This window comes from Perissodus microlepis, chromosome 1, assembly GCF_051167445.1.
Source record: "Perissodus microlepis isolate ML-2025 ecotype Zambia chromosome 1, ASM5116744v1, whole genome shotgun sequence".
In the NCBI taxonomy this organism is placed as follows: domain Eukaryota; kingdom Metazoa; phylum Chordata; class Actinopteri; order Cichliformes; family Cichlidae; genus Perissodus; species Perissodus microlepis.
This window is the reverse complement of record NC_140461.1, coordinates 23012082-23084170: the sequence shown is the minus strand read 5'-3', so window position 1 is coordinate 23084170 and position 72089 is coordinate 23012082. Positions and strand designations below refer to the sequence as shown.

General features: G+C 40.2%; 1 protein-coding gene across 2 annotated transcripts; it reads left to right on the top strand.

Moving 5' to 3' along the window:
* The first annotated feature begins 29786 nt into the window (after window positions 1–29786).
* On the top strand, window positions 29787–71433 carry acsf3 (acyl-CoA synthetase family member 3). 2 transcript variants are annotated; one of them, XM_084936094.1, is made up of 10 exons: window positions 29787–29845; window positions 33515–34322; window positions 36875–37030; window positions 40785–40939; window positions 42443–42588; window positions 48340–48437; window positions 48947–49073; window positions 65274–65408; window positions 65634–65745; window positions 69529–71433. In XM_084936094.1, exons 2-10 carry the CDS (start codon window positions 33603–33605, stop codon window positions 69680–69682), a joined length of 1803 nt encoding a protein of 600 aa, XP_084792220.1. In that variant the 5' UTR covers window positions 29787–29845; window positions 33515–33602; the 3' UTR covers window positions 69683–71433. The 2 variants fall into 2 exon arrangements, with proteins under 2 accessions (XP_084792220.1, XP_084792227.1); XM_084936101.1 differs by lacking the exon at window positions 29787–29845 and adding an exon at window positions 29856–30783.
* Window positions 71434–72089: the final 656 nt, after the last annotated feature.

The window sequence follows — 72089 nt, the reverse complement described above, 5'->3', positions numbered from 1 at the left end:
GGAGAAAGACCACTCAGGGGAAATCAGCTCTCTCCACTCATAAACAAATTCATCATCAGCTCTGACAAACCACACGCCGCATAACGATGAGCTTAAGTGCACAGAGCAAGAGGAGGGGAGGATGTGTGTGTGTGTGTGTGAGAGAGAGAGAGAGAGAGAGAGAGAGAGAGAGAGAGAGAGAGGGAGGAAAGGGGAAGGATTTAAGGAAAAACACAAGGTATATGTATAGAGAGCAGTGGTAACCACCATGCATTTATCCTTGATGTGTTACTAACCCCTGCCTCCTGAAAACAGTTCACATATGTTATGCATGTGTCCTGTTTTGAATACATCCAACCATCCATTTTCTTAACCACAAACGCAACTGATCCATTGTAATATAAGGCACGGAGCGTGCACGGGGGCCAGAAAGACAGCACTGTTTACATTTACCTCTAGATCTTACCCTAAAATTAGTTTGAATGGCAAAGATTCTAGGTTAGCCTAATAGTCGATTGGGGATCATGTAGGTGTAAGTCACACTGATATATGTGAAAGTGATGGTAGTAAGTGATGGCAGTCTGGGTGTGGTGAAGCAGAGGGGAGGACATGGACCCATGAGATGGGAGAGCATAAAGGGTGCCAGGGTCTGGACTGACAGCCCATAATTACGGCTCATTTTCAGTCATTAAGCCATGGAGTGTGAGCAGCTCTCACACTTAGGGAAGGGCTCTGATTAATAATGAAGCCCCCCTCTATTTCTTCTAACACATACGCAGATATAGTAACACGTGCATGCACAGACACACACGTGCTTATCTCGTGACGGGCACTAAAGTCTTTCTTTGGGTCTCTCTCTTTCTTAAACGGTTCAGAATATCCAGACAAAAAAAAAAAAAACAGATTTCTGCTGAAGACCGAGGGAGCTGTCCAGGAAACTGGTGGTACTGAATCTAAACTGAGCACACAACAGTGCCTCCTTTCCTTACTCCCCTCTTCCCCTCACTTCTCTCACCCCACCTCTTGTCTTACCCCAGTCTCTCCTCCTCCTCCTCCTCCTCCGCTCTGTTCTGGCTGGCTGTCAGAAGGCCCACCATCTCCTTTGAACTCCTACAGCAGCACCCTGCAACGATCAAACTTCGAGCTGCTCCCTGCCATGAAATATTTACCGCACAGAAGGGACATATTCAGTCAGTGTTGGTCGAGAGCTTGGTACAAAGGTGCAACATGAAAGATAGAGAGAATATGAAAGGAGGAGCGGAGCAGTTTGAAGCTGAAATCATCAAACCGAAAAGGAACATGACTGCTCTGTTAGCATTTTATTTAATGATGTAATATTTTGGCAAGGGATAAATAATGCATCATTTTCCCAAAGAGCGGGAGGAAAAACAAGAAGAGGAGGAAGAAGGCGCAGATGAAATATGAAAGGGTCCTCACTGTCATCCAAACAAGACCCATACTCTATTACTTTGTTATCATCTATGTTTTTGATTAAAATCTACTCCACGCTATGGAAAATTTAGAACAAAGCCAAACAGTATAATGATGCTCAAACAATGCTTCAGGCCTTGTTGTTGGATTTAAGCATCAAATGTGGGTGTTAATATAAAATTTTGAATCCTAAGACTTCAACTGTGCGTCTGAGAAAGAAACATTAGCTCACAAATCAGAATTCCCAACAGCAACTTTTCACATACTGAACAGAGACACAGTCTGTTTCTCCACTTCTGCAGCATCAGTATCCACCAATGCCGCTTCATCATTGTTATTTGCAGGTGTCACTGTCTCCCTGCCACCACACACATACCGTAAACGCACACACCCACACCAGCAGCACCAGCACGGAAAAGGCACGGGACAGAGCCGGCTGGTCCCAGCTGGTCCCTGCTAACACATTCCACTGCACCCTAATGACAGCAGGCCCCCCAGCTTCTGTGACCCTGGCCCTAACACCCCTTCATGGGCCCCCAGGGATCCCGCAGGGCCAGGAGGGGTGAGGAGGAGGAGGAAGGGTGAGGGAAAGAGGAGGGGGAAGTAGTGACACAGATGAGGGAGGACACTCCAGGTGGTTGGACAGCTCTGAGGGAATTGGAAGTCATGAATATATTAACTGACAGGAGGGGGAGTAATGAATTCAAATTAAATTATATGTGCTGAGCACCACACGAATACGAGCGAACACGCCGGGGATATTTCAAGGGGGTCGACATAATTACACCTTTCAGGAAATCTGATAAAAAGGAAATATGTGTAAGACAATCTGAGATGCCAAGCTTGTGCTACAGTCTTAAAAAGTAGATACTATCAAGCAGAGAAGTTTTGCGGGGTACTGACTGCCTGGGTTTTGTTAATTTTTCCTATCTAATTTCTGATTTCTCTAATCTTTTATGACCATCAAAGCTTTCCTTTCAGATTTTACACATTTGTATTCATTAAGTCGCATCAGTTATTGCCACTATAAACAGCTCCATGGCAGTCTTTGTACATACTCCAGTGACCTACGGGACTGTAATCCCTGATCAAACTGGGCTTTGGTAGAAGGCCTCTCTCTTGGCCAAGTCCTATAGGTTTTAGTCATGTTCTAAGCCGGGGACTTGGTCCTTATGGCTGTGGTAACAGGGCTGACCCCCACAAGCCAGGAGGTGAGAGGGAGTCCAGCTGTCTCCCAGGGCTGGAACTGTCTGAGGCGGCCATGTAACCCCCCCACCCCTCTTCCCTCCACTTTGTCCATGAGTCTGTCTTCCCTTCGCCAGAGGCTAAACTGTCAGCCTGAAATCTCTTCTGCTGTGGTGTTGAGCCAGGTGACCAGAGGGCAAACAGAGCTGGGGGACGATTGGTCCAAAACAGCAAGCGGGACTTGAAATTGACTACGGAGGTGAAGGGGACAGATTGGAAAGAGTGCAAAAGGACAGGAACAGAGGGTGAAAAGGCAGGAAGGGAGATGTCAAGATGGGGAGCAGTGTTAGTTTGAAGGAGCAGAAGGACTGAAGCAGATAGGCCTGTCTTCCATAATGCCAGAGGCAAAATAGAGAGAGAAGAGGCAAGCTCCCCTGCCTATTGTTCAGCTGATCCTTTAACCGATATCCAAATCCTTGTTATCTGCTGCGTATTAGCCTGTCCATACGGGCCTCGCTCCTTAACACCAAGACAAACCAGCCAAAGTTAAAGATTTATAAAACCTTCTGAACATTTTGTTCTCCTTGCTGAAACCACTACATTCTTTTTTTAATGCTTTCTTTACTTTAATTAATTCATTTTCCCCTTAAAGAATGGATGTTAAAATAGTTGTCTGATCAGTAAAGGCACTGAATAAATAATCTTTAAGCCTACGTTTGAGCAGAACAAAATGCAACTTTCATAAATTTCAGCAAAGTGTTACATGTGAAAATGTGAGAGCACTCCGCAAGTAATGGCAGCCAGTGTGTTGTTCTGCACATTAAGGAACTGTGTTAATTATGGATTCTGAAGACCAATTAAAAACCGCAGTCACACTGGGCTTTGTTTCAAGGTTTCTATTATTTGGGAAGACAGCAAGATGAGGAGAGATACAGCTAGAGGCAGACGGAGATAAGCGTAGAGTGAGATGACGTGGGGATAACCAGTTATCTCAGCTTTCACACGCCTTCAGCTTTGTCCTTCCTTTACCCTCCTTCCCGCACTTTCTATCTCTGCATTTCTATCACTTTTCGATCTTTCTCAAGTAATCTGTTTCGTTTTCTCCAAACCCATGTCCTCGTGTCTTTCACTATAACATGCTTATTGGTATGTTGCGTCTAATAACCATATCTCACCATCTAAACATTTTAACACACCTATTTTTGCAGGGTATAGCTGGTTATAAATAATGTAGATTTAGTTGTTTCCTGTCCTCTGTTCGTGTCTTTCTCAATTGCTTCTTGAAGTTAGAGAGAGACAAAGGGGGGCGCAAATATATATATATTGACAAGGATATTTGATTTATTATCAAGCATGTGTAATTAGTTACATTATTTGTAGTAGGAAACGCTGACCTGGACGTGGATAAGCTGAAGAAAATCAATGGATGGATGGATGGAAACACTCACACACTGTGTGTGTGTGTGTGTGTGTGTGTGTGTGTGTGTGTGCAGCAGATTAGGAGGTGCGAGACAGCAGATGGATATGTCTACAAAAGCCCCAAGCTCCCCACACCAATCAGCAGTTGCAGGTTGGGATTGATGTTAAGGTGGCAAATTATTTAATTAGTGCAGATAAAAACTGATTACAAGATTATCAAAATCACACCACAGAAGTAAAATTTAGTAAAAAAAAATTTAAAATTTAAAATCTAAGGAAAGACAGCATGAAGACCAAAATCATTTATAATGAGGACTATGATTGGAATATTCTGAATTTTTTTATTTTTTATTTTTTTTGCTTTAATGAGACAGCTGCTCATCCAGCCTCATCTTTCTTTCATAAAAAAGTATACCACTGTATTTTTGCTGTGCTTGTTCCATGTCTGTGTGTGTGCATGTGTGTGTGTGTGTGTGTGCATGTCTGACAGATGAACATGGACTAGTGTATGAGCACAGTGGCTGATGACAATGACAGGACTTGATGAGCAGAGATAGCCCGTTGCTGATGCCCTGACCATATGGACGGGTATTGTTGTGCCTCCCCCTCACCACCACAGATGGTGCCCGCAGGAACACAACACAACAAAACCTAAGCCATTGTTTTACCAGTAGCAATCATAATGAGGGGAAGGAGGGAGGAAGACAGGAAAAATAATTACTTCTGCAGCCAGGAAAAATCTGTCCTTCTCTCGGAGCTGGTGTCCAGAAGGACAGATTCCTGAGAGAAAGCAGCCAGAGTGGTTGTTGGTAATTGACTGATATGGTAATGAGTGCCTAATTATACCCGGTACACGGGCGCAGAGGGCCGCCTCCACAGTGACTGCCCCATGACCCGCTTTCTGACAAACTGTCACTTTATCTTGCCACATCACTCAAGGGCTTATCAAATATGACCCTAAAATAGACAAGCAGCAATATACACACAGGCGGAGTTGGACATATGCAAAACATACCCTAATATGTACAGTGCGCTTGCAGGCGCGGTTCACACAGACATATGATTGGATTGTCTCAGATTTAAGTACATGTGTGTACATACTTTGACAATCATTGAGTATACTGGCACTGGAAAAGCCCAAACCCTTGAAAAAAAAAAAAAAAGAGCAGTGTTTTTTAAGAAATAACCTATCCTAGGTTGAGCTTGGATCCTGAACTGGATACATCCCCAGGAAAATGGATGATTGCATATCTGTTAATGTTCCCGCTTAGATTCAGTATTCAGTGTGAATCAAAATATATGAAACCTTTTTCAGTCGTATAACATCCTGTCTCACCCCGATCAGCATATTCAGCCATATTATATCTGTGACACATTATAGTCTGTGATTGCAGAGTGATCCGACGTGGGCATGATTTACTGTTTTGATAAATAAAGCGGAGCCCAGAGATGCAGACTGTTATCACTGTGCTTGTCACCTCTCCTGTAATGAATCAAAATACGTATGCCACATAATTACAAGCCTATCACATAATAAAACTCTCTTTACATGTGACTAATGGTTGCACCACTTCTTATTGAAACCTACTCTACAAAACATTAGCTGTTAAAAAAAAGAAAGAGAAAAAAGAGTAGAGCCGTGGCAGTTTTCAACATTCATTCAAATGGCTTGCTATTGTTCAGAAGGTATTCATGTAGCCTAACATCTGGTTTTATTTTTGACAGTAGTGTGAATGATATTCAAACATACACTGCAGGGGCTCTGAATTAAAAGCCCTCTTGACCAAAAGGGCTTTTAACTCAACAGAGTCCCCACAAGGGTGCCAACATTAGCTAAATTAAAGTTACGTTAAAATTTCATTGAGTTCCTTGAGAAGGTAAACAAAGTGGGGAATTATACTCATAAGGAGGGAAAACTAAAAATCAATCCTAATATTTAAACAATTAAAGATAAAACTGAAGATATAAAACTGAACATATGAGTACGTAGGCCTGCATATAGCTTTTTTTGGATTAAAAAAAAATATATAGACTATAGTATTATCAGAGTTGAAAAAGCCTCAGCCTCGCTACAATCATTTAAAATCATTACAGTCATTATATTATTCCATTTTCTAAATCACTTCAGTCAATCAGCCAGTAATAAAATATATTTTCAAAAAGTTTAATAGAACTAGGTGCAGGTCTGGAGTATGCAAAATGTGCCATTAAAATCCACAGACAGCATAAAAGATAAATGTAGCTATCGGGACGCGATCCACTGCTTTCGCTAGGTTCTGAAGCCTTGTGGTGAACATTTCTGCCATCTTGGTTGCAAAAAACACATGTAAGTGTGACTAAGGGTCTGACTGTGGATCCGCCCACCCATTGGCTGATAACTTGTGACTAGGAAGTCATTAGCCAATAAGTGTGAAGTGTCATACTGCAGGTAATCATTTTGCAAACATATTATGACAAAGATTAACAAAATAGAAAAGTGAAAAAAGATAAGTGAATGGGCCCATGAATTTATAATAACTTATAAAAACTCATAACATACAGCGGTAAAGTGTTTACAGAGGTTAAGACAGTCAGCTGTTTTCTGAAAGACATCTACAGGAGCTTAAGTCATTTTGCAACCACAGCTATCGCCATCTGGTGGCCTTTAAAAACAATGTATGTTTTAGGCATTTCCGCATCAGCTCATAATTGTTTCCAGCTCATAAGCTAGATCAGTGTTTTATAATGCTTCTTAGGGTTTACTTTTGAAATGGCATAGGTCACTGAATAGATCCAAAGGTAAGGACAGAAATAGTCCAGGAACTGAAATAAAGGCCTTAATTTGTTTTGTATTTGAACATAAAGTGCTCTCATAGTAGTTGCTGTTATTATTTAAACTGGGTATCAGTTTTAACCAAATGCTGAAGCTGCTTAAGATAAGCTAACAGACTGTTTCTTTAAGCATTCTTTAAGCATAGCTGGATAATAGAAGCTAGGTTAGATCATTTTCTAGGTGAATATATATACTGCAAAATATATTTATGCAGCAAAATTCACATCCATCCCTTTTAATATACAGGGTGGGCCATTTATATGGATACACCGTAATAAAATGGGAATGGTTGGTGATATTAAAGTCCTGTTTGTGGCACATTAGTATATGTGAGGGGGCAAACTCCTCAAGATGGGTGGTGACCATGGTGGCCATTTAGAAGTCGGCCATCTTGGATACAACTTTTGTTTTTTCAATAGGAAGAGGGCCATGTGACACATCAAACTTATTGGTAATGTCACAAGAAAAACAATGGTGTGCTTGGTTTCAACGTAACTTTATTCTTTCATGAGTTATTTACAAGTTTCTCTTTGTTCACAGCCATTGACATGTCGAAGAGGTTAACACGTGAGGAGCGGATCGAAATTGTGATGATATCTGCTGAATGCAGTGACTGGGTCATTGCAGCAGATTTCAATGCAAGACACCCTACGAGACCACTCATCTCCCATGCTACAGTTAGCAAACTGCTTGCTAAGTTTCGTGAAACTGGTTCAGTGTTGGATTTGCCAAAATGTGGACTCAAGAAAACTGTCACTAATGAAGAAACATCAGTGGCTGTCCTAGCTTCATTCAGCAAGAGCCCACAGCGTAGCACTCGCCGCATGTCACTGGAGAGTGGCATTAGTCGAACATCCCTTCGGCGGATATTAGCTACTCACAAATGGCACCCTTACAAACTCCAGCTACTGCAGCATCTCAACGAGGATGACACAGATCAGCGCACAGAATTTGCAGAATGGGCAAAACAAAAATTGGAACAGGACCCTCAGTTCACGCAGAAGATTTTGTTCAGTGATGAGGCAAACTTTTATGTGAACGGTGAAACAAACAAAACCACCGCTATTGGTCTGACACTAACCCACAATGGATGGATCCCTCCAAGACTGTTGGAACAACAAAAGTGATGGTTTGGTGTGGTATATGGGGTACAACGATAGTGGGTCCATTCTTCATCAATGGAAACCTCAAGGCCACTGGATATTTGAAATTGCTACATGATGATGTGTTTCCCTCTTTATGCACTGAAGCTGGCACATTCCCTGAGTTTTTCCAGCAAGATGGTGCACCACCACATTATGGGTGCCAGGTCCGAGCATTCCTAGATGAACAGTTTCCTGGAAAGTGGATTGGTCGTCGTGGGCCAGTTGAATGGCCCCCAAAGTCTCCCGATCTGACCCCCTTGGACTTTTATCTTTGGGGTCATCTGAAGGCAATTGTCTATGGTGTGAAGATACGAGATGTGCAGCACCTGAAACTACGGATACTGGATGCCTGTGCTGGCATTTCTCCTGCGGTGTTGCTATCAGTGTGTGAAGAGTGGGAGAAGAGGGTTGTATTGACAATCCAACACAATGGGTTTGAACACATTTTATAAGTGGTCAGAAACTTGTAAATAACTCATGAAAGAATAAAGTTACGTTGAAACCAAGCACACCATTGTTTTTCTTGTGACATTACCAATAAGTTTGATGTGTCACATGGCCCTCTTCCTATTGAAAAAACAAAAGTTGTATCCAAGATGGCCGACTTCTAAATGGCCACCATGGGCACCACCCATCTTGAGGAGTTTGCCCCCTCACATATACTAATGTGCCACAAACAGGACTTTAATATCACCAACCATTCCCATTTTATTACGGTGTATCCATATAAATGGCCCACCATGTAAGAATTTATTTAAAAAAAATTGTCAGTGCATGTTAATTCACTTATATTGATCTCCTCCTTTACACTGCCATCATATTCATGCTTTTAGGCCCACAGTGTAATCAGCAGATCGCTTTGCATCCCACCACAGTCAGAACAGATGGTAGTCAGCACAGATTATACTTTCTTTTTTTAAAAATTTACTTTCTGGAAAATGGTAACCTAGTACCTAGGCTTTTTTATGTGGAAGTATTTTGCCTGTCACGGTTGTTGACACAGACACACATTTTCACCCACTGCAAATATGGTACAATGGCAGCAGAAGCCTCAAGATGTTGTGGGAAACTGTGTTTATAGTCTTGCAGTGGGTAATGAATTCACAGTGAACAACCCGGCAACTGATCACAAAAAATGCAAGAAATGTTTATGATGACAGTCCTGAAATGCACAAGGAGATAACACTGAAATGGAGACGCAAGTCTTGAATAACAACACATCATATCCTAAAGACCTCATTGTCCCATTAGAGCACTTAGCTCTCAGACTACAGGCTTACTTGTGGTTTCTAGAGTATTTAAAAGTAGAATGGGAGGCAGAGCCTCATCTGTGGAACCAGATTCCAGTTTGGATTTATTAGACGGATACTCTCTCTACTTGTAAGATTTACCTTAAAACTTATAGTTAGGGCTGGATCAGGTGATGGTGACGCCTCTGCTAGTTACCCTGCAACTAGGTTCCTGGTGCTTCCCATGATGCACTGAACGTTTCTTCTTCACTCATCTTTTCTTTTAGACTCCATATCTTTTTTACACCACTATTGTATTTAATTATTAATAATTAATTTAAAATTCTGGCTCTCCGGTGTCTTTTGTCCTGTCTTTCTCTGCTCTCTTCTCTTTTCTCTCACTCCCCATCAGCAGATGGCTGCCCCTCCCTGACCCTGGTTCTGCCTGAGGTTTCTTCCTGTTGAAAAGGAGTTTTTCCTTCCCACTGTCATCAATTGTTTGCTCAGCGGGAATCATCTGATTGTTAAGGTTTTCTCTATAATATTGAAGGGTACTTACTTTGCAATGTAAAGTGCCTTTGGCAAACAGTTGTTGTTGGCTTTTGAAGATATTTTGTCTAAAATATGAAACATTATTCTTGTATTAAATTTTACCGACCATATGTTATGTGTGAATAGCTGTAACTGTAAAAATGAACTTTTCTCCAACTACAACGGTTGCCTATAAATTGTCTTTGAATAACCAATGTGTAAAAGACAGTACGGTATGGTGTTTTTTCATTCCTATGTGCCTTTTCTCAGAACTTCATTTTCTACTTCTGTTTTTACTTCTATGTTTCTACTAAAACCAGCTGAAAAACAAAAAGTCTTTAATGTCAGCAAAACCCATTAACTACAACAGGGGCTTCAACACAAACACTACACATGCATTAAAAGCACACACACACATAGCTGTCATGCAGTATTGCAAGCAGAATATGGAAATTTGGTCCTGCAGCAACATCAACTTGCAGGGCTGATTATAAGTGTTGATTGGCTAGCTCGCCACTTGCCAACTCCTTTATCAGTTAATTTTAAACTACTGGAAGTTTGTGTAGGTTACCACCTAATTGTTCGCCAGCAGTGCTGGGGAGTAACAGAATACATGTACCGGCGTTACTTATTTAAAATACAAAATATGAGTAATTGTATTCTGTTACAGTTACCACTTAAATAGTTGATAACTAAAATACAGTTACTTTGTTGAAACAAATGGATTACACAGTGATCTTTTCCTATTTCACGTGTTAGGCTATCCCCTCTCTAATTTTGGTAATTCCATGCATTGCCAGTGGACCCGGAGCCAGCGCAACAGAGCCAGCAGTGCACGGACAGGAATGTATTTCTTACTTGGAAATTCCAACACCAATTTACATTTAAAGAAGAAAGGGATGGGCGTAATCTGACCGTGCAATGCAAACTGTGTTTGCCAGCAACCAAGCTGCTCTCAGCATCAAAAGACTCCACCTCCAACCTAAAGAAACATCTGGAAGTAAGTTCTTTTTAAAAACTAACATTAGCCTTCTGCAACTACCTTCTTTTAGTTGTGGTAGCTACCTGGGTTATGTGCCACTTCAGTATCTTCAGTGCACTATTGCTGTGTGTTTTATTACTATTAATGAAGGCTACTCATCACCGAGCTAACATTGTTAGCTGGCGTTAGCTGAGGTTAGCTCATAGGCTGCAGACTGTTATACTTGATGGATAGCATTAGCAACCTGCTAGCTGCAAATAATCATGTTCAGTTCAGTAATAGTAATAAATCACACAGCAATAGTACATTCATGTAGTTGTGAAAAGCATGACAATATATTAAGTGTTCAGAATAAGTTACTCACATTGAGTAACGGAATAAGTAACCTTCCCAACACTGTTCACCAGTACACTATTCTGAGATCAGACAAATAACTTTGACAAATATTCACTAACACTTCAGCCTCTGAACTCACTAACACCGTCAAAACTCCAAGGTAAAATAATAGAAACTATTGCAAACAGGTGGTTCATTATGCTGAGCAACTTTCCATTTTCTCTGCGTTAACTTTGACATAAAAAGAATTGAGCCCCTAGAAGGTGGGGAAAACAAATGTGAAAATTACACCACCACTTGCGTTAACAGTAAATTGACTGTTGGGAATATGTATTGTAAACACACATTTTATTGGAGTTACTGTGCACCACAGCTGGTTTATTAAATGCTGAAAGATGCTGATGATTTTTTCCTTGCTGTACATAAACGTTTTCTCAGTTACAGTGTGTTACAACAGAGGTAAAGTGCTAACAGATGGAGATCTTAAAGCTGGTGCAGCCATCTAAGCACCTTTCGAATAGTGGGTCCATCACAGGCCACCAATCTGCCACCTGCCAATATTCACATGAAAATGCACTGAAAGGGAAAATATTGTTATATACCCCAGTTTAAAAAAAGAAAGAAAGAAAGAAAGAAAAGCTGGGACAGCATTTAAAATGTAAATCTCAATTGTGTAAGGCATGGTGAGGCTGGCAGGACAACTGACAGAGCCAGAGGGAAAATAAGATCAAAACAGCACAGAAAAGGTGAGGAGAAGTCGCAGGTGAGGGGGAAGGGATGGAGAGAGAGACATCAAGTGTGTGAAATTAGGAGAAAGGTAACTAGTGTATGTGTGTGAGAGGGTGCTAAGTAACTTTTTGTTTAATAATAAAATGTGGCAGAAATCATTCTTAGTCTCTGCTGACACTGAAAACATTTAGTGAAATTTGCTTTTCTGGACTTGAAAATGTGCAGATTAAATTAATTTAAAACTCTGGAATTATCATTTATTATCTTTGCAGTGATAAAAAAACTGATTATTTATGGCATTTTATTTTATTTTTTATTAAAATGAGTAACACTGACCTGTCAGGTGTTGTTCCTGTGACAGCGATGAGGGAGATTTACCTTTTAATTTTCTTGTGATTTTGTTTGCTTGTTTTTTTACATAATGGGTTCTTGGTTTCTTTTGTTGGCTCTTCATTTCTAGCTGGCGACTATCGATTTTGCTGCTAAGAAATTACTTGAAAATATTTGTATTATTGTTGTATTGATCTCAGTTTTCTTCATAGTAACACCAAATATTCAGCTGAAAGGAGACAACAGAAATAAAGGAGAATAAAGGAGACAGACAGACAGAAGGACTCAGACATGCAGAAAGTTCTGTGTGATCATGTGATCATCTATCGTTGGTCAGCATGCTGGGTCAGACCCTTGCAGGATCACACCAGAAAGAGACGGCCCACCCTCCAGATGGCCTCAGTCCAACAGGTGGTCCCATAGTGGGGGTGGGGCTGAGAGGTCTGACATCTGCCATCCTAGGCTAACCCTTCACACACACACACACACACTAGCACAGTTTGCAGCAACACATTTTCCTCACCGTTCAGCATATCTGCTGTGGAGAGATCTTGAGGCCTTGGGGCTCAGACTCTGACTGTCTGTCTGTTTCCTCTACAAGATTTCACACTCATCTCACACATCTCCGCTCAGTGTGAGCTCGGTTCCATGGCTCAGGCTTCAAACAATGACAACTCATTAGCATGTATTGTGTGATATTAGATTGCCATGAAGAATGAATATAGATTCAGTGTGCAGGGGCTTTTGCTTTATTCTCATTTGCTGTAGCTGCGCTCTGTCAGAGCTCTACCAGTTACTTTAATGATCTTCGTTAAATTGTAAATCATAAATAAAATATATATTATAAGAGGGGTGCTACACACATGATACAACTGACTGGCACACAGTTTGTGTCACTGTGGAATATTTGTGATAAAAAAGTAACCCAGAGTCTCGCTGTGTGGATTTGTTGCCATATAAATTGCTGTTTTTGTTATATTTAGTTTTTTGTTTTTAATATTCATTTTCAGCATTCAGAATTCTGTATTCATTATTAAAACGTTTTATAGTTTTTAAATGAACTTGAAAGTAATGGCTGTATGTTATCAGTTTTCAGGATGATTAATATTCCCAAACAGGTTGATTAGTCATTGCTAAATTAGGCGATTTTAATTCAGCATTAAAACTTTAATAAAGCTTCAGATTTGCCTACAGAGATTAACAATATTTAGCTACTTATTATCATACTTATGTGTAGTCTATTTCTACTTTATTACTCGTTACAAGAGGTATTTTAACAGCTTAACAAATAAATAAATACTTAAATAACTAAATTTCCCCAGTAGCCTCCAAATTGCTAGTTATTGTTGGAAAGTAAAAAAGTTGTTCATGTGTTATGATCTTGCAGTACATAGTAGGTTAGTACCAAAAAGAGTAGTAATTCTCTAGTAGTAATAAATAACTCTCAATAATGTGATAACTAACTAGGTAAATAATGTCCAAATAACCCCAAATTAAGTCTTTCTAACTATGTTCCCCATCCAAAAGTGCAGCTTTGCAGAAGCAATCTGAAACCTATTAACCTCCATTTTAGTAATAGTAAAGTCATCATAGCCCACTTTCTATTTATAAAATCTTCATTATTGGTTACACCATTTTAAAAAAAAAAGTCCAGTGCACATGTACTAGTTCCACTGAATGGCAGACGAAGATTATCAGCACATGTATTTCACCAGAGATTTTAGTACTTTAAATATTTTCTTTTCTGAGGCTCACCTAATCGTTCACAATAGACTAAATCTAAGCAACGAATGCACTGTCTGCAGAAATCTTGTCTGCAGGACGATTATGGCAAAGAATCAAAAAGAAAATGTTGTCTAAGGATACAGAAAAGTCCAGAAAATGTCACATACTGTGAACTCAAGCTGTGAAAGTTCAGGTGAACTTGCTGCTTAGGTTGAATTATTCATCAGATGTTGCCATTCTTTTCTACCTTCAACTGACAGGTGTCTACAAGTACATATGGCATGTGTGCCTGGATACACACACATACAAGTAGAGCTGAAGGTGCTCCGGGCTGAGAACAGATGATTGGTTCCATGTCATGAGTGTGTGTGTTTGTGTGGGTGTATGTGTTCACATTGTGGAGGTCTTGTTAGCACCACTAGTGCATGGCTAAATTAGTCTCCTCTATCCCATCGCACCTGCTCTCAGACCCTGCAGCTGTCACCATGCAATCCATCTATCTGTTGGGATATAACATATTACAGCTATATTTTTTTTAAATGCAAACGTTGCAGTTAAAGTTAAAATACTTGTTAACATACTGTAACAGTGAGGTTTGTATAGATTATGTAAATTAAGGTTACTTAAATTATTTACCGTCACTTGTTTTTTGTTGTTTTGTTTTGTTCGTTTTTTTAGGCACTTTAGGTACGACGTTTTGTTTTCTTGTACTTCATATTAACATGAACATGCTCTATGCTACAGTGTTGTTGGGCTTGTTTGTGCTGTTGAAAAACTGATATACTTAATCATATTTTAAAAAGTAAATAAAGAAAATGGATGTGATCGATCATAGATTATTCATCATTGAAGCTGGTGCAATGTGGTGGCAACCACCAAGCAATGGGGTAATGGGGTCAAATACAATCATGTATAATTTTGCTTTTGTGGATATAAATGCAACGTTATTGCGGTGACATGAAAAAGACAAGATTGTTTTGCAGCGTGTTATAGGTTTATAAATGCTAAAACCTTTAGCTCTTTGCGAGGTGGTTACCAGAGAACATGATTACAGAATAATATCTGATATAGATGAAAACCTTCAGATGCCCGAGATGTACCTGTGTGCCAACCGTGGTTGCTTAACTCTTGATGGTCTAGGAAGAGTTAAGGGACAAAGAAACAAACACAGAGACAGAGATTTCATGTATAAAAATTAACCTCCTAGGACCGGGCGTCCACATATGTGGACATCACATTTTGGGTTATGTAGACCACAATACTAAATCTTGCTCTACAAGGGCCTGATATCCACTTACGAGGACATTATACTGCCACTGTCCTATCAAAATTTAAACGAATATCCTCATATGTGGCTCTCATTTTTCTTAGAAACAAAAATCAGGTAAAACAAAAACAAAAAACAAAAAAAATCTGGTAATTCTTTGTTTTTGCATTCATCAGATCCCAATCAGCCCAATTAGCAAAGAGAAATTAAAAATGCATGCCATGGAAGAGTTTGGGTCTTAGGAGGTTAAGGTACTGTGTTTTACAGTAACTATTACTCTATTTATTGTACTATATGTTTGATAGCTTTAATTCTGAGTCACTTTACAGATTAACTGAGTTAAGGTTTGTTTAACTTAATTAAACACCTAGCTTTGTGAAAAAAAAACGAAATTCCAAATCTGTCGGATCCGAAGATGCCGTGTAATGTATATGCACACCGAATGCAGTATCCTCAAAAAATGCACTGTAAAAAAAATCATGATGAGGTTGTCCTGATGTTTCTGAACAAGAAAAATAAGAAACAGAGATTCTGGATTCATGCAATTCTCAAGAGAACTCAGCAGCAGGGAGAATTTCATGAAATGATCTAGGAGTTGAAGTTTTATCACGTATTTCAGGATGTCAGTGGAACAGTTTGAACTTGCGTTGTTGTTGCGGAGTGAGCGCACATCGCACATCTGAGGAGGCAGAGAAATTATTTCAGAGAGCCGACTGACCAGCAGCACATGACTGTGTGTTTGAGGTAAAATAGTAGTATTTTACTATTTCCGTTATTATTGTATACTCAGTACCTTTCAAGGTATAGCACACTTGTTGCCAAGTGCAGTGGTCTGATTGGTCAGATCGATTTATTCGGATCCAAAAAATTGAACTTGGTTTGAAAAAAATCATGCAAATTCCTAAGAGTCCTAAAAAATATATTTTTAACGCACAAAATATTAGCATGGATTCTACATGTCCAGGCCTTTAAATCTTATAAAATAATCCTACATGTCTTACATGTTAATGTATTAGCAATAAAAGAGGTTAGTAATTTAAAAAGTGTTTTTGTTGTTTCTCAATTCATATTAGGTTTGCAGGATTTTTACAGCCAGACACTGGAAGGTTAAGTAAGTAGCTACATCTGCTAATGTTGTTCAGACAGCTCTTACTGACAGTCAAGAATGATTCAAGGTAAACAAGTCAGTAAGCACATTTTAAATATGTTATTTGTATAATGTAGGTCAAAGGAGAAACATTAATATCTATTCATGTTGTTACAGTCACGATAACAAATCATAACTTAATTTGTGACATCTATTTCATCTAACTCATTAGATTCTCAGTAGATGAGAAGAATTTTCCTGTGCTGGGTAACAACCGTCTCTGCTTCACAGTCCTGCTGTTTCTGACCTCAACAGCCCTTTTCTTTCTTTTCCTTGAAACATTAAATTGCTGTATCTTCTTGCTCAGGTCTTTAATGTCTCTTTTCCCTGTCATCTCATTAAAAAGAAATGTTATGCCTGGCCATGGTTCTTCATCCCCTCCCCATATTGTTCAATATTTGGAACAAAGAAAGAGCAAAGAAGAGCAAATGCACTGGAATGAAAGTATACAATAGACCACTGAAGTAAAAGATTAAAAGGTCGCGTTGGTCATGACCTCTGTAGTCATTTAGTATCAATGTGGACTGTGCTGCCACCACCTCAGATGCTTGTTATTGCTAGTGAGGTCATCTCTCCCTCTCCTGTCATAGCAGCTTTACAACTTATGAGGAAAATGTTAGAATACATATAGATGTTTAAATGTCTGAATGTAAAAATGATGTTTTTTTGGCGACTTTTTGTATTTTGTGTTACTTTCTTTCTTAATGCCCAGGCAGGCTTGCTAATTGACATGGTGTGACCTCCCTCCAGTACACAAGCTGCCCCCCTAGAGTTTGCAGAGACCTTCACAATATTGCTTTTGAACAAGGTCCAATAAACAAACAATTACAAGAGAGGAAGATGTATCAGGCTGAATTGGTTCACGATGGCGAGGCGTTTAATTTCTGATTTCACAGTCCTTTGGAAGAGGGGACAGGGGGCCAAGCCAAACAGCAGTCACTTTCCCAGAGAAGCACACACACACTTCTCAGTCTGTTAAGCACACACACACACACAGTTATTTTCATGCCCTACTGTTCTTGAACGGCCTGTAATTATGTCTCATGGCCTAATGTCATGGTTCCCCATTTTCAATTTTATGTATAGCTGTAATGCGCCGCGGCCTGAGGAAAACATTCATCTCTATCTGTTTTTTTTACATGCTGCTCATAACTGAATTGCATATTGAATAATTCAATTTGCAGCCATATATAATCACTACACATTGTGGAGAGTGACCACAGTTTCAATATTCACCTAATGGATTGATTCAGTTATAACAGTGGGCTGGAGTAAGTAGTTTTTCCTACTGGCTTGTCTGACCGCAGTGTAGCCATAAAGACCAACATTAAGCTACACACAGATCAATATGCACCACTGGAAAGGGGGAGATCGTGAGTAAGGCCATGATTAAGCCTTTCCTTGGAGAAAGTTTAAATGTTATTCCACTATAAGAAATCTTTTAACACATTTGCCTCTTGAGTTTCGTTAATGTTGTGTAACATTAGGTACACCATCCCTGAATCGAATGTTTGCTACAGCAGTGGTCAAAACTCCCAAAGAGGTGACACAAAGAAAGAAAATAAGGACAGCTACATTATTTACTTATATTTTCTTTTATTGAAATGCCAGATTTTTTTATTCCCTGGGTGTTCCAAAATGACCCTAACAAAACAGTTTGTCAAGAAACTTTTAACTGTGTGCAACTTACACCATCGGTGTAGACTTTAATGGGTTACATGCAAACCACAAATCTACAGCAAATTCATAATATATTAGCCATAAATGCTTATCATCTGTAAAGTGGTGGGAAAAAAACATTCACATCCCAGGCTACTTAAGAAAAAGTGGCAGCACCACAATGTACAAACAGTCCATTAAAAACTCTTGCTTTCAAACTTTATTTGACGAAAATTGAGGAAGCATTAGCTGTAAATTTAACTAATGTATTATAATGACTCATGTAAAAGACCAGTTCCTTTCAAGTTGTTAAATATTAATGATTCTGAGTGTAAGCAGCATTGTAATGGTGTATTTCATCCACGTGCAGCCACATCTAAATAATGCACATCAGCCACTAGTGAGTAGCTGTCATTTTGTATCAAACCACTTTATAAAGGTAACAACTAAAAAAGAGGCTTTATGCACTCTTCTATAAAGTGCAGTGAAAAAGTCTTGAGTCATGCCTCATTTCTTCACATTTTCCTTCAAAGTAGCCAGATTTTTTTGCAAATTTTCAGTTCAGACCATTTTCAGAGGAACATTTTTTTAATTTGTTTAATTATTTAGCCACTTAACAATGGCCTGTGAATCATTCAAGCATGACAAACGCACCTTAACAAGTGTTGTGTCTACATATTACACAACAGCTGCACACTGTTGTGTTCTTACCTGAGAAACAACTTTCAATTGTATATTTCTCCACTTTGTTACTTGAAGCCTGTCCCGAAAAATAATTTGTTCCCCCATTTTTAGTTGAATCTACAAAAAAGCCGCCGATGATGCAGTTTGATGCGCATGAAGTTGTTTCTACACCAACAAGGTGATTCTCAAAGAGTTATTAGCCAAAACTCTGGCACATCTCAGCATGGTATGCAATGTGTACTTAAAATTTTGAGGAAACTGGAGAACTGGAGGACAAAAGAAGAAGTGTCAGGCCTGAAAACTAATGAAAAGCACCTGAAAGTCATGTCCTTATGAAAAAGAAAGAATCCAGCAAAGACCTGACAAAAGACTTGAGAGATGAATCTCACCCTTCAGTTGATCTATCAGTTCACTGAAGTCTCATCGGAAATGGTCTCAGTGGAAGGGTGGCTGTCAAGAAGCACTGGGTTGGCTTCCCTGGAGTCCGGACCTCAACATTATTGAAGCAATGTGACATCATCTTGACAGAGAACAGGACAGAAAGGAAGCCAACATCCAAAGAAGAGCTTTGAATGTCCTTCAAGAACCCTGGAGAACTATTCCTGAAGACTGCTTAAACAAATGATGAGAGAGTTCAGACTGTGTTGAAGGATAAAGGCACCAAAAAGGTACCATACCAAATATTGACTTTAAGCTTGCTATAACTGGTTCCTACATTCTGCATTTCCATGTTTGTACATGTTTCAATAAGTCTTTGCATTTATTTCAGATTTTCTTAACAACATGTAAGGAAATTAGGGGTGTCACTCATGTAATTTTAAAAACATATGATTTAATTTTAATAGCAGTATTCAAACTTTGCTACATAACAGAATGTGTGTAACTTATAGACTTATGAGTCCCCTGATTTTTGTCTCTTCCTAGACACACGCACACACAAACACACATAGACTTGCCTTCCCCAATTATTTCTGCAGTATTGTTCTCAGTGGCTTTGTGCGTATCATTCAACTCCCCCCCTCTCCACAATACATCTGCCAGTCCTGATCCATTGTCCAGAAGCGTGCCACACAAACAGGCCTCAATTAAGCAAGCTGTGCCGCCTTTCTGTAGCAACATGATTGTTTTGATCTCATCTCCATTGCAGCACCTGTCTCGGACATGTTGGAGTCCTTTGATGGGCCGTAACTTAACCCCTGTTCAAATCAAACGGGGTTAAAAATAGCACGTGCCACGCTGGTCACATTCAGCTAATGACTTGCACAGCTGATATCTCTTTACTGTACAAATTATTACTGAAATAATACTAGCGCCATTTTTTTATTGACATCATCATACATGTCTGTTTGCACATATAAATTACTGCTGGTTTCAGGGCGCCTAATGAAAGCTATCATGTTATGGTCATACTCGATGTCCAATAGCTAATACCAGGCTAAAAATAATTATCACATAAGCCAGTCAATGTCCACAGCTTTAAAACAGAATCTTTAAGTAATCTGACCTCGTTCCACTATTATGGATCATCTAATCAATCATTACTGCCATTTTAAACATTTGGCAGACAAGAAATGGAGCGAAAGAGAAATGCGGGGACTGGCGAATAGAAGGCTGGGAGTAGCTAATTTACCTTAGTTCAGTTCTTTTGTGGCGACTGATAGAGTCTGTGTACTGTTAGCATGTGTAATTTCAGCTACTAGACAGCAGGGAAGCTGGAATTAATTTTATAATGTCAATCTGTTTAAATAACATGGTTTAGTGTCATGGCTTTTTAAGGATGTGTGGCTGACCTGTAGTAATGTTCTCTTTTATCAGTACTTTAAGGACACTTTATGTCTTTATTAGAGAGCCTCCAGAAGAGACATGACAGGAAAGGATGGGGAAAAAAGGACTCAAACCAGAAGAAAATTACAATTCACGATCATTGCTTTACACCTCAGAGGAACCTGTTTCTCTGTAGATCTTAACAGAGGTAGATTTACTCTTTACTTGTGTTCATTAAATTGGCCTGTAAATGTGTCAAGTCCCAGAAAAGTACATCTACTTCAGGCGCCTATTGTATGACCTGTGTTTAACAAGTGTTATAATGAAATTCATCGGAGAAGTTTTACCTCCGCTGCAAAGATTGCTGACAACTGATATCATGTTCTGTTTTTTGCTGACAAAGCAAAACATGATTTTAAATATCAGCAATATTTAAATCACAATATACCAAAACACAATTAATTCAAGAAACTTGCACCACTACAGTTAAACAACCTCCTCTCTTCTTTATGCCATGTGAACATCTATAAGTTTTATTTATATAACAACTTTTCGAGGCACCTTTCAAAGACAGACGTGATGAAACAGACTGTAATAAAAGTTTCAAAATTATACATCATAGGGAGGGGAAAACTAGCAGCACAAGCAATAAATAGACACATTTAAAATTAAAAAACAAATAAATTAAAAGCAACACGAAATAATTCAAAAATAATCAGTAAGAAGAGATGATGAAACATAACAGGAGACAACATAAAAGTAGCTTAAACTGGAAGCACCAAGAAAACCGACTTTTAAAAATACGTCTTTTGGAGAGATATAAAAGATCACGGGGAACTTGTCGATGTGATCTCCCTGGGGAGCTCGTTTCAGAGAGTGGGTTCCCTAACAGAGAAGGCCGCTCACCCTTGATACTAACTGTCACCTGAATTATTTACCTGGCCTAAACAGGACCATGCTATGTTACTTCGGGTTAATACATTTTCATTTTTTCTAAATGAATATTTGCACGTTTCCAACTCAGAAGGCAGAAAGTGGATGGAGTGATTATATAGACTGTAATAAAATACTGTCCTAAAATCCAGGAAAGTATGCTGCAACTCAAGGTTAAACTTTCACGAACACACAAAGCAATAAGAGCTGCACTTCAGTTATTTCATGCTAGTATGTAAACCAGTCTCTAACCTGCACTTTGTTTTATTAATATGTATGTTTCCAACACTCAAAGGTCTGTACCTGAATGATCAAAATAGTCTTTTTAAGCTGTAAAATGTCCACATTTTGATTTTGTTTGTAAACTCATTCAGGTAATTAAACCATACCTGAGTCTAGTTATTGCAAACCAGCATTTTAATATAAAAACATATGGAAATAAAAGCAAGAGAAAGAACAGACAGTAAACTAACTGAAACTGCTGTTTAAGTACAGTGGATCAAATGGCAGCTTGTGAGCATTTAATGCAAATTTCATGCAAAGCCACCCTGAAATACAGAAACACACAAATATAGAAATTATAGCAGCATCTCGGTGAAACAGAAGCCACTGCGTATTTCTCTTATGATTACATGAAAGAAGCGCGAACACAAAATCAAATCTGTGTGTGTGTGTGTGTGTGTGTTTGTTTTTTATGTGTCAACATCTTCTGATGTGCATTTCATATATGCCTGCATAGATGGAGCACAAGTAAATATTATCTTGTGTACAAAAAGATACTGTTAATCTGTTCTCAAACTTCATGGTTTAAAAGAACCGCAGCTAATTAACCGCACACCAGAACAGGAATACATTTTAATATTGATCCCCTTATGTCCCTGGTGCTTTGTCTGTGTGCATACGTGTGTGTGTGTATGTGTGTGTGTGTGTGTGCGCGTGTGTGTATGCATGTGTGTGTATGTGAGTGCAGGCAAGAGTATGATTATGAATATTTTAAGAGCACATTTAACATGGCGAAGCCGGAGCAGGCTCGGTGAGGGATTTGCGCCTACTCTTCAGCTAATGACCCCAGGCGCTTCCAGCAAAGCTTCTTCATATTTTAAAGAAAGTCGATAGAGCTGCAGCCCAGTCAGCAGCATTAAGATTCATACAGACGCCACAGGGACCCTGAAAAAATTAATAACACGCGTGTCTAACAATCCTTCCTGCGATTTAGTGGAGCACCCAAGCTCTCTGCCTAAAATGCAAAGTAGTAATGAACACACAGATAAGATAAATTCTGAACACGCGTCCCCTACCCCTCAAGTCATTGCACAAACGCACTCTTACACCCACTCTTTCCTGCATCCCCTTTCAACAAACACACCCACCGCCACTTCTGACCAAAGGTATCCAAACACTCTTTCCACCGTGCTGCACTCTGTGATTTTACCATCTGTATTTCATCTGTCTCACCTTCACTCAGAAAGAGGAGAAAGCACAAATCCATTGGTTTTAAGAGACCCCTGTGTGTCACAACTGAACTCTCTCAAGCTATAATGAATTTTCAAGACTTCTCATCTGCAGATGTGCAGAGGCATTGACAGGTGCTCTCACTTTAAGGTTAGTCATTGTCTAGACTCCATCTCAGCTGCTCTTTACCCCTAGAAGTGTTCGCTGTGCTGCTGGTAGCCCTTTTTATCATCCAGCAAGACAGAGACACACACATGTAGTGTGTTTCTACAGAACCTACTCCTTTTTTATTGTAAAATTGTAAAAATTGTACAAATAAAAATTCTGGTTGACATTAGATTTTTGCTTTAAACTTAGCACTTTAGTAAAAGTACATAGGCTCACCATATAGTTTTCTTAATTTTTACCCTGCTTTGTTTTGTTTTTGTAAGTGTAAAAAAAAAAAGTAAAGGCAAGTATATAAAGTAAATAACTAAAATAAAAGAAATCTGAAGGCGTTGATTATTTCCACAAGTATCAGAAACAGACTTCAACAAAAGCTAATGAGGCTGCCCTGCGTGGATCTCTTTCTTCTGTATATATCATGTGAGTTATTTCTTTTTTTTCTCATAAAGATTGTAACAAAAACAAGTAGAATTTTCAAAGACAAACAGTTACAGAGCACTGAACACAAAAAGACTAAAATAAATAACAACATTAAGTGCTATAACAGCTAATAAAAGGATACGCTAAGACATAATAAAATAAATAAAAGGAACATTATACTTTGTAAAAGAGTGCATTTGTTGTTTTAAATCATGTTCCCCCGAGTAAACTCCATAAAATTAACAACAAAATAAAAATCTTCACATTTACTTTGGTTAAAAGAAAGAACACAAATTTAGTCATTGAGATAAACTCTAACTCAATATCTCACATTTGCAGTCTCTGTGTAGACTTTAAGTTGAAAAATCTATTGAATGCACATAAATGGGCTGAGTTTCAGGACTACCAGTAGGTGAGGTGTTGCACTGCAGTGGGTTTCCCTAAGAGTCAGGACACACAGTACAGCGGCAGGCTCTGCCCTCCCTGGGAGGCTAGACAGCATATGGCACTGTCTCCCAGAGAACAACACACCACCCAAGCATCCTGGCAGCCTCCGCGTGTGCGTTTCTCCCTGTGTCTATGTTATGTGTGTAGGGCAAGTGAGGGTGTGTGTAGCTGCTTATGCTGTGCTATGGGCATGTTTGTAGGAGATGGAGCAAGACAGATGGCTGCCAAGTAGAAAAATAAATTCAAGGAAACTCTATTGGAAAGCATGTATTGGAAATCTTTCTCTTGCGCAGTTACTTAAACCACACAGATATCAACATGGCAAACATTTTACAGACTTTGGGAAACAATGCGAACAGCCACCTCCTGGTGTGAACTCTACTTTTATCCACGTTTCTCTATCAGCATGTTTCTAAACAAAAAGGTGACTGAAGAGAAAATGATTTCAGTTTACATCTGGTTGTAATACAGCACAACAGCATGCTACGCTTGTTTGAATGAGACGATTTAACACTTTGAATGTTCGCAGGCAGCGTAATGTTGACGATGCAGGACAGAGGGAGTGAGGTGAATGAGAAAGCCAGGCCGAGGCCCTGATTGTCCGTCTAGCAGAATAGTTTCCATTTCCATATGAGAGAGTTAAAAGGGAAAGAGGAGAATCAATAAGGCATTAGTGGAAAGCTATCAAAAAATTCTTGAGCAGTCTAAAGCCTATTACAGCCAGTAGGTCAGGAAGTTAGATAGAATTTATTTAGAGGGTGAGTAAGCTTAAGACTACAGTTAAATCAACTTTATTCTGTCCATTTGACCGCACCGTCTCCCTCGGTTATTCAGAGAACGTGTAAATTCCAGTTTCGGGCATTTTTATGTTCCCTTTTCTGTTCTACAGTGTTTGCCCCCCGGATGGAGCTCGATATTTTGAGTGAGAACATCTATGCAGACAAACATATCTGCTCTCCATGAGGCATGAGTCCAAGTTGTGGTGCCAAACCACACAATGCACATCCACCGCACACAGCCACTTTAAATCCTCTGGTGGAGATATCACTCTCTAAGGCCATGATGAGAGGCTCATATAAGCAGCTCATCAGCAGCCTGTTTGCCCATATGTGCCTCACACCCCTTAGTCCCCAGTGAGTCTTGGCTCTGTGCAATGAAACCATCTCATCTGCCAACATGGACAACTTGAAGGAAAAAAACAATCCCTCTTCTACTTGGGCAATTTTGCCCTTAAATGGCTAATGTTATAATCTGCATAGATAATGAAGTCAGTCCACCAAGTCAAGGGCCCACTCCAGAGCTGGCCAGCAGAAACAGAAGAAATATAAAAGGTGCACATAGGGGTGGGCGGTATAAACGGTATACGGTAGAAACGATATAAATTTGGCCAACGGTATACCGCTCTACCACGATAGCGCATGTTGATGGTGTCATTAAGCTGTGCCTGTTTTGGTCGAAAGCATTGCAGCGGCTACAAACAACATCATCTGCAAATTATGCCGGGCGACAGTAATAGCAAAGAGACGAAGCACTTTTGGAAAATGAGGAAAGCCGAAACCTGAGCTTCCTCCACTTCCCTACCCCTCATCAAAGCATGTGCTAGATTTCGATGTCTCAGTATAGAAATTTGTGAGTTTTGTTTTTTGTTTTTTTTTTTCATTAATGCTGAATTCTCTCGCAGCTGCTCTATTCCCATGCTGTTGCAGTATATTAATGACTAACCTCGTATTGTGGATGGATTATCTCAGTTGTTTTCCTGACTGAAGTTCGGTCCGTTTACAGCATCCTGCCATGTGATTGCATTTGCCCCTAACCACCAGAAACTCTCACATTAACTTTCATCGAGTGGAAAAAAGTTAGCGCTCATCCTCCAGCTTCACTGTGTTAATGTTACGCTAACATAGCTGTGTAGCTAGCGATCGCGTAGCATCATTATATACCAGCTAGCCCAACTTCAGTAACCCTACAAAAGTCACTGCTGTTTAGTTTTCTGTCTTCATTTATGTTGGAAGTGATAGCAGAGCTGTACGTTTGAATTTTTCAGAAATCTCTCAGTCAGAACATGCTATATATATTTAGGTGGAAACTTCCTGCTAACTTCTAACTTTGTTAAATGTAATAAATTCTGTTTTCATGGATGCCTGGATGTTAAACTTAATTGTTACACCTGGTAAAGCAGCAACGCTGATCATTTTATTAAAGATGAAAGAATTTAGGACCCAGATTACTCCGCGAGGCTCCTGACTACGGTAGCCGTAATGCTCCGACAATCCATCAATCGGTGCGGCTTCATAGCTTACCAAAGTCGTACTAAAACATTTTTGACAGATTTCTGTGCGCTGTGTAGCACATAAAATCGGTTCGAGATCAGTAAGCACAACCAGAATTCATACATAAAGCACACTGTCAATTTTTGAGAAAATTAAAGGATTTTAAGTGCGCCTTATAGTGTGTAAAATACATTATACAGAAGAAAAAAAAAATATCGCAATATATATCGTTACCGCACATGCTTCAAATTATACCGTGATATGGATTTTAGGCCATATTGCCCAGCCCTAGGTGCACATTCAATAAAAATTAGTTAATGAGACAGATGCAGACTCAGGATGACAAACTGAGGCCAGTATAGAAAAGAAGGATGCACAAATTAATTTCACGTCATCAGATAATCAAATCTGATGAAACACGTCTGACTCAGGGGAGGAAAAGAAGCAGAAGAAGCAGTGATGACATATGCTATGGGAAGCAGACAGACAGGAGAGCAGGGTCCAGTGTCATATCTGCAGTGTGTCTGCAGGTCCCGCGCGGCGATGGTTCGCTTATCCCCCTGCCACCACACATATGTTTGGGACATGGAACAGTTGGATGTGGCCGAGGGCAAAAATGGGTCAGACTGACACAGATGGAGAAAAAAACTCCCACTGGGTCACTGTCAGATGACTAACACCCACAGAAAAAAAAGTGAGAATGTGTGTGTGTGTGTTTATATGTGTTCAAGTGAGTGATTTATTCAACTTTTGACAGATTTTAACAGCTTGCCAACAATGTTGCTCTCGAAACAAGGATGAAAAAATACTAACACAACAAGTTTTGAATTCAAATTGGGTCAGGCAGTTCTCGAGTAGCCGAGAGAAGAACATGAACTCTGCAGAAAGCGAGGGGATAGCAAGAATTCCTCGTGTTTCATTTGGCCTTTTGCCGTCTTAATGTCTCTTCCCTTCTCTGCCTGCCTTCACTTTACCTAATGTATAAACATAAACAAAAAATATGTGATCGATAACTTGACTGGGTGCCCATAATGTCATTAAAACTCAACAAGGCTCGTTGTAAACACAATGTAATTTTTTTTTCTTCTTCTTCTTTTTGGATAACTACTAACAGCCTTGGATAGAAGAAGAGCTGACATTTGGGATAAACTGAAACATTTGGGTTTTTGCCACGAGGTGTTCAACGCAAGAAAAATCAATTGAGAGTTCAGGAAATCCCCCAAACCTTTCTGGAATGATGGAGAAGAGCTGGCATTAAATGCAGCTCAGCTATGAAACAGCAGACGATATGATTTGTGACAAGAGTTTAAAAAAAACTACAGAGCTTTAAACAAATTAACATCAGGGAATACTGTCTATCGGCTTTATGATCACATCTCCCAAAGATTTTATCAAAAATTCTTCTTCCATTTGGAGGTAATCTTCCTAACCTTTGCCATCAATCCATGATGCCACAGCTGAAATGAATTCAAAAAACCTCAGATAAATGCCCTCAGTTGTCAAAACCTCCATTAGAACTGGAATGTAAGGCGGTAATTGTAGAGTTGAAAGGTCCATTTGTTCATTATCAAAATGGTAGTGAGATTCCTTTCAGAGTAATCCTTGGCTTTTCGATTTGCCTATTCAACGCTATTTCCCAACACAATAAGACATGCTGATGCCGCTGTATGAAGATCACTAAGCTCAAATTCCTATGTCCTTCAGAAAGCTGTGTCGCTGCCTCTTAAATGTGTCTTTTTCTCAATTTGCTTTTTCTTATTTTGAAGCTTTCAAATCTGTTTTTGTCAAGCAAAAGCTTCCAGTTGCATCTGCTGCTTCTATCACAAGCCTTTAACTTTCCCTTAAAGTGAACCGCACCATCGCGCAAGGACACCCATGTCCCTTTGCGCAGGACACAAGCAACGTCGTCAACCGTGCATTAGCATGTGGGTGGCATGTGCTCCGTGAGGCAGTCATATGTTTACATCCAATCTCTTGGATGAAAGTCAAGTTTGCAGCTGCAGCCTCGGAATAATTCATCGCTCGCCTTTTTTACCCAGGAGGAGCCACAGGTAGTTGATGAAGTGGCAGTGCCAAGACTCCCAACTGGCGAAGACGAAGCGCAGCTGCCAGGAGTCAGCGTGGCCAGATGCCGCTGCTGATGTACCATGTGTTCCAAGCAGGGCAACAGTGTGTTTGTGTGTGAGCTGGGGTGGGAGGGGAGAGAACGGCACGCTTGCCAAGACATTCTCACATTGATGCCAACCTGACACATGCCTGGGTACTCCCCACGGTTTGTGTTACCATCTCAGCCACTCTCACAGATCTGTGGGGGGTCCCCTCTTTTCTCTTTTCCTCTGATGCCGTCCCTTGCCAAGATGAGAGTTGGCGCCTGCTTGCGGCCATCCTGCCCATCAGTGGCGAGATCCTTTAAGGTGTTCTTTTTTGAATGGCGCGCTGGCAGGAGGCCACCACAGCAGAATGCCAGCCTCTGCTTACTATATACTGCATCTAACCCTCGTTTTTCGCAATGTAGCCAAAACCGTAACTCCTTGCGATAGCCGTGTCTCGTCCTTACATGACAAGCGTATCTTTATTATCCTCCCCTGTTCATCCATTCCTGCATGTCACAAGTAGCTGTAAATAAATCTCTGGCTCAGATTCCCGTCCCCACATAACGCACGTCGAAGACATGGCCAACTTCCAGGAAACAAATCCAAAAACACGGGTCTTCTGCGCCTTATTTCATTACATCAGAGATGACATTCGGTCATTTTTGAGTTGAATTCTTCGAAAATCTGGCAGCGCCATCTGCGTCAGAAAAACACTGAAGACTCCAAATTCCCTACAGATAAAGGATTCTCTGGAAATTACATAGTTGCTGGGGTAGCATAGCATTCCCTTCAATAGCATTTTCCCCGCGAATGGGAACGAGTGGTCTTTGCCACTATTCCTGAGAGTGGAGGGGAGCACTGAGAAACAAAGGCTCCAGTTTTTAGGAACATGCCATCCTCGTTTGCAGTGTAGGGGGTTTGGGGAGGGAAGTGAAAACTTTTTGAACGTGTGCCATGTCTGTACCATTCTCTTATCTGAGGCCCGCGACTGCCAGCTGGCGGCTGAATGTGCCCACTTGCACTGTGATGATGAAGCCAGCCAAGCTAGTTGGCACACTGCGTGGTGGGACTGGCACGTGATCTAAAACACAGCACTGTGTGGAGCGGCTGCGTATACGTCCCGCTCTCCCCTCCCGTGTCCTCCTCTCTGGTGAGCAGCTTCTCCACTGGATCTGCAGGTCCTCAGTAAAGTGGGTGGAGGTTATGCCAACAACTGCCAAGCTGAGTTAATAACCATGGGATGACAGAAAAACACAGCTCATGCTAGTTTGTTTATAATTAAGGATTTAGTTATCTGAAACTATCTTTTTGTTGGCCTGATATTTAACTCATTTCTTATTATTGTTTTGCCCCTTTAATCATCAAAATAGGAAAATTAATTGAGTTTTAAAGCAGCAGTACAGTGATAGGCAGAGACAAGATCATTGGTTTTGCGTTGCTATATCCAGACATGCTTTGCTTTGTGATTGTCATTTTATTTTATGTAAGTTTTTATTTTGTAGACTAATAAAGTAAGATCATTAAAAATCATTTAAAACACTGTTCAAGGGTTATTAAAGCTGCGTATTTAAAGTGTCAACCACCCTGCAGAAACTGGCTTTGTGCTGTATACTTACGAGACGGGAACTGTTTAAACCACTATTGTTTCAAACCGGACGCTTAATGCCGTGGCACTGTCCTTCACTCCAAGAAATGCCGACTGTTATTGTAGGTAAGGTGAAAGTGAAATAGTTCATAGAGAAAGGTGTAGACAGTGAAACTGGGTGTTATTTTACGAGATATCGTTGTGTTTGTAGCCGTCAAACGCGGAGGTGTACCGTTCATGTCATGGCTGATGTCCGGTCACCTGTCCTCGCTGAATAAAGTGAAAGTCAGAGACGGTCAGAGTCACCTGGACTGAACACAGTGGCGTTAAGATGAAGAGGTTATTTCGGTCGGTGGTCATCCTCATCATCGTCCGTCCTCATGTAACTTCACGGTGTTGCTGTTTAAAGCTGTTTAAGTCGACAAGTGACTGAAAGATGTTAATGCTATTAAAGAGTCACGATGTTGTTAATCATTGATTAAAATAATGTTTAAAATAATAGCGCAATATATGTTAAATAACTACTATAACAGTGAAAGCTTAATTGACCGATTTTTAGAATTTTAGAAAAATCCCCAGCCCGGAGAAGTCATTTCTGTTGAAGTCATGGGCATTTTCAAGCTTTTTCTTTCTACCAGTTGGAGCCATTTCAAATAGATGCATCTAGAGAATTCCTTGAGTAATTTTAAGTATTTGGTTAAATATCCGCTACTGTGACGGGAAATCTGTAGCAAATCTGTAGCAAAGTTCAATATAAAACACCCAGGCCTTGAAATTGGGAACACTGATTTCCACATATGAGGTGTACTCTACTGATGGGTCGTTCGCGAACGAAATGGCTCTTAGAGCCAACTCTTTGAAGTGAACGACGTGAGCCCGCTCCTTATTGGGAGCCGTGAGGGTTTTTTTTTTCTTTCTCTCACCCTCTCTCTCGCCCTTTTTTCCGCTAAACTCCGCATGCGCGGCCTGTACTTTGCGCTGGGCAGAGGGGGGAGGGGCGTTAGTTACACAGGAACAGAGCCAGAGAGAAAAAGAGGGAGGGACAACAACGTCACATTAGAAAGGTATAGTAATCATCCACTATTTTCAGTTGCAGATGATAAAGGATTCAGAAATCATGCAGGCCCATATGACAGAGAATGTGCATCTTCTTTTTGTTTTAATATTTTAATTTATATTTAATTGTGTTGTGGTTTGCAGTGTTTTGTGTTGTTTCACGTTAAATTTGTTTAAAAGGAAAAAGCTGAAAATTTAAATAGTTAAAAGTTTAAAATGTAAATAGTTGTTTTTTGTATTATATGATTTATTTATTACATTTTATGTGGAGTGAATAAATAAAGTATATTTATGGTGGCCCTTAGAGACAAAGCACATACAAACTCCAAAACACGTACAAACTCCAAAACGCGTAAAAACTCCAAAACACGTAAAAACTCAGAAGCACGTACAAACTCAGAATCACGTACAAAAGACAACAGAAGTGCTCCAGGATGCTAGGGCGCAGTGTTGAGCTTTTGTTACCTAGTGGCTACACAAGCCAGCAAGTACCGGATTTGGTGTGTGGTAATAACAGGTAAATGAACTTTTTTTTTTTTTTTATTATTTGAATAAATATGAGTGCTTGTCTATAAATACACAAACAATACACACATGCTTTCAATTGTGTAATTTAAGTGATCTGGGTAGCTCTGTTTTGGAAGTTCAATTAACGCTAGAAATGTGTTTTGGAGTTTGTACGTGCTTTTTGGAGTTTGTATATGCTTTAGAGTTTGTACGTGCTTTGTCTCTAGGGGCCATATATAAATAAAACCACTTTTTTTACATTAGTAATTCCTTTTCTGCATAATTTTATATTATTGTTAATGATAAATTAATTAAAGCAACAAAACAACCTGAAGAGCCGGTTCGGAGCCGAAAGAGCCGACTCTTTTTAGTGAGCCGAACCGAAAGAGCCGGATCTCTAAAAAGAGCCGGAAATCCCATCACTAGTGTACTCTGTACCATGAAACTATTCAAATCATAATTTCTTGAAGATCAAATCAAAATCAGTTCTTTATGCTAATATGTCATTATTGTTGATGAATTTTCAACCATAGTTTTACAAAAAAAAAATAGAAAAAAAAATTGTTATTTTTAATTCCAGTTGTAGTTGTTATTTATTTGCGTTCCTGAACAGAAAAAAATAGTTTTAGTGTGTGAATGTTCCATAATTTCTCTGACTTGGCTCATAGGAAAACATGAATTAGGTTTCGTATTGCCTGATTCGTCACGTTTTCTTGTTTTTATGACAAAAAAAACAAGTTATTGTGATATTCCAAAAATATAAAACCACCTAAAAAAAAAATCTAGAAAGGCTTTTGTCTTGTAGTAACATATCTAAAACTTGTGGTGGTGTTCAGCCCCCCTTCCCATAAATAATTTTTTAGAAAGAGTCACATGTTTAGTTTAGTATTAGTTTAATTCATATGTTCAGGCAGCATTCATGATCCCAGAGTGTATATTCTTGTAGTTTAAAGTATTTGGTCAGCTGACATGGATTGACCCATAAACCATTAACTATATAGAGTACAAAGGTTAATGTTCATTGTGTGTTTGTCTCAGACTGCTGTGTGAATGAAATAGATCCTTTATGAGTTATATTTTTTGCATTGCCACCACCCTCTCTTGGATGTTATAGTCCCTGCTGTTACTGCTCTACCATGTGGTGAAGCAACCTGTCAGAAAGCTCTGAGTGGTGTCCCAGTACAAGTCCCTGAGGGTTAAAGGCCTCAGGACAAAAGTAATTCAGAGCTTTTTTATAAGACTGGTTGTGTTACTAGCCTCAGGTATTTGAAATTGTCCAGCGTCTGCGGTTTCACAGCGTGTTTTTCAGTACTCTACTTATTTTGAAATAATACAATCAAAAATGTATCTCACAAAATGGGTCAAAACTTCTCAGTTAAAGCATTTTTTTATTTACTCACAACATTTTACACGTCAAACCAACACCATTTGAAACTGTCTGATAGTGTCTGAGGCTGATGTCACTGTCACAGTTCTTGCACGCTACAATATTAAATAGCATTGTCTATGCTTAGATACTAAGGTTGCAGACACACTATCTAACACAGCGTGCTTGTTTACTGTAAATACCAGGCTGATAAGAAATCTCAGTGCAGCCAGTGTAAAAATGCCACGTTAAAATGTCAGCCAACACAGTGAAAAAAGGACCGTTTCTCTGACAACAACCGATCCAACTGCCTAATTAATGATCTGAAGAAAATGTCGATGTCTCACTAAAAATTTCATTATCATCATTCACGGGTTCAATTTCTTATACGCTGGTGACAGATGCGCTAAAGTCCTGTGTGTTTTTTGAGTGATGCCACATGGTCTCACTCCCTTTCTTCCTCTATCCCAGATGTGTTCTGCTACCAAACTTGTGAAACTAGTGAAACGGTGCTCAGTAGTACTGATGTAATTCAGCCAGTGACTCTCTGTATCTCTGAGTGATTCCTGTAATTATTTTGGATATAATATATGAAAAATTCAAACACTGGTGGAACCAGATCATCTTTTTTGTTGCTTAATTAAACAGTTATTTATTTTATCAAGCTGACCACATCAGTGCGCTTGTTTTGTATTCGTAACCATCAACCAGCAGATCTACAAAAACCAAAACTAGTGGTTAATCAGGTGGTTAATTGTCACAGAAAGAATCCATGGTGATCAAAGTTAAACATACAGATTTGGCTTTATGACTTTGTGTGTTGCTTCATCAAACTAAGCGCAAATGTTTTTCACTTCAACCCACAGATATTCACTATGAGCAGATGTAAGATACTGATGATGGAGCCGTAATGAGCTTCTAACTGTGGAGAGTATAAACAACTAAAAGTCAAACATGCTGCCAGGATGTATAACCGCTGCTTGCCACTATTTGAAGTGGACTTTGCCTCACTGGAAACCTGCCTTTTCCTTAACTTATTGTCCATTAGAGCCAGGGCAATGGATTTTAAGACAGGCAGGTCTGAGAAGGGCTCATAGCTGGACTACAGCACCTTCATCAAGGCTAAACCAGAAGCCGGTGTTTACCAGAGCTCCAGTGTATGGAGAAAAGCTTGCAGTCATAGACAGCAGCGGTAGCCACAGCTACAAGCAGCTGTACTGCCGCAGTTTAGGTCTTGCAAATAGAATCGGTACAGCTCTGAACTCAGACTTTGGAGGTCTGGAAGGAAAACGCGTCTCCTTCCTGTGTGCTAATGACGCCTCCTATACAGTAGCACAGTGGGCCACTTGGATGAGTGGTGGGACGGCGGTGCCACTCTACCGAAAACACCCACCGGCAGAACTGGAGTACATCATTTCTGATTCCCAGACTTCGCTGCTGCTGGCAGCGGACCCCTACACTGAAACCCTCGAACCTCTGGCACAGAAGCTCGGGCTGCCGTGTCTGAAGCTGCCCCCTACTTCTGACCTGGATGCTTTATGTGAGGAAGACGCACAGGAGAAGGAGACAGCCATCACAGACTGGGCTGATCTACCAGCTATGATCATCTACACCAGTGGAACAACAGGGCGACCCAAAGGGGTTCTGCATACACACGGCAGCGTCCAAGCAATGGTAAATTATGTCTATTAATTACACTGGAGCCAAAGTAAATTAAGCTATTAGCTCTTTTTTTTTATCATAGGGTTATGGGTCTCTTAAATTAGACCTTTTAACAGTGCATTCATGGTTTGCTGTAAGCTATGTGAATGTACAACTAAAATCAGTTTATGTCAGTTATTTATTAAATGTTTAGATGGTTTTATTTGTGTTCTTCTAATGTATAAGTCCTTAATAACAGTATTCAATAAAAAATAAGTCCTATCTTATTGTAAGATTTCATAATTGTTGCTTGGAAAGATTATTTTTTTAAGGAATGAAGGTTTTTGCTGGATTTCTGTTTACAGTTTTTTTCTTTTGTAAAGTCAGTTTTATTTATACAACTGAAAATTTTAAACAAAGAAAAGGTTAATTAAGCTTAATTTATTGGGAAAAAAATAAATTTGACGGAAGGCCTGACGAATAATTTTGTTTGGCATTAAACTACAGAAGTGCATCAGTTTAAATCATTTGATGTTTTTGGCCATCAATGTGACTTCATAGAAAATAAAAGTTCCTTTGAGGGGGGGAGACGTGAAGGTAAATTTCTGTTTACGTTATTTTGTACAGGCAACCAGATTCAGTGTTCTACATGCATGTTGGTGATGCTCATGTACACAAATGTCAGAATTAATTTAATGATTCAAAGAGTCATAACACAAGCCAGCAGCCATGTACGACCAGGAGACGTCTTTTGTTTTTTGCCCTGATGGCATTTAATTCTCTGACACTGTTCATGATGCTCATCTCTTTAAATACAATTATGCACAATATGTTGGACACAGCGCACCTTAATGATCACATTCACTGCAGGCATTTAAAAAAAAAACCTGACATTACCTCTCAAAAAATAAAAAAACAAAAAACCAGACAGACTCACTTAGTCATTCACTCACTTCAAGCGAAGTTCTGCCTCCTTTTAGAGTGATGTAATTTTCCACACTGCCAGGCATGTAGGTCAGTTTCACTTAAAATTGCACAGAAAAACTTCAGGAGATCTTTAATGGCATAAATTAGTGATTATCCAGGAAGCACAGTGGGGAAAAAACAAGGGTGATGCTAATCAGGGAATATGTCTCCTGGGGGTGTCTAAACAGTTCTTTAATTTAAGAAGAAAATCATAGATACAGTTTATAGATCTGCATGTGTTAGTTTTGTGATGTTCTCACTGAGATTTGTGTCAATATAACCAATAATAGATAAGCTGAATATGAAGTTAGATACTTAAAGATATTTAAGTCCTGGTTTCACAAAGTTTAGACCTTGAAACATTTTAACAAAATTAATAAATAATAATACTTTTATTGGTGGCATAGTTTAAAAATTACGTGTGTGTATTGTTTACATGACCGTGGCCATTTCTAGCTAATGCTAAGCAGGTCCTTAGTCTGATGGTTTCATTACTAGAGTGATTGTAGGAAATGTTTTTGCCTTTCAGTGTTGAAGCATCATATAAGAAAAAGATTCGTTCAAATGAAATGTTTTGAGCAAATCAAACTAAAAAGAGAATTATGGAAAGTGTAAAGTAATAATCATTTTATAGTAAAGTTAATAGACTAAAAAACTAGATGTTTTTCCTTTTTTCAGAATTTAATATTAATAAAGCTCAACACCGGTGTTATGTCTGTTTGTCCACTTATATTTGAGTCACTGAAAATCGGGGACTGCATTACATTTAAAGATGAAAATCTGCACTTCAGTCTCATTTGTGGTCATCTGTGGTGATGGGAATAGACAAAAATTATAAAATTGTGTCAGTGTCAAAGAACTTATGGACCTAACTGTATATGGACTTGCACTGATGTTTAAGCTACCCTTAATTAAGAGCAGCAGAGCATCGATGATAAACTTTAGAATATGTAGTTCTTTTTTTGTGTTTTGTTTGCCCAGCACAGAGGGAGAAATTACTGTTGATGAGGTGTATACAGATTTCTACACCAGCAGCCACCTGAGTGGAGTGGAGTGGGGTTAGGTTTTAATGATTTTTAGTATTATTGTGCTTTTTGGCTGTAACCAGTTTCACAGGGATCTCTTGACTTTGTCAGACCTCATACGTGCACAGGTGGAAATTAGCTGGGTGCCAAAAGTTCAGCAAGTAAACAACATCACAAAAAATACAGTAAATCAGACACGTAATTTTATGTTATTTTTAATAAAATGCCTTTTTAAAAGTTATTTTTCCCAATTTTAATGCAGTAAACAAAACAAATACAATAAAAGGGATCAAGATCAAGGTTGTTAAAACACAGGGATCCTGATACTCCTGTTACTAACAGCAACGTGTATGCTGAGGATAAAACCTTTCATTTGAACCTCGCTGTTGTTGGTCTCCTCTAGTATAGCGTACTGTGACAATGGGGAAGAATTCAAATAAGTTACAAAAATCAATTTTGCCATCTGGAAGTGCACCAAACGACAGCTTAGGGGAGATCATTGTAACAAATGTCTGTAACAGTGAAAGCTGACTGAGGTAATTTATTGTAAAGACAATATGACATCTTAACAACCCGCTCCGGCCCACCCCTCAGGTCCAGTGTCTGGTTTCAGAATGGGCGTGGTCCAGAGATGATGTCATCCTGCACACCTTGCCTCTCCACCACGTTCATGGCGTCGTTAACAAGCTGCTGTGCCCACTCTGGGTGGGCGCTACCTGTGTCATGCTTCCCGAATTCCATCCTCAGAAGGTCAGAGATGCACTCTTCTTCTTCTTCTGTCTCTCGGCACAGTACACAGTATCTTTTATTATCCCCCGTGAACAAAAGTGGCTTTTTTTAGGGTTCCATCTAACTTAATCATAAGGCAAAGACAGTTTTCAGATTGAGAGGTCTTCTGCAGACAACCCTGATGGATTAAAAAAGACCATTACCTCTTTCCACATGAATCCCTCTTTCTCAGTTGGTGCTTCCCTTTCCCTTTGCTCTTTTTTTCTTGCTCCTCTCTTCTCGCTTCATCTCCTCTCCGTCTGCATCTCCCTCTCTTTCCCCCTCTCACACTGTCAAAACTAAGTGTTTGGGGCTCAGTGATGAATTGCCCTGTGTGGCTTTGTATCTGACCAATGCCGACACACGGCAGGGGCTTAAGCAGCAGATCAATCGATGAGCTGACATTGAAGGATGATAGTGCTTGTTTGGCCCTGAGAAGGGAGGGGAAGATGGGGTGCTAAGTGTGTGTATATAAGTGTAGCTGTATTGAAGTGTAAATGCACAATTTTTAATGTATGTGTGTGTGTGTGTGCCTTTCTGTTTTTTGCTCTCTTTGTTTGTACGTCAGGAAGTCTACCACTTCATGACACTTAAGGTGAATGAAAAAGAAACGACCTTAAAGAAAATGTGTATCTGTCAACATGGGTATTGCTAGACTAATATAGCTATCAGTATTCAACTGTTATCCCTGACCTTGTGTGCCAAACCACAAAACCCCTTCTCTCATCTTCAGAGAAAAAAAGAGCCTTTATTCTCCTCCTCCTGAAGTTACAGTACATTGATGAAGTGATCGATCGTCTTCTATCCCCTAAGATCTCTGACGGGTACCCTAGGCAGCAGAGGCCAGCATTGATTTCTTTTTCTTCTGATTTTGCCTGGAGATAGTGTCGGGAATTTTCAGTGCAGGAATTGTGATCAAGTAAATCACAGATAAGTCTTTTTCAAGTGTACTGTATTAGACTGACGGGAGCAGATAGCGTTCCTGGGTTTCAAACAGCATTGCTCGGATTTTTTTTCTTTTTTTAATTTATTTGATTTCTTATTGACTGCTTCATCACAGCAACTACTCAAATGTAATATTACTGTCATTGTTTTTCCTCAAGAGGGATGGCTAAGGCATCAATTTTTAAATTCTAACAGGCAAGGGCATTTTTTTAAGTAGCCTGATTGATGGGAATGCTGCTTGGAAATACTCACAACTGCCTGTTCTGTAATTCAAAGTGAAATTGACATTTTTAAAATAATGTTTCATACACCAGTTGTCTAGTTCAGACAGATAAAGCATTTTGAAAGTGTTTGGCTGTAAGAATCCATATGCCACTCTGTATAGCAGGTTGCTCTCTGTTACAGTCAGCCTTCTCTAGGAAGAGTCAACTATTAGGATAAGTCTTATATAAGAACTGATACTACTTATCAACGTCAATAGCAGGAACTTTTATTATCTGCTAATTCAGACACACTGGCAACCTGAACACTGATGTTTTTCACCTCTGCTTCACATGAAGCATTTACGACACCGATAATGTGACACTGCTGTCAAGGACTGTGGTAATCTGCCTACAGCTGAAGCTATTATCCACGAGGAATATAAAAAAGCTGTCTGTTTGTAGGAACCTGCAAACACTAATTAAAAACTTAGCTAACTACATAGCTGATACTACTATGTTAATGACTTGGCTACTAAAACAAGGTCTACTCCACTGTAAGGTCAGTGAAATGCTCGAACATTAAAATACGATGCAGTTGCTTCTCTAAGATCACTGCTGATGTCTTCCCACCTTGGCATTGTGTTAACACACACCTGAATGCTCCAGACCAGCAAGCTACCAAAATGTCTGCTTAATCAAGTGCATTTGATTAGCAGCATCTGGCTGCTACTTGTGCTCTTAATCCCTGTGGTTTTGTAAGGCTGGGCTTAGTTTTTCACACACTGATTCTGCTGTTTGGTTTCGTTTTTTTTTAAAAAAATGAAACAGTTGAAGATCATATATTGTTGCTCATCTGAGGTTTTATTTACCCAATTTTTAGACCCACTAAGGACCAGATTATTTTACATTTTTTCCCAGTACGTAAAACTTTAAAACTGAAAGACATGTTCTTTACTGAGACAGATGAGCTGAGTGAACTTACCTGACAGTTTTTAGGAATCAGCACTGCTGGCACATTGACATTCAACAATCGGGCCTTCTCGGGAAGAACTGTTTTCGGGTCTTAAGTTGAGTGCAGGGCACATGAAGTTGTTTAGGATGCAGGCCATAGCTCTCGGTTCTCACCGCATCCTGTCCCCTAGGTGGAGGCCAGCTCTTTGACGGACATAAATTGCCTTCCTCTCCCGCCTAGAGTGGGCTTGGTGGGAGCGCTTCACTGCACTTGATAGACACCACCCAGTATGGTCAGGGCACGCTCAGCTAATCATCCTTTTCTCTCTTCAAACTTTTATTCTGTATTTCTTCGCGTGAACCGCAGGTTACTTGCAATTTTTAGATCGGCCTGTAACGCTATTCTGGGAGACTGGATTGGGATTTGATTAAATTGTACTGTTGGCATATCTGAATAATCTTAGTTGTATTTGTCTGTGTGTTTGACTTTTTATTAGAGGCAGAGGAAGTGATTGGAAGATAGTTTAGTAGATAATAGATTGGGTGAGTCTGTGATGTGAGGGTCACACAAAAGAGAAGTGGAAGGAAGAGTTTAGAAATTGCTGGCACATTAAGAAGGATGTGGTGTTACTTCAGGTGAGCGCAATGATGAGAGAGAGTGCATTTTTCTGTGTGTGAGTATGTGTCTAGGTGTGTATGTATCTGAGAGAGAGAGAGACTGCAGAGGCAGTGAAGCAGGAAATTACGAAATGGAGAGAGAAGGTAAGTGAATGTGAGATAGGGGGGTGAGAGACGAGGAGGGGGGGAGAGATGAAGGGAGGATGTGGGGTCAGAGATGAAAGTAGAGTGAAAACGGAGCACTTGGAAAATAGAGGCAAAATGAATGAAGAAGAAGTGAGATCGAGTAGCCTGAGAGGAGAGACAGTTTGGAGGGGGGCACTGGTGGTGGGCGGTGGTGCGGGGGGAGTGACTTAGAGAAGCCGTCGTTCACCTTCATTTAATTCATGCTGTCGTCCTATCCTTCTGCCGTCTACTGCAACGTGTGAGCGTGTGTGAGGAATGAGGTTGAGTGGGCGGGGCCGGGTGTGTAAAATGACTTTGTCCTTGAACAAGTGAGTTTATGTGATTTTCATACAGTATGTTTAGATGTGCATGTAGTTGGCGACACACGTTTGCGTCCATTAGTGCCCGCCGGTGTTGAAGGCGGCACGTCTGACGCAGCTGAGGATGGGAGCGGCTCCTTTTGCGGCAGTCGAAAAGCACATTTGTCAAAAGTAGCTGCACACGAGGTCTTTTAACTGGCCGGCAATACCGCTCCAGTCCGGGGCAGCCGGCTATTTTCTTTCTCCTGACCTTTTAGAAATCTGGGCATTTTTTACTTGTCTTTTTTCTGCATTATGTTGACAGGTTTAATATGAGGCTGCTGTCTGGACTTTATTCTGCCATTTACATCAAATAAATGAAAAAATGTCACTTTATTTTCCCTCTAAAACTAATGGAATGAATCTGGATTTAATAATTTAGTCTGCAATGCCCCACTGTTAGATATACTGCTTTTATTTTCCTTATCTCTCCTCCTCCTCCTTCCTTCTTCAGTTATGTGTTGTGCTTATCTCTCTCCCTCTCTCCCCCCACAGGTGTGGGAGATGCTGTTGAGCTCCAAGGCTCCCATGGTTAATGTGTTCATGGCCGTGCCAACTATTTACTCTAAGCTGATCCAGTACTATGATCAGCACTTCACACAGCCTCATGTGAAGGACTTTGTCAAAGCAGTCTGCAAAGAGAGAATAAGGTACTGGGTGTGGAATCTGTGCCACAAGATTTTACTCACAAGTAGCTGTATTTGTGAATACTTCCATGTATGTATGAGTACATATTGATTGGTGGCAAAATGGTTAAGAACAGAGCAAATATAATGTAGCACTGAATGGTTTAATGCAGGGTTTTTATGCAGTGTTTCCTAAATGTCCTTTTCACAGGGATGTATAGAGCTTAATTAAAGTTAATATTAATGCATTTTGTCATCAGTTGGGAGATTATCATCTTTTTTAATCACCCAATAGTTGGATGCTTTAGGCAATTTAAAGAGGAAATTTAATGTTGCTGAGTTCATTCATTTTGGGCTCTTCATCATTCCTGTTAGTATTTATGTATGTGCAGACAGCCGTGTCCAGATGACTTTGATGGAGAGTATTTTTGGTGAAAAGTCCTTCAACTTGAAGCCTTGACTTTACCTGACAGAGCAGGATATGACAGCACAAACGTTTGAGTTTGGCTGTAAGCCAGTCTCTGGGCTCCAAACATCTGTATGTTAGTAGCTCAGCTAACTGACAGATGCATTAGTGATTAGCAATTGGGCCCATTGACCATCACCCTATCCTGGCAGTGTTTTCGGTTCACATTCAAAGAAGACAAAAAAGCAAAATTGGAAAATAAAGGTTCATTTGTGAGACAAATTGAAGTTTTACAGTGCTTCATCTACCTCAGCAAGTTCTGTGTAACAATGACTGATGCAGCTGCAGCTGTTGACCGCGGAGATAAACCAAATCTATGCATCAAACCACAGTTAACAATTTCGGCTGCTTTTGGAGCAACAACATGTACCTGTCCAACTCACCTCTCTTGCCATCTTTGCTCCTTTTACCGAGCTGAAAACCACATGAAGGTGTGGTTGACGTGCGTGTCAGACTGCGCTCCTCCCCAGAAGTGTTGAAGTGTTCAAACCTGAAGCAAAGTCAGTCCCAAGAAGCATTAAGCCTGTTTTTAAAAGTTTATTTTGGCCCTGAGACACTTGTAGTTCTTTTCATTTGTATTTCATTTGTCACCTTTCTGTGTGTATGCACTCGTGGCATGCATTATTATTACATTATTATGTTTTCTTGCTACTTGATAATCTTTTGACCTTTGTGGATGGTGTATTAATGTCACACCACATTTCCAGTACATGTTTTGCTTCTTAATAATTTTCACTGCCACAGTTTCTTTTACAAGTGTGTGCGGCATCTGTGTTTTTATTTTGCTTCCTTTGTGCTGCTAATCATCTCTCCCATGCTGCACTCTGTATATTTTTCATAAACAGTCTGCAGTTTATAGAATACTGTAAGGCACAACCCTATGCTTACTGACTCTCACAAATCAGGTCCTTGGAGATGTGTAAGAAAATGCACAAAAATTGATGTTTCTAATTAGCAAACAATTAGACATTTACATGTTTCACACAGGTTTTTCAGGCAAAATATAAACTGCAGATGTGTTTTTTGGCGTGTGTCCCTCATGCCCGTCCCTTTCTCTCCAGGCTGATGGTTTCAGGCTCGGCTGCTCTCCCGCTTCCCACTCTGCAGCGCTGGGAGGAGATTACCGGGCACACACTCCTCGAACGCTACGGCATGACTGAGATCGGCATGGCGCTGTCCAACCCTCTCAAGGGCCCACGCGTCCCAGGTTGAACTAAGTGGATGCACTTGTACTCTCACACCTTACACACATACAGGGAGTGCAGAATTATTAGGCAAGTTGTATTTTTGAGGAATAATTTTATTATTGAACAACAACCATGTTCTCAATGAACCCAAAAAACTCATTAATAGCAAAGCTGAATGTTTTTGGAAGTAGTTTTTAGTTTTAGCTATTTTAGGGGGATATCTGTGTGTGCAGGTGACTATTACTGTGCATAATTATTAGGCAACTTAACAAAAAACAAATATATACCCATTTCAATTATTTATTTTCACCAGTGAAACCAATATAACATCTCCACATTCACAAATATACATTTCTGACATTCAAAAACAAAACAAAAACAAATCAGCGACCAATATAGCCACCTTTCTTTGCAAGGACACTCAAAAGCCTGCCATCCATGGATTCTGTCAGTGTTTTGATCTGTTCACCATCAACATTGCGTGCAGCAGCAACCACAGCCTCCCAGACACTGTTCAGAGAGGTGTACTGTTTTCCCTCCTTGTAAATCTCACATTTGATGATGGACCACAGGTTCTCAATGGGGTTCAGATCAGGTGAACAAGGAGGCCATGTCATTAGTTTTTCTTCTTTTATACCCTTTCTTGCCAGCCACGCTGTGGAGTACTTGGACGCGTGTGATGGAGCATTGTCCTGCATGAAAATCATGTTTTTCTTGAAGGATGCAGACTTCTTCCTGTACCACTGCTTGAAGAAGGTGTCTTCCAGAAACTGGCAGTAGGACTGGGAGTTGAGCTTGACTCCATCCTCAACCCGAAAAGGCCCCACAAGCTCATCTTTGATGATACCAGCCCAAACCAGTACTCCACCTCCACCTTGCTGGCGTCTGAGTCGGACTGGAGCTCTCTGCCCTTTACCAATCCAGCCACGGGCCCATCCATCTGGCCCATCAAGACTCACTCTCATTTCATCAGTCCATAAAACCTTAGAAAAATCAGTCTTGAGATATTTCTTGGCCCAGTCTTGACGTTTCAGCTTGTGTGTCTTGTTCAGTGGTGGTCGTCTTTCAGCCTTTCTTACCTTGGCCATGTCTCTGAGTATTGCACACCTTGTGCTTTTGGGCACTCCAGTGATGTTGCAGCTCTGAAATATGGCCAAACTGGTGGCAAGTGGCATCTTGGCAGCTGCACGCTTGACTTTTCTCAGTTCATGGGCAGTTATTTTGCGCCTTGGTTTTTCCACACGCTTCTTGCGACCCTGTTGACTATTTTGAATGAAATGCTTGATTGTTCGATGATCACGCTTCAGAAGCTTTGCAATTTTGAGACTGCTGCATCCCTCTGCAAGATATCTCACTATTTTTGACTTTTCTGAGCCTGTCAAGTCCTTCTTTTGACCCATTTTGCCAAAGGAAAGGACGTTGCCTAATAATTATGCACACCTGATATAGGGTGTTGATGTCATTAGACCACACCCCTTCTCATTACAGAGATGCACATCACCTAATATGCTTAATTGGTAGTAGGCTTTCGAGCCTATACAGCTTGGAGTAAGACAACATGCATGAAGAGGATGATGTGGACAAAATACTCATTTGCCTAATAATTCTGCACTCGCTGTATGAGTAAAGAAAGAATATTTTTTTACATGTGTATGTGTGTTACTTATCTTAAAAAGGGAAGTCATGGGATCATTAGTTAACTTTCCGGCAAAGTATTTCACAAACAAGTCAGCAACTCGCTGCACGTTGCTTAACTTTGCACCACTATCTTCTTATTTGCCAAGTGTCACTGTTGCAGAGTCTTGTAAACAATGGTTGGAGCCACTCAGCTAGATAAACTTGCATTACAGCATTTTCAGCTTCATCCAAAAATGCGTATTCTGAATTATCTTCTAAAAAATTGTCTAGAATGTCAAAGTCAGTACCGGATACATGTATAGTTTGGGCGCCAGCTGCGTATGTTTTTTTTTTTTTCAAACTCCTTTATCCCTTTGCATAATGATAAAGTTGTGAAACCTCAGGTGTCAAAATACTAACTTGATAATAAAATGCAGGTCTTGGTGCTCTTCCAAGCAGAATATGTTCAGGTTACAAACCAGCTGCTGAAGCAATGGCAGGAAATGAGGCCATACAGATAACCTCTTAAAGATCGGTTTGGCATCTGATTATCAGCATTTTTTTTGAAAGCCCTTAATGACCAACCAATGGCAGCATTTTCTGCTCTCTTTTTAAATCAGGCCAAACCTCAATCAGTTTGCCATTTGGTGCATTTATCTTTTGGTGCCAAATACTGAGATACTGCACAGCACAACTAGCCAAGCATACTGCCATCAGTGTGTCTGTCATTCACAGTTTCATTGATGATGAATATTTGATTGGTTGGCTGTCAACCAAGGTTGCCTTTGTGGCTGTGGATGTTGTTCTCTTCTAAAACGAATGTCTCAGATTTGTAGGAAAGACGGTAATTATCTTTTTTTCCCTGTGTGTAGTAATTAAGCTCTACATTGAGTTGACATTGCTGTTTACAATTTGGTAACGTATGATTATCAATCAACAAACTTGCAATCACTGATTTCTGCCACTCTATGTTAAAAGTATACACATATATATTAGAAATCTGTATCCTGGAAACATAGAAAGGCAGTGTGGTTTAACAGAACGACATAAAATAATAATAATTTAAAAAGCAAACCTTGCTTAATTGAGCCAGTGTTCCTGGTTTATACTACACTTTGAAAATGCTCTCAAAATTTTTGTTCTTCTTCACATATAATCCAAAAACCTCTGATGTTGCTCGACCCTCCCTCATCAGTTTGAGTGAGTACTTCAACTTCACGCGTTGTGCTTTAATCAAAGGTAGTTGTCTCTGGCGTGATGTCAGGTAAAACCCCATGATCCCAACTACACCTCCCTCACACACGCAAAAACAAAAGCAAGGTCTGGAAATGAGGTCAGAGTAGTGGCGGTTGCCATCTTCTCCTGTCATCCCCTCTTCCTCTGTCTCTCTCTCTTTCCTTCTCTTTCTCTTCCACCATCTTCTTCCTTTCCTGTTCCCCAGACAACACTTCCTCTTGCAGGTAGAGCTAATTAGCTTGCAAGTGGATTTGGTAATCCTCTGCCTGCCTGTTTTGTCAGGGTATTGTTTTGTTTGTTGCTCACTGAATGTTTGGCATGAAACGAGCAGGCTGCGTTCGACTCCTCTCAGGTGATTATTAAGAATGGCTTCAAGAGGTCTGTGTTTTTATTGATGTTTCCTCTCAGCATTTGTGTAAGTGTATGTGTATGTCTGCCTGTATGTGTGTGTGTATGACGGTGTGAGCACATGTAGGCACGAGGCTGCGCCTGTTTGAGTCGGCGTGTTCCTATCTTGCCTTTTAAGTAGGTTAAAATGGATCAATAGCAACCACAGGAAACACTCTCAGAAGAGCAGTGGAGTGGTATCTCTCTTTCACTCTCACCTTCTTCTCTTTCTCACCCCCCCGCCCCACAGCAGCTAAACAGATGACATTTCAGCTCTTAATACAACTTATTGGCAGCAGTTTCATTAGTAATTCTCTCCTGTATTTAGGCCATGTAACTATCCTGATTTTGCTGTGGTGCTTACACTTTTGGAGCTCTTCATATTAACAAAGCTGAGTGTCTTTCTAGGTCATATTGCCCTTCCTGAGATGTAAACATGTGAGATTAGTTCATCCTCATTTTTTTTCCCAATCTTATTATTATCTCACGCTGCTGCCCCTTTCATCTCTTTGATTCTTTTTTGTCCCACTTTTCAGGCTTTTTTCCCTGTATTTCCACAGAGAAAGTGTAGATACGGCAGTCTTATAAAAGCAGTTGTTCATAGCTTTTTCCCCAGCTTAAAAAGCCAAAACAAAAGCTCTCACACCCCAGCCTTTTTATCAATCAAAAGGATCCATTTCCAGTTTTAGTGAATTAAGGGTAATCGTGCTAGCATCTGAAAACTGTTATTTTAATACACTATTCCCGATGACCATAAATCGGATAAGTAGTTAGAAAATGGATGAAGTGATGATAAATAAGATGTAGTAGGATTCTCATTCTACCTGTGTAAGAAGTACAGAGTTACTTCACTTGCAGACATTTTCAAGGACAAAACGGATCTTGAGATAAGGAATTAATTTTTACAGGATTTTTCTCCTGATGCCCAACATTTAGATGCTATTATTAGATACCGCTGCAGTAATGTGATTACATTTAATAGGTTAAAATGGTGTACTTTTTCAGTGTTATAATTGCCCTTGGTGGGGGACGGATTGCAAAGTGTGGCTTTTTCCAAGCCAAAGTTCATACAGTTTGAATTGATAGAATCCTTCAAAACCTGACGGTCTTTTTATTGGGCAAATGTTAGTCTGCAAAATGACATAAAATCCATCCATCCATCCATTCGCTACCGCTTATCCTTTTCAGGGTCGCGGGGGGTGCTGGAGCCAATCCCAGCTGTCATAGGGCGAGAGGCGGGGTACACTCTGGACAGGTCGCCAGTCTGTCGCAGGGCCAACACACAGGGACAGACAACCATTCACACTCACATTCACACCTAGTGGCAATTTGGATTATCCAATTAACCTATCCCCACAAGCTGCATGTCTTTGGACGGTGGGAGGAAGCCGGAGTACCCGGAGGGAACCCACGCAGACACGGGGAGAACATGCAAACTCCACACAGAAAGACCCCGGCCTGATGGTGGAATTGAACTCAGGACCTTCTTGCTGTGCGGCAACAGTGCTAACCACCGTGCCACTTTGCTGACATAAAATATTCTGTTTATTTCATTTATTTATATAACACTAAATCACAACAACAGTTGCCTCAAGGAGCTTCCTTTTGTAAGGCGAAGACCCGACAATAATCCAGAGAAACCACAACAATCACACAACACCCAAGTACTTGGCCACAGCGGGAAGGAAAAACTCCCTTTTAGCAGGAAGAAACCTCCGGCTAAACCAGGCTATAAAATAAAATATAGGTGCAAATATTAATGCACACAGAAGACCAATGAGAATTTTTTTTTGTGCTTTAATTATTTAACTCGCCAGGTGTCACTTGCACACACACATACAGTATGTGGAGACAGCAGGTGATGTCAGGAAATGTGGAAATCCTTTTTTTTAGTAACACAGTTTTCTCTTAAACGTTACTGCACCTCACAGTTATGAACACTGGATTTTTTAACACAGACTTCTTACTGTATTTTAATACTTGTCAGCTCAGTTATAACATTTCATGCTGCTGTGCTTTATTAATAAAACATGTCAAGTGCTCAGCAGTAAAGGACTGAATCCTGCTGTACCCTTGAGTCCTTGTTTTTTCTTTGTTTGTTTTTTTTTTGTTGGTTTTTTTGGAGGCTTCAGAAACAGGTTGAAAGTGCAAACAAACACCTAAAAACAGTTCTATTACTTGACGTTTACTTGAAGTTTGTGAAAACGGCTGCATCAGGCATTGCCCAGAAATCCCCATTACTGTCCGTGTAAGCTGGTTTGTGGTGACTGAGACGAATGGCTTTCAGTTTAGTGTTTTACAAGCTCAGCAAGCCAGTGACCAGTTTTGGCCTGCAGATGGAGGCTAATGCTGTATTGGAGAAGATGACTCTTGTGTTAAAAATCTCTCACTGAATGCTTTTGATGGCTTTTTCACTGATTATTGCCAGAATATGTGTTCCACTTCTGTAAAGGCCAAAAATCATCCCATTCTGCTTCGACAAAGTGTGTTCTCTTCTCTCTGTGTTCATGGGCTTTCTTTGTGTTTGACAGGAGCTGTTGGGTTGCCGCTGCCTAGTGTGGAAGTTCGGATTGTTATGAATAACACAATTAATACAACCATTGTGGAAGGCACTCACAAAGAGACTCAGGTAATCCATAAGTTCAATATAGGTTTCATCAGGTAAAATCATGTGAAAACAAAGGTTTAGCATCAGACTCAATGCAATCCTGTTCCTGTTGCTAATGAAATGCACTTGAATAACTGATGACCAACAAGTGTGAGACCCAAGGTCAGACTGTATGACGAATAAAGAAAAAGTACATCTCAGACTTTGCAGGCCTGACTTAGCATGTTAAATGTTAAAGTTCACGTCAGTAATATTAGGAAAAGACTGAACAAGTGTTGTTTGCTTGGAAGGATTGCCAGGAGAAAGCCACTTTTCTTTAAAAAGAACATGGCGGCACAGCTTATGTTACATCCAAGCAAATCATAAGACTTCTGGGAAAATGTCCTTTGGATAAACAAAATCAGTGTAGATTTTTAATGATAGTATATAAAACGAACACAGTATATCAGCACAAACATCTCATACCAGCTGTTAAGCACGGTGATGTATTTATCCTGATTTCTTCCTTTCTTTCCATGTATATGCATCAGGTACGACCAGGTCTGGAGGGGAAAGAGGGGGAGCTTCTGGTTCGAGGGCCATCTGTTTTTAAAGAGTACTTTAACAAACCTCAGGAGACCAGAGAGTCTTTCACTGATGATGGCTGGTTCAAGACAGGTACCAAACCCTCATCTTCCTCAGCAGTATGCATGCATAGCGAGTGCATTTCACTACCATTTATGGTTTGTACTGTCAGAGGGATTCACAGGAGATGAAAGATGTCATAAGATTTTTTCATCAGTGTTGCACACTGTACTTTCGGGGCACGATGACATGATTTTAAACACTTAAAAACCAGGAGTCCAATGCTGGAAGCACACACATAGTCACACATTCAGACAGTGTGTGTGTGTGCGCGCACATTTTGGGGAACTATGAGGGAGTGATAAATGGACTATGTGTGTTTTTGGTGCTGCAGGGCATTTTTCCTCCTAAGTGGTTGTGACTGCTCCAGGTCCTGAAGAACCAACTATTGCTCTCTCTGTGTGTGTGTGTGTGTGTGTGTGTGTGTGTGTGTGTGTGTGTGTGTGTGTGTGTGTGTGTGTGTGTGTGTGTGTGTGTGTGTGTGTGTGTGTGTGTGGTTTATATGTGCGGTAGCATAGAGGGAAGCTGTCATCAGAGGATGTTCCTCTCTCTAGCCCAGCACTTCTCCCCTTGTGTCCCCTCCCAAACAGACCCATACTTTACCAGCGGGAGAGGCAGGCATTCGGTTAGTTTTGAGGGGGGGGGCTGAGGAGTGCAGGAAGAAGGGCAGAAGCAATCAGAGCTTTGAATTGTCATGTAGACCACAGGAAATAAGAGGAAGAAGCAAAAGATTTGGGAAGGAGCTTGAAGTATTGAGCTTGGAGATGTGTTGGAGGGGGTTAGAAAGAGTCAGCTGAAAAGCTGAATCTGGGGACCAAGAAGGTAGCGATTGGGAGCTGCCGATGGTGGTGGAGGCGGGAGTGGGGAACAGCAAGGCAGGAGTGAGTGATGGAGAACGAAGCAGGGCAAGGCAGAGTGTGTTTAATTGGCTTTGCAGGCTGGAAGGACAGAGATCCAGAGCACAGCACGTTGCTGTCACACTCCATTACAGCCACTGGCCACATAATGAGAGCCTGTGCAATCAGCTCCCCACAGACCAGTCCCTCAAGCCACACACACACTGTGGACTACTCTGTTGGAAGCTATCAAACACCTTACCTGCCCTGCCTGTGTTCGCTGATGCCAGTTTCAACACACATGCAGCTTTTTTTCCTTCAAATTTCAAATTCAGATTTTCTTCAATTCTCCGGTGAATCGATGATTCAAACAGGAGCAACTGTGTCGGAAATTCACATTGTTTTGCTTTCTTTGTTTTTTTTAACTCAGCTCGAGAACAAGCTCAAGTACATTTTTTTAAAAAATCCAGATTTTACCAATCAGTGTGTTCACAGGTCTTTGGCAGTAGAGTAGGGCGATATGACCAAAAATATTTATCACGATATACATTTGAAAATTTCCGATAATGATATAACTGACGATATAATTGAGACTAGACAAAATACTTTACAATTCCACAACTTTATTAATGCAAAAAAAAAAAATCAATGTATTTTGACTTAAACAAGCAGCTGTTTTTTATCCGCATAAGTTATATAAAAATTTAACAGCACAAATGCAAATTCCTTGCTGACAGTTTAACCAAAAGGCATTTCCAGTGAAAATTGGCCGACATATCCTCTGCATAACCATATAAAATATCCACAAAACTTAAAAAGAGATTATACACACGCAATGCGGTAATATTATGTTGAAGCACAGTACGTATCACTCCGCGAGGCTCCTGCCTACGATAGCCGTAATGCTCCGACAATCCATCAAGCGGTGCGGGTTCGTAGCTTAGCAAAGTCGTACTAAAACATTTGACAGATTTTCGAGCGCCGTGTACCACATAAAATTGTTTCGAGGTCAGTAAACACAACCAGAATTCATACATAAGGCACATGGGATTATAAGGGGCACTGTCGATTTTCAGAAAAATCAAAGGATTGATTTTAAGTGTTCCGTATTTTCAAGAAAAAACGGTAATAACGACGGCCTGCTAGCATGCTCTACCAAAAATAGTGCTTTGTTGTGTATCTGATGGACGAAAGCTAAAGCAGTTCCACACCACTGAAGTTGCAGCATTTTTACAAACCAATTCTGGTTCATCCGTTTCATTCAACGATCCGCTTTCGCCCTTCTCATTCTCCGTCGCCGCCACCATGCTTTTTCCGCCATGTGCGTATGAAAACAAAGGCACTGCGCATGCGCGTTTTACCCATATTCTATCACGATATTTCATTTTCTTATCGTTGCCCAACATTATACCGGTATTACCGTGAACGGTACGATATGGCCCAGCCCTATTTGGCAGCCCTCCTGCATGCATGACAAATGCCTTTGAAGCATTTTGTGGTTCCAGAGCTGATTGAAATCTGCAATATTAAAACAAGTCAAACAATTAAAACATTATAGATTTGTGTTTATTAGAGGGAATTAAATACTGGTAGGTTTATTATGAGCTTTAGATTGAAACAGGCTTGCCATTTTATCCTGGTGCCTGCTTGACTTAGGTGAATATTTATTGAATCGATATGAATCCCCTCATCAGTCATTAAGAGGTGTGCATTTAAAATGTTGGACAGTAACATTTTGTCTGTTTACATCGAAATGATTGTGAATGTTAGATCAGTTCGGTAATCATTCCCACTCACACTTTTGCTTCTTTTCTGTTCTTCTCTTTAGTACTGAGGAACTTATTTAACACACCAAAGTGACATAAAAACGTAAACTTATAATAGTGTTACTCTGTCTTGTGTTTATTTGTTTTCTTTTGGAACATTTGAAATATCAATAATAGAAAACTTTGAAATATGAATTTTTAGTAAGTAAAACTATATCCAAGATTTGGGTTTACTGAGCAGGTTGAGGTCATACACATGCAGGCAGGGAGAAGGGGGAAAGACAAAGTCCAAAAATTTGATGAAGACCTTGTGCACTTCATCTTCCTTCCCAGCTTCTTAACTCATTTCTCACGCTGTCTCCTTTTTTACTCTTACACCTGCTCCACGTTTCACACAGCAACTTTTTTCTTTCACAGTTTCAATCTCACGCTCCATCTTTCACTTGCTAACAGTGGGCTGATCTCTTGCGGCTTTCACATGGAGATTTCTGTATCTCACTTTTTCTATATGCTCTGGGATTTAACTGCCTGGTTGGGGGAAAAGGTGGCTGCTAACCGAAATTTCTTACCAAGATTTTCTTTATGGAGTTGGGCTGTAAAAACGTGGATGTACAAACTTTTAAAGTGGATTGCAAATGGCAAATTTTAGAAGATGCGATCTGAATAATCTGCTGCAGACAAAAAAGGAACAGAAAACCAGATGTTTTATTTCGTCCTGTGAAATTTTCTTGCAAATGAAATGTGCACTCTACTTTTACACGTCCGGTGTGTGAAAGCCTTCATGCCTAAACTAATAAAAACTTATAAAAAAATGTAATTTTTTTCAAACAAAAACGAAAATCCACTCTGGCAGCTAACTGAACCTGAACTGAAAATGTAATAAAAATGAATAAGAAAATAGAAAATGATAATAACTTTGCATTAGACGTCGTGTAGGTCGAAAGGCAATAGAGTTAATGTACAGTGTTTTGTTGGGTTCATTATTTTTAGATTAAATGTATCTCATTAGGAAGACTGTTAGGAAAAATATGCACACCAGCCCTCAATATTCATAATGAAAAAATGCATTTTTTAGATTAGCCACAATTGCTTTGTGCAAGAGGAGAAAATGTCTTTAAAAAAATTCTGTTTGAACTTTGCAAAAAAAATGCTAACAGGGGAGACTGACAAAAGCAAAGAGAGATGGGAAAAGAAATGTGAAATCTGAGAAGCAGAGAACGCGTGGGAGTTTAGATCAATAGGTCCTCAGCTGGCCAAAGGTGTCTTCTCCAGAGTTAACAGGTGCTGTGTAGCGTGATTGACGGCTCGGTAGGGAAGCTGTCACCTAAGCGTTCTCTCTTTCCACTCATCTTCACAAACATCTCTGAGCACATTGATCCCTTCTCACTTTTTTTTAGCCCTCCTTTTGTGCTCTACAATACAGTCTGTCTGCTGTCCAGAGCTAAAAAGAAAGCTCATCTTGACCCAGTAAGCCTGTAAGAGCATTTGTTGTTCCATTTATTGTACACATATAGATACAGCAAGGCAATGGAAGCAGTGAGAAGAGAGACTGAAGGCGTTGCGTCAGATTTGCTCGTTAGTTGTTAGTTGATGCCAACAAACAAAACCCAGAACTCCTCCAAGAGTAATTTATGAATGCATAAATTAGTCAGAACTCATGGGAAGAAAGAGAAGCTTAAGCATTAGCTGTTTTTGAATTTTTTATTTCACTAATAAGAAGTTTGGCTGTGCTGCAGAGAGCAGTTGGGATAAAACTAAGCCTGGAATCTGACTATTAGCCCCAGAGAGGTTAAATTATTTACTTACATAACTGTGTGAAAGGTGTTTATTAGGGCAACTTTCATGAGCTCCCAGCAGCTTTTCAGAGATACAAAAACAGATTTTTGTATGAATCGTTTTAAACATTGTGACAGAAAACAAACGCAAACTAGTCAGCTGCCATATCTAACCCAAGTAGTAAAATAAAAACATCAAATTTAAAAAAAAACAAAAACTGTTGACTGAGCCCCTGGGCTGGATGAGATTTAGGTTTCTTCAGGCTCTGGATGCTGTGGGGCTGTCTTGGCTGACACACTGGAAAAGTGTGGCATGCCCACTCGGGGTTGGGAATGAGTTGATGCCTCAGTGGAAGAGCGTCATAGGGTCTTGTTGACAAGTGAGACATCCACGAAGCAAGAATCTAACAGACAGATTGGTGTGGCATCTGTAGTAACATGGGTGATGTACCAGCCTGTTGCGGTGATCTGGATACGAGCTCTGAGTAGTGACCAAAAGAACAAGACTGCAGATACAAACGGTGGAAAGGAATTTAATCTAAAAGGTGTCTGGGCTCTCCCTTATAGATTGGGTCAGGAGCTTTGTCATGCGGGAGGGACTCAGTGTAGAGCCTCCACAAAAGGAAAGGAGACAATTAAGGTGTCTCAGGTATCTGACTAGGATGCTTTGTAGGTGAGGTATTTCAGGCATATCCTGCTGGGAAGAAATCCCAGGACACGCTGCAAAGATTGTATCTCTCAGCTGGCTCACCTTGGTGTCCCCCTTAAAGACAGGCATGAAGAGATGAATGGTTGAATGAATAAATGAGTCTATTCTGTTATTGATATGTTTTAGTGATTTTGACCCACCATATAGCAAGCTGATCATTCAGTCCAGCAGGTCTTTGTTTATTTCACTGTGATTTCTGAGGAGCTGAAACATTCAGTTTATCAAAGCTGTTTTTGTTCACAAGACTGGATTACTTGGAGATTTTCCAAGTCTGCCATCAGCAGGTTCCACTTTTTGCAGCAAAGATTTTCCACCTCAAAATTAGCAGCTGAAGAATAACTGCAGAAACATCAGGGGGTTTTTTTTGAGAGAGGCTGTCTTTCATGATGGTCCTGTTGTGTTACTGCCTCTCAATCCTTTCATGAAGTCTGGTCTTTCATTTGGCAACATTAATGCGAAATTGCTTGAAACAAATGGTTTTAATGTGAGGTAAATGGCTCTTTTAAAAGCTGCAAATGTGGTTAACATATGAATTTGGACTTGGTTGGGTTTTTTTTTTTGGCACCTACCATATTTGTATTATGATGCAGGGCTTCGTTTTTCAGAATCTCATTTCACCAAACATGAGTGTTAGGACACATTTGATTGAGGATGGGTGTGCGTGTGTGTTTGTGTGTGCTTGTGTGCAACCAAGAGAGATGTAACCTCAGCTTTAAAGGTGAGCTTTAGATCTGCGGGGGAAATTCTCAGCAGACAGACAAACAGGAGTGTGGCTCATATCCTGCAGAGCCTTCACTAGTCATTTGTGCATTGGTCTTTTGCTTCCAGCTGTTCTCTCCTCTTCCCTGCCTCCATCCCTCTGTGTTCCCAATGTCATATTTCACCCCAAGTTACATCGTGTCCTCCTAACTCCAATGTCAGTGCTCCCTACGGGATTCATCCAACGCCCCGCTCCCCGCAGCACTTTGATCAAACAGCCATCCGTGCAACTTTACAGCTGAGACGTCGACGCATGTTGGCCATTGTTTTATTAATACTAGTTGCAGGTAAATAAACACCATATCATGTACAGGATGGGTATTTTCTGGAGGTTTTGGTAAACTGAAGATGCATAAAATATTTTTAAAGTTCCCTCTTGATTCTTTTTCTTACCTCGTTCACCTGTCTGTTCTGGGGAAAGGCAAAGAGGCAAGAGTTGGTATGAATCCAAAGTGGCAAAGGCAAAACTGTGTCTTGAATGAGACTAGATTTGTGTGACTCTGTGGAGTGTGGATGCTTGTAAACAGCGGTTAAATTTCCTTGATGAACGTGGCAGATCTGAGACAGACATCAATCCTCGACTTCAGCCTGTTATCTTCTTTGAGAAAGGCAGTCCAGTCAGGAATATAATCAGTAACATTAACATAAAGCAATTCAAGCTCTTTTAATTGCATTATATTAAACAAATTAGATCACTCATCCAAGTGCAAAGTGCTTTCTTGTATGATATTAATTACTAAAAAAGGAGCTGTGACAAAAGTTAAGGATGATAAATAATGTCAGAGCTGAGATTTCGGTGCTTGGCTGTCTGTTATTTATCCTCATTAAGACTTCCATCTAGGCATCGGGGCTTTAATGTGGAACATTAATATTCATATATGCTAAGTGTTTACAGTCACTCTCTGAAGAGGCATGACACATTTAGACCTGTCTCATCTTGTGCAGATAAGGCTCTCCTCTCCACGGTGATGGAGGGCGCTTAGTTTTGACCCGCAGTGTGAGAGTTTAGGTTGTGCTGAATGGGTTGAAAGACCCTGGCTCCACTTGTACCTTCCCGCAGAGGAGAAGCGTCTCCTCATCAGGCTCATGTTCAGCACTTCAGCGATGCTCATGTAGAGGCATGTATAAACACTCTATGTCTGTCAAATAACAGCTCTACAAAAAAAAAAATGTCAGAAGGAAAAACACTTTTGAGTTTTGGAGTCTTTTTTGAAATTTTATATCTGTTTTTTGTTTTTGTTTTTTTTAAGTTTGCATCCACCTACATTGGTGTATTCAGAATTGATATACAGAGGACAGGACTATGCTGCAGATTGAAGGCACTCAATTAAAATTAATTAGGTGTAACACCTACAGAGCAGCCTGTCTAGTGGCTATTGGTGGCTGTAAATAGTGAAGATAGAAGGTCAAAGAGAGGGCAGCTAAAGACGTCACCTTTACAGCATGTGGAATTTTCAGCCATGAGGACATCGAGGTGAAATGTAAGTATTCTTATCACTTTAAACATCAGACTTGAATCTGAGTTCATATCACTAACAGCATTAACTATCCCAACGGTTCACTTCTATATTTTGCGTAAATCTGGAATTACTGCCAAGATTTCTTAAAGCTGATAGGAACAAAACCATAACTCAAATAACGAGTTGTTGCTGCCACGGTATGAAGAAGAGCACCTCTGAACCTTAAAACAGAGCAGCAGAAAAACAGGAAACTAAGAGTACAATTTGCACAAAGAAGAAGAACAACAGAAGACTGGAAAAGATTTTCCTTTTTCTGATGAGTCTGTCTGCTTTGACATTCAGATGATAAACTCCGCATTTGAGCGTCATTTAAATGCCACAGTGTGCCTGAGTATTGTCGCTGACCGTGTCCATCCATTTATGACTTGGATGTTCATATTTAACATGACTAAAGTTTTTAATGTTGAAGTCAGTATTATGTTTACAAGTAAGTCCCTATCAGCCAGAAGCTCAGGCTGTTTGAGAGTGTGAATGTCTATAAGATTTATTTATTTATTCCATACCCTTCCCAAGGCTCACGTTCTGTTGTTGTTGTGTTTTTATACCTTTTTTAAAGCATAAACTACAAGCCAGAATGGGCTCAAATGTGAATGTGAACACATTTTCATCTTATCACTGAAAGTGTACACTTTACAGGAAGTGAAATGCCAGCCACATCTCCAGGGTTGAGTGGGGCATGCACACAAACACAAGTGCATGGTACTTAGATCAAGGTCGCACTCAAACCACACTGAATTACAAACACTTATTTCTGTGTGTTCCCGTAGCAGCAGAAATCTCTTATGGTGCTAGAAGGTGCTGGTAAGCTAAGAGATGACTTCTGTCACCTCTACACAAACTGTTTTTGTGAAATTTTATTTTTTTTTATAAAGATTTATTTATTGCCTTTCCATCAACAAAAAAAATTTGAGTGTATAATAGTAATGCATGTACATCGTAAATGAATAATGTTAGGAGAACACATAGATATAGTTATATATACTCTCCCATGTAAATCATTCAGATATTATTACAGAAGAAAATGTATGCATGTATACCCATATATACACATAAATACATACATACATACATATACATACACACATACATACGCATACATACACATATACACATACACATACGCACACATATATACACACACATATATATATATATATATATATATATATATATATATATATAAATATATATATATATATATATATATATATAAATAAAACAAAACAAAACAAAATAACCCCCCCAAACAAAACAAAAGAAAAAAACAAAGAGAGGAAAAAAAACAAAAAACAAAAAAAAAAACCCAAAGGTTACCTTTGTTTTTGTGAAATTTTAGTTGTCTCTCTCTTTCATTCTTTCATTCCCCGGCACCTCTCGCAGTGAAGCTAGTGGCAGCAGACTGAACTGTTTCTGCAGTGTTGGCCTTTGTCATATGTCACACTCTGACCTTTTCTTTCGCACGTTTTTTGTCTTAGAAAAGTAACACGTCTAGACTTTGTCTGTGTGTCTTTGTGTCGTTCTGGATTGTTGTGTGGAAAAAATGGGCGTAATACAAGTGCATCATTTTTAAGGCACAGGCAGCATCGATGAGGGGGATTAATAATAATTTAGGATAAGTTTTAAAAATAGAAGAGACTGTTGAATCTTGTCACATTTCCTGATGTAAGGAAGATGAGTGTGGAGCCCCTTTTCTGCTTCCCTGTCATCACTGAGTGTTTGTTGAGTGGGTACTCTGCAAGAGAGGCAAACAGTTTGTTCGATGGGTTGAGACAACAACCCTGTGCAGGAGGGCCTTTCCTGTCCTTCCTGGACCAAAATTTAAGCTCCAGGCTGAGTAAACTGCATTAACTTCATTTTTAGTGACACATAACTTACATGTCCTTGTGAATGTGCCCTTAATTTACTGCTTTGTCTTTCTTGAACTATAACAACATACAAAAAATATTTAGCCACCTACAGCAGCTTTTATGGCATCCCAATCTAAATTCATAGGCAAATTTGGATGTGACCCCGCCTCCTCCTTTCGGATCTGTAACAGCTTCCCAATTCTGGGACACCATCCTGCTGGATTTTTTTAAATTTTCACGATGGCCTGGCTTGCATTCGCCATTCTAGCCCCTTCCAAAGATGTTCGGTACAGTTGCACAAGAGTCTGTGTGGGGCAGTAAAGTTCATCTTCACCACCACACTCATCCAACCATGCCTTTAAGGATTTTGCTTTGTGCACTGGGGCACACACTGTGTTCCAAATACCTCGGACTTCAGATGTCGAAACTCGGGAGTGACATCACTCCCAATTTAGCATATTCCAGAAAAAGGAAGTAAAAGTAGGATTATAAAATCCTATATAAAAATAGGATCATAATACTTGTTTCTTTTTATACTTTTAATTTAAAAACTGCTGCAGCACCTTATGGATGGAGGCTGGTCAGTGCGCTGTTTATTGCTTATTTAGGCAGTCATAAATACACAATGCTGGCAGTGCAGATGAACAGTTATATAGTTTTATGACTGTTCAGTGCCGCCATCTTGGATTGTTAACTCGGGGTTGCTGGGTCTTCTCCGACTTTCCTGGTGGGAAATCCGAGTCGAAGGGGAATTCCAGATTTCAGCTCTGACTGAGAACTCAGAAATTCCAACTTCCAACTTTTTTAGGAACACACCAACAGTCATACTGAGACAGAGAAGGGTAAACTGTTCTCATGAAGTTAGATACACAGAATTGTTTCAAATATCGTGGTAAGGCGTCAGGTAAGACCTGTTGGCGACCACAACAGAAAAATGTGAATTCCCTAACAGGTTTGTAAGTGGCAGCTCTGTGAGCTCATTCATAAAGGTCTAAACAGATGTCAGTGAATCCCTGATTACTGCGGTTTATTAGTGAAACTGTGCTTTGAAACTGCTTTGTTCGGTAGCACATGATCACCTGCAGTTTGCATGGAAGATACCAACTGGTCTCAGTTTCATTACCACAGTGCGTGGTAGTGAGAGTCTGAACAGTGTGAGAATGCTTGCCTTCAAAGTGAAAGTTGCAGCTTTTGGCATGTGTTGGTTGTAGTGGTGAGGCACAACTTTTACTCTGAAGACAAAAACTTTCTCTGTTTTTGGTGTAATACCCACTTTGCAGCCAATCACCTGGGAACAGCGAGCAGTCTCCAGGAAACACTTGCCAGCCAATCTCAGAATACACATTTTTCCCTAGCAACTGCAGGCCTATGTGACTGAACTAAGGGGCCCCGACCAACCCCAGCCTGTCCATACAGTGTATATCAGCTCTGTCAAAAACATACACCAGCTTTTGTTTTAACTTTACAAATGTTTGTTTCCCTTCATTTCTCCACTTTTTTTTCCTACAGTTTGTTCAGTATAATATGTTTGGTTTTCCTGCATATGTCAAGGATATCACCGACAAAAGCTTATTTTTTATTCTGCAAAAATATCACAGCAAGAGTGAAAGTGATTCATTTTTGTTAAAATAAATGAGTCACCTTCCAAAGGCAATTTCTGCTTTACTGTAATCTTGGTTAAATAATTGGAAATATTGCAGCTGCTCGTAGCTCACCTCTCCTCACGATGCTGTTTTTCTTGTTATTGGTTTGAAATATTTTGATGGTTTTTTTTCTGCTTCTGCAAACCCCTCTAATGTCATTTTCCTGGTTTTCTGAAAGACACTGTGGAAGTTTCCTCTGACCCTCCATCCTCAGTTAAATTCTTGATCTATTTTTATTTCTTTTTTTCACACTGTGTGCCTTCACTTTCTTTAATGCCTCAGAATGAGATGAAAGCCCAGTGCAATTAGGCTTCTTATCGTTTTAATTAGGAAAGCCATTCGGCCATATCTGCCTCAGACGCCATAACACATAATGGCGGAGAGTCTCTGATGCCTGAAGTAGTGATTGTGTGCGTGTGTGTGCGTACGCATGTGTTGTGTGTGGGTACATACAGTACGCATGTGTGTATATTTGTGTGTGTAAATGTACGTCCTAGTAACACAGTTCCCAACAATCCCGCTCCCGCCCTTCTTTCTTCTTTTATCAGTCTGTGTTCTCCAATCGCTATTCCCACTTGTGCGTCTCTCCAAACATGTTGTTCTATCCCTCGTTACTTCCTTCCCCTCAAAGAGACAAGGTCAAAGAGTCCTGTATAAGTACTTCAAACTCAATTCAACTATGTTGTCTGAGTGTTCCTTTTCAAACCCTTTTGTCAGGGTTTGCTTCGTTAATGCAGCTTTTCTTCCATGACGCTACAGCTAGATGTACTGATTTTATTGTATGTTTTTATCTGTTTCAATTTGCGCACACACACACGCCCACGCAGGATACACAAACAGTTTATCAGTGTGCATGTAAACTGCTCATTTCTCCATATCTGTTTGCATACGATGAGAGAGCTACATGGCTGAAACCAAATTATTTCTGCATTTTTTTCTTCTTCTTTTGCCCCTCATCTTAAAGAGGGGAAACTGTAACTACCCTGATAGTGGTGTTAACACCAAACCAGCTCCTCTGCTCGCCTCTCTACTTTCTCCCCCTCTCCCTCTCCCCCTCTCCCTCCATCCTCCCTTTCCTCCCTCCTGTTACCCTGGCCTATCAGTGCGGAGCAGTGGTCTGTGAAGAAATTCCCAATATCTAAATTTACACACTGTATCAATCTTGTTTAATAGACTGGAAAGCTTATAGCCGCCGTGGCAAGCCGGCAGAGAGGGCAGCGGTGATAAATTGTCGGTGTGCAGGCGACAGCCGCCCGTGATGTATAATGAAATATTTATGATTTATCCCAGCTAATAAACTGAAATGAAGTGCATGATGTATGGGAACAGATGGGCCCTCTATTGATGCTGAGGTGGAGAGGCAAGAGGGGGGAAGAGGAGACAGGAAGAGAGGTGGAGAGAAGGAAACAGAAGATGTGATGAGAGATGTTTGAGAGGTAGTTGGAAAAAAAATGAAGCATAAAAATAGAATTGAAAACGTAAGAAAACATAGTTTGTTTGTGTTTGTGTGGCACTGGAGCTGGAGAAGCTGAAAACATGGACGTATAGGTAAGACGGATGGAGGGATATGGGGTTAGCAGTACAGACTAAATGATGGAATACAGGACAGGTGGAAGATGGCAGTAAAAACAGACCACCATCAAAATGTAATCCCTCTCCTACAATGCTTCGTGTTGATTCCAGGTGAGGCAGGTGCAGTTGTTTTCTTTTATTGACTCCATATTTTTCAGCTACAGTCTGCAAACACGCACAGCTTTACCTTAAATGTTCTGAACTGAGCAACACTGAGGTTTTTTGCAATGCTGAGGGGTGCTGTGTAAAGCTTACAAGTGCAACTATGTCCCTCAGAATTGTTCAGCATTTTGGGGAATAAACGTCCAACCATGCCTTTAAGGATTTTGCTTTGTGCACTTTTTTACTGAGAGTTAAACTGCTGACACAATTTTAATCAATATGAAGCTCCAGCCAGCAACCAGTTACTTTAACAGGAACAAAAGGAAAGGCTAACGTGTGATATCATGTGCAGTAACATCATATATAATTTGATCTTTTTATATTTTATCTAATATTCCATTACACATTCCAGATAAGTATTTCAAAGATCTAGACTTTTTGATCCGGCAGTTTCTTTGGGGTAGCTCACCGCATCGTTTAAGTATTAAGAAACTTCAAGCGAGTGCAAAGCAAGGAGGTTTTTCATTGCCTAATTTCCAGTGGTATTATTGGGTGATGAACGTGAAACAACTTAGAGCTTGGTTACCTACTGCACCAGTTAAACCCATCTGGTCCCATATAGAGACCGAAGTTAATGGTGGTATTTCTCCTTGGAGGGAGCTGTTTGATACCAGTCAAAAACTACCCATCCTATAATTGCAAATGCGAAGACATTGTGGTGTAAATTACATAGGGCAGGTCGCTGGGACTTTATTAAATCACCTTCGGCAACCTTATGGGGGAATAAAAGAATTTTAATTGGAGGGACATCGGTTGACTGGTTACAGTGGCGTAAAGCAGGCATCCTTAATGTATCAGATTTATTTGACTGTGGGACTAAATGTTTTTTAAGCTTTGATAAAATTGTGGAGTTATATAAGTTGAAGCGTAATCAATTCTGGAGATATGTCCAAATACATAGTTCATTATCGAAGTGGCTGGGAACCCCCTTGAGTTGTCCTGTGGGCAGCCCTGTGGAAGTCCTGCTCTCAGGATCAGCCTTGGGTAAAGGCATTACCTCTAAGATTTATCACTTATTGCAAGAACGGTCAGCTGATCCTCTCCTGAAAGTTAAGGGCTACTGGGCCCAGGACATGGCATTGGACATATCTTCAGTTGAATGGGATTCATGTTTTCAAAATGTTAATACTATGTATAAAGAAACAGGCAGTAGATTTATTCAACTTAAGATAATCCATAGGTGGCATCGAACACCGCAACAATTGTATAAATGGAACCTGGCCTCTACCGACGAATGTTGGAGATGTGATGGTCAAAATGCTTCGATTTTACATATCTTATGGAGCTGTTCGGCACTTCGGGATTGGTGGGAAAATATAATGGAGGTAATTTTCAGTGTTTTAAAAAGGAGATTTGGTATCTCACCAAAACTGTCCATACTTGGTATAACCACAGAACTTTCTGATGGAGATTTTTCCAGTTATACAAAAAGATGGATTATTCTGGCTCTTACTACGGCCAAACGGGTCCTGCTAAGACATTGGCGTAAAAAGAACCCCCCTCCCTAAAGACAATGGCTAAGTTGGCGTCTTACGAAAAAGTGACTTATGGTTTATTAGACAAATTGCATCAATATGATTGTATTTGGTCCCCCTTTACAAGCTGGCTTTCTGTAACTTGAAGAACAGAGGAGTAATGACAGAGTGGTGGTGTGGGGATTGGTGTGCGAAGAAAGAATAGGATAACTTCCCTTTGTTTTGTTTTTTTTGTTTGTTTGTTTTGTTTTGTTTTGTTGTTTTGTTTTTGTTTGTTTGTTTTTTAAACTATTTATTTATGTAGTTATCCTTAAGTTCTGTTATTGAAGTTTAAAATGAAATAAATAAAAATTGTTGATGACAAAAATATATAATTTGTGTGGCATCTTAAGGATAGGTTTATACTAACTCGCAAGCTGTGTACACAGATGCTGTGGAGACTGAACAACTGGTGTCCAAGTTGTGTTTTTCCTAAGTCTCGGGCGCAGAGTACACCGGAAGGACACGTGTGTAGCGGGTATATCATAGTATAGTATGCACAGAAATGTAACACAAAAAAGCAATCACATGCAGGTTTTCAAGGCATGGCTGTATTACCTCTTTGTGATCAAATGTACCTGTAGATTCTTCCCTAACAACCTGTGGATGTTGGAGGGTTCACTGACCAAGCCCTGTGTGACTGAGGCTTTTGAAATTGGTTTCACAACAACTGCCAGCAACCACTTGCCAACCAGATGGAAACTACAGTTTTATCCATACCAACCCTGGTAGTTGCCAAGGTGTTGCCAGCCAAGTGTGACTAGGACACTAAACACATGAAAAGTAAATTAAAGATTTCTATGGCCATCATAATAATGTCCTTATAGAGAATTCTTTTGGTCATAATAATTATGTAGTGAAAATCTGAGCTCATGACATCCTCAGGACAAAGTGCTAAATCTGTTTATAAGCACCTCTAAAACTCACTAATGAATATGCTAATAGAAAAAATACGAATAAAATCAAGAGTGTAGCATTTTTACAGAGCATTTACTGAGAGGACTGTTTCTTGGCAGAAAGTAGAAAATTCCCAGAGTTTCTGTTTGCTTAGAAACTTCACAGGGACAGTTTTGAAATTATGAGATATTCAAGTAGTCACGTCAGTCAGTAGTGTGTTTAATGGAGGGCTGAGTGTATACATGGGTCTTCGTGTCTTTGGTTTGGAAGAGCAAACCAAAGACACATGAGGAAAAGAGGCCAGGAGCCCAAGGAGAGAGAGAAATAATCCAGATGGCAGTCCTTTATGCACTTTGCTCTCTGCTCAGCCCAGATCTTGCTGGTTCATGCAAACAAGCTTCCCAACTCCACCTACCAACTTCCTGGGTAGAGAAAAAACCCAGCTGAGCACGATGAAAACTGGAAGATGTGAAAAGTTGTCATAATAAATGTGTGAAAAAGAGTCAGATTTTCTAACATCACAGCTGGCTTTAAGACTTAAAGGTTCACTTTGCATATTTGAACAGTCCCTGACCTTCACTGACCTTTTAACCTATTCATCCAACCTTAACTGCTATGCTTCACTTCATCACAGTTTCTCATACACTTACGTCCACTCTCTGTTTCAGCTGTGGACAGCCCCAATGTAATTCTGCTAAAGAATATATTCCTGATCCTTATTTTCAGGCTTCCTCTCCTTCCCTCCTCCGTCCATTTTTCTCTCCCTAATCTCTCCCCACTGATCCATACTGACCCATTTCCCCAGCTCATCATACACGAGCGCAGCTGCGCCCCTCATCCCACATACTGTACTCGTCTTCCCCCACACCTGTCCCCCAGAAACTTATGTATGAGTGTGCGTGGGTCTGTGGAGGATGTATGTCTGGAGGCTGGGGCAACTTAAACACTCATCCATCCACTGTTATCTGACTTTCTGTGTCTCAAACACACACGCTCGCTTACACACAGATACAAGTTTACATACCCTACATTCCCTATTCTTAGCTACAAAAAAATATTACTTAATTTTTTAATTGAGTTCATTATCAGCCTTGTTTTTAGGCATATATATTGTAATTGGGCTTAATAACTTCTTGTTATAGAAATGATGTTCCAGAAAATTATGACTGTATTTTTCCCTGTGTTTCCCTTACATCACATTGTCCTCCTTGTATGGGCCTGTCTGTATTGTAGGAGACACCGCTGTGTATAAAGACGGCGTATATTGGATCATGGGTCGCACCAGTGTCGACATCATCAAGAGTGGTGGCTACAAGATCAGCGCACTCGATGTGGAGCGTCACCTTCTGGCTCATCCAGACATCACGGGTAAGTGGAATGAAGTAATGTCACCACTGTAAGACACATGTAATTAAAGCCCTGAATCAGCACCTCAACCATTTGATCACTGTTAATATCCAGCAGTTATGTGCTGAAGGTAACTCATCAAAAATGAGTTTGGTGTCCTTTTGCTGTAGAGAAAGACAAAAATAAAGGAGTAGCTGAATTTTACCTGCAGCTTGTCTGATTTTTTTGTCATATTTAACCTTGTAGATGTTGCTGTGATTGGAGCCCCAGATGCCACGTGGGGTCAAAAAGTCACTGCTGTAGTGCAGCTGAAGAGGGACAAGAGTATGACTTTGCCAGAATTGAAGACCTGGGCAAGGTACTGTGACTTTCAGCTGAATAACCTTTACTTTGTGCACTGTTTTTGGAGTTTTCTAATGAATTTTGTCTCTTATTATGCACATACCAACCGGTGTAGTGGTTTATTCACCTAGCAAGTGAGCAAGATCCGGTGAGGAGATACTGACACCTTTGAGCTTGAGTCAAGAAGGCATCCGGTTTAAAAAGTCTGCCAAATCAAACATGTAAGGCAGACAAAAGTAAGCATTATGTGCATAAAATCCATCCACTCTCTTACCCACTTATCCAATTCAGGTCATGGGGGGGACTGGAGCCTATCCCAGCTGTCACAGGGTGAAAGTCACTGTGTGTATACTTGGTTTTATTTTGATATCCAGCAAATACATTGCTCTTGACAGGCTACATATAGGGATATTTTCCACATTTTTGCATAAACCTGTACTATTCTATCAGGCTTGCTGATATTAACATCCACACTGCGTGAAAATGCATGCTGTATTTTCTTTCAGGCAAATATGTGAACTGTCAGAAAAGTTTAAGGTGGCTCTGCTTTTGCAGGAATGGACTCTGTTCACCAGATAAACACGTCCAAGTGGAAGCAGACTTTATTAAAACATGGACTTTGCATTGTGAATATTCTAATTGTGCAGTTTTCTTTAACACTTGTCGAGACTGGTCTATTCAGGGTGATGATTTTTTTTTTCTCACAGCATTATAAATCACTGGGAAATGTGTTTTAGTGTCTAATAGAGCAAAATAATTCTATTCTGTTTTTTATACATATATCGAGATCCAGTTCACAGTAGCAGTTCAGTCTTACAATGTTTATATTGTAACACAAAGACACTGCAGTATTACAGAGAGAAACCCAGTCATGTGAGAAAAAACATGGATTTATTTCTTTAAACTGGTGTTTCAACTGGTGTTGGACTTTAAACAGCCAAGCTTTGATTTTTTTTAAGCAAAGTGTTGCTTTTGAAAAAACAGAGATGTAACAGTACTAGCCACTGGACCACCTGCCACCTTTAAAAGTGCTTTGCAGCCCAGGGGGACTCCAAGCTCATACCACCAGTGGAGATTGTGACCTGAATAACTTACAACTAATCCATCATCCTGAATCCACAAAAACAAACTCCAAAAAGAGCATCGTATCCCATTATTATTACAGGACCGTGTTTTTGTTAAGTCTTCTTAAGATGATTTAAAAGGACAATCTTCACAGCTCTTTGTCAGTTCTGCTCAGTGCTGGGGAAACTACTTTGAAGGCATAGCTTTGCAATTAACCTATTACTTCATACTAGAAGTAATTGATCTAAAATAAAACTACCCAATGAATAAATCTAGTTTTATAAAGCTGCTTTGAAGAAATAGTTCAAAAAAAATAAAAATAAAATATAAAACAAAAAGTAACATTGTAGCAATTAAATCCTCCTAATCGAGCCTTCTCAGCTGAGGTAGTCAGTGTTATGCATTTGTGTGGCCATGGTGATTTGAGATTCGGGATGTTTTATGCATGATGACTTTGTCACTGTGTGAGCACAAGCAGTGCTAACGAATTAATCACCGTGCCTTTGCAGGAGATGAATAAACAGTGGGTGGGGCTTGTAAAAGGAGGTCCAATTACAGTAGAACAGCAATGTTAAAATAAAAGGTAAAAAATCCTTCATTTAAATAGAGAAAAGAATTGAACTGCTTGAATCACTCCTAAACTAAAAAAAGAAGAACGGTTAGCATGTTAAATGTTAACGTTCATGACAGTACAATTAGGAGCAAACTCAACAAGTATGGCACTGAGTCAACCATGAAAGTATGCTCGAGTCAAATGTGAGGCCATCTGTCTGACAGCTTGGCCCATCCTGAGTCATGCAACAGGACAGGGATCCGGGCTCAGCAGCAAATCTGCAACAGAATGACTGAAAAGATCAAAGAAAGCATTGCAATGGTCCAACGTCCATGCTTCGCCCTGGTTTAAATACTGGGGTGGGAACTTAAGAGAGCTGTGCATGAATGAACGCTCACTGACCTCAATAAACTGAAGCAGCATTGTAAAGATGAGGGCTATGAGTTCTCCCACAATAATGTGAGAGGCTGATAAAGTTATACAGAAAACCATTGCTTCAGGTTATTGCACTTTATTTTTGCTAAATAAATAATGACATGGTGTAATATGTCATGTTTTGTTCTTCATCTGACATTGTCATTACCTAATTTCAGGACCTGGAAAGGGCTGGATTTTTTTTCGATATGTCTTGATTTGTAAGACTTTAGAACTGAAAGCTAAACTACTAGTTCAATTTTATGTAGTTTAGTGGACCAAATGGAGGCACCTAATTCAGACTGTGTGGGTCTCTCAGCAGCACACACATCCCCAGTGACTGGCCTTCAAGTCCCCAGATCAATAGCAAAGGATGTGAGAGAAAGAAAGGCCAGAGATGGACTAATTAGGGAGATGAAAAAGAAGAAGAAGATGTGGAGGAAGCGAACAAATGATTATTACAGAGGACTTTGTCCTGCTACCTAACAGTTTGGTTTTTTTCACCTCGCTTCCTAAATGTCAGCGGAGTTTATTTTGTCTGCTAGAGACAGTTACTGGTGACATTCACCCTCCACATTGCAGTGACACAAACAGTCTTTTTTTTATCTCCTCCAGTCTGTTTTCATAAAAAATCTGCTCTCACTCTCTTTTACACCCTTTTCTTCACTTTCCAACCATCTGTTTTTGTCCTCCACACTTTCTACAACCCACCAGTGTCATTTATTTACATCACTGAATTCTTGTAGAGTGCAGTGTGTGTGTGAGTGTGTGTACTGCTGTGAGCTCCATATGGTGTATGGATGTTAGATCCCACTGCTATCGCCTGCTGGTCCAGTATGGTAGATTACAACTACTGCCTGTGACTCAGGTTAACACACACAGACACACACACACACACACACACACACACACACACACAGTGTTTGCAGCCAGGGGTCCTCCCAGAAGACAGACAGTTCCAGCACACAGCCCTCTGCTGAGGCCTGGGTGTAGGGGAGAGAGAGAAAGAGATAAAATGAGACATAAACAAGTAGATGGATGCTCACTCTTCAGTGCCCTGGCTTCAGCTGTCAGTCTGAATCTCTGTCTCACCCTCACTGCCTCACACCGCCTCGAACGCTCAGGCTTATGCGCGCGCACCCGTGCACGCAGACACACAGGAACACGTTGCCCTGGAGAAATCGGCGACACAAGCACGCAAGCCCCCGTTACAGAGACGTGTACGTATGCGTGTATATTCACACTTCACTCACTCAGTCAGAAACACGCGGACATCTGCTGAAAGGAGTGTTTGATGGCGGTCATATCAGTCATTATGCTCACACACACGCACAACTGGATTGCACACCAAAGCACGCGCGTCCGCACAAACAAACAAACTAGGTTAGAAGATAATAAAAAAAGCTCCGGGCTTCAAGACTTGACGTAACAACCAGGCATTCAAAACGGAAAAAAATAAAACACTTTTAATTATCACAGCCTTCTGTTTTCCCTTTTTATTATTTGTTTATTTTTATTTTTTTATTTCATCTTGCAGTGATTATATTGTTTTTGTACGAAGGGGGATTGTCTGTGTCTGGAAGGCGAATTGGGGATATTAAGGGAGAAGAACAGCAGAGTGTATGAAGGACGTTTCCTTATCTCAACTACTCCGCCACAGGGCTAGCCTTTGTTTTGCAGTTGTTTGCTGTTTTTTCTTTTTTTGTTGTTGTTGTTGTTGTTGCGTATTTGTGTGTGCATCCATATTAACAGTGGTGTTTATTGCAGGGAGCACATGGTACCCTACACCATACCTACAGGCCTGGTGGTGGTAGAGGAGATGCCGAGGAATCAGATGGGCAAGGTCAACAAGAAGGACCTCCTGCGACTATTCTTTTCATCACTGGAAAACTTGCATGACAACATACAGGTGCCTGGATAAAGAACTGCAGGTGTACATCAGAAATACGGCTGTTTCTCTCTGCACACAGGTAGACAGAGAGGAGGCAGAAAAGTAGATAAAGACATCATGGAACATCGTGGAAGCTAACATTTGAGGAAACTTATTCGCAACTATAAATACACTATAAATATAATTTATATGTAAAATGTAATACACAGCAGAGGGCACATCATAATCAAAGGTTTTGCGACTGTGTGCAATGAACTTGTGACCTCGTGACCTTGAACAGGTATGTAACCACTTGCGATCAGCTGCCATCTTCAAAACAACATTGGTGCATCAAGACTGATAAAATGGCAAATAAAAAGGAGACAGCCAGTTTCACAGTTTGCGAGTGAATGGGGTCAAGTTGGCAAATAAATGCAAAAATCAGATATATCAGGAAAAATTGTAAATACATTGCTGTCTTCAAACACAGAAAGCCAGATTACAGAAATTCACATTAACTTCTTACGTTCAGTCCAAGCAGAACCTCGCAGGTTTGAAACAGAAATTCCTCCACAAAGTAGTTGTTGCTACGGTGATTTAACTATGTAACCAGAATACAGCCAGCTGGCAACCAGGCGACTCAAGTCCCCAGTTACAAAGAGTTTGTGCCCATTGGTGGAAACTGATGCAGATTGATTGCAATATGTTTGCACCCTGTTATTAATTATTTGCCAATCTCTCTGAGAGTGAGTGCAGTCAGTCTATGATTGCTGGGAGACAGGTTTCCTCCCATTAGGAGGTCACCTGTGGAGTAACATTGCAATCTGTAACTAACTAAATGCAAGTAGTTGCAGTGAGCAAGTAGTACCATTGTTCAGTCACTGGGCAAACATGTTTACTGTCTACCACTTTTTAGTCTTCTGTGACATTGGAAAACTGTGGAAATCATCAGTCTGATATTTGTTTAGGGCAGTATTAAACAGAACCTCTGCAAGGAGACACAGTGTTAGCGACACAAAATTAGCCATATTAGCTTCAGAAAGGTGTGGTATAAACAGTGTTTCTGTACATGTTTGCTGTTATCCAGGTCATGACTTAGGTCCAAGAGATTTGATTCAAACTTGAGGGAACTTCTTGTCTTCAGGAATCAAAAAGAAGACCCTTTGTCTTCTACTAAAGTACTTATCATATAAAAAAACCAAACACTTCAATTGTGAGTGTGCTTTCAAATGATGCTACTTTCCCACAATGAAAGGTGCGTAGAGGACCTTTTTAGAGCTAAAAAAAAAAAAAAAAGTGAAGCGGTTGCAAATGTTTGTGGCAGCTCTTGGAAAACAAAAAATAAATATGAAATTTCAAACACTTTGTGAAGTGTTTTGCACCCAGCGAAACTGAGGGGTCCGCTCTTCAATCTGCATTAATGAGAGGGGAACAGCTAGCTGTGGTGTGCATGGATCGTGGTGACCAGGATTTTCAAATGCTCCACTAAAAAAACGCTCAAACCCAGAAGCAGCGTTTGGTAAATGTGCTCTTATTGAAATATTCTGATGTTTGATTAGTGAAAATGGTGTGATCAGAGAATGCACAATGACAGCTTTTTGTGGTAGAGTGGTGTAACCAGAATCAAGGATCATGGTTAATTAAACCTGCACTAAACAAAATGAAAGCCGGTGCGGTGGTAAATCAGGAGAAAGACGATGAACACTGTTGGTTTGATTTCGTTTTGTAAACACACTGATGCACTTGGAATAACAGTTTTCATATGAAAATTAAAAAGTTTTGGAAATTTTTAATTAAAAAGTGTTTTGGAAGTTATTTTTTTCCCCAAAGAGTGTTACACTGTGTCTGTGCAGCTGTGGCTATGCAGGTGCAATGAGAGCCTGAAGGCGGATTCTCTAGCAAGGCACAACACCACAGCTGGATGCCCCGCACTCCATCTGACTAACCCTCTCGCTTCGCTCGCTCTTCTCACCTCTCATCGGTTCTCCTCTCCATTCCTACAATGTCTAGCCTCTTCTGTCTTCATCACGAGTTACGACAAATTGCACTGGTACCGGGACCGACTCGGCTGTGAGACTCTTCTCGGCGTGCTGCCAGAGTGTGCAGAGAGCGTGTGAAGAGATGTAAGTAAAGCCAGGGAAAGAAGACAAAAATACGATGCCGGACTGTCACAGTGATTGGATTCCTAACAACAGCTGTGAAAATGTGGGTGAAAGAAATTAATATGCAAAAAATAAAGTCAGCAAAGGGCATGAAGTAAGTGATATGGCCAGGGCAATAAGCAACGAGGTGAATGAGCCAAGGCGATACGGTTGAGATAAACAGTCGTGGTGAAGAGTCAGAGGACTGAAGATAGAAAGAAATACAAGTGCAGCCCCCAGCTGATACAACCTTCTGTCCACACACAGAAACACACGCGCACACACATTCGTCCGCCCACAGTCACCAGAGACCTGAT

Coding starts and splice junctions, on each gene's coding strand:
- acsf3 (XM_084936094.1), top strand. CDS start 33,603: ATGCTGCCAGGATGTATAACCGCTGCTTGCCACTATTTGAAGTGGACT. Junction 37,031..40,784: donor CCGAATTCCATCCTCAGAAG/GTCAGAGATGCA, acceptor CTCCCCCCACAG/GTGTGGGAGATGCTGTTGAG. Junction 42,589..48,339: donor CAAGGGCCCACGCGTCCCAG/GTTGAACTAAGT, acceptor TGTGTTTGACAG/GAGCTGTTGGGTTGCCGCTG.